Source organism: Cetorhinus maximus, unplaced genomic scaffold, assembly GCF_964194155.1.
Source record: "Cetorhinus maximus unplaced genomic scaffold, sCetMax3.hap1.1 HAP1_SCAFFOLD_1390, whole genome shotgun sequence".
NCBI lineage: Eukaryota > Metazoa > Chordata > Chondrichthyes > Lamniformes > Cetorhinidae > Cetorhinus > Cetorhinus maximus.
The window spans coordinates 147-70,664 of NW_027597331.1; the positions used below are offsets into that span (position 1 = coordinate 147).

Below are 70,518 nucleotides of genomic sequence, written 5' to 3' on the forward strand. Positions count from 1 at the left end.
ACTGGGAGAGAGAGAGAGAGAGAGAAAGCGTTACTTAGCGGACACTGGGAAAGAGAGAGAGGGAGAGAGAGCGTTACTTTGCTTACACTGCGAGAGAGAGAGAGAGAGAGAGAGAAAGCGTTACTTAGCGGACACTGGGAGAGAAAGAGAGAGAGAGAGCGTTACTTAGCGGACTCTGCGAGAGAGAGAGAGAGAGAGGGAGAGATAGAGCTTTACATGGCGGACACTGCGAGAGAGAGTGAGAGAGAGAGAGCGCTACTAAGCGGACACTGCGAGAGAGAGAGAGAGAGCGTTACTTAGCGGACAATGCGAGAGAGAGAGAGAGAGAGAGAGCGTTACTTAGCGGACACTGCGAGAGAGAGAGAGCGTTACTTAGCGGACACTGCGAGAGACAGAGAGAGAGAGAGCGTTACTTAGCGGACACTGCGAGAGAGAGAGAGAGAGAGAGCGTTACTTAGCGGACACTGCGAGATAGAGAGAGAGAGAGAGCGTTACTTAGCGGACACTGCGATAGAAGGAGAGAGAGAGAGAGCTTTACCTTAGCGGACACTGCGAGAGAGAGAGAGAGAGAGAGAGCGTTACTTAGCGGACACTGCGATAGAGAGAGAGAGAGAGAGAGCGTTACTTAGAGGACACTGCGAGAGAGAGAGAGAGAGAGCGTTACTTAGCGGACACTGCGAGAGAGAGAGAGAGAGAGAGAGCGTTACTTCGCGGACACTGCGAGAGAGAGAGAGAGAGAGCGTTACTTAGTGGACACTGCGAGAGAGAGAGAGAGAGAGAGCATTACTTAGCGGACAATGCGAGAGAGAGAGAGAGAGTTACTTAGCGGACAATGCGAGCGACAGAGATAGAGAGAGAGAGAGAGCGTTACTTAGCAGACACTGCGTGAGAGAGAGAGAGAGCGTTACTTATTGGACACTGCGAGAGAGAGAGAGAGAGAGCGTTACTTAGCGGACAATGCGAGAGAGAGAGAGAGAGAGAGCGTTACTTAGCGGGACAATGCGAGAGAGAGAGAGAGAGCGTTACTTAGCGGACAATGCGAGAGAGAGAGAGAGAGAGAGAGAGAGAGAGAGAGAGCGTTACTTAGCGGACACTGCGAAAGAGAGAGAGAGAGAGAGAGAGCGTTACTTAGCGGACACTGCGAAAGAGAGAGAGAGAGAGAGAGCGTTACTTAGCGGACACTGCGAGAGAGAGAGAGAGAGAGCGTTACTTAGCGGACACTGCGAGAGAGAGAGAAAGAGAGAGCGTTACTTAGCCGACACTGCGAGAGAGAGAGAGAGAGAGAGAGCGTTACTTAGCGGACACTGCGAGAGAGAGAGAGAGAGAGAGAGAAGGTTACTTAGCGGACACAGCGAGAGAGAGAGAGCGTTACTTAGCGGACACTGCGAGAGAGAGATAGAGAGAGAGAGAGAGCGTTACTTAGCGCACACCGAGAGAGAGAATGAGAGAGAGAGAGAGCGTAACTTAGCGGACACTGCGAGAGAGAGAGAGAGAGAGAGCGTTACGTAGCGGACACTGCGAGAGAGAGAGAGAGAGAGCGTTACTGAGCGGACACTGCGAGAGAGAGAGAGAGAGAGAGCCTTACTTAGCGGACACTTCGAGAGAGAGAGAAAGAGAGAGAGAGAGCGTTACTTAGCGGACGCTGCGAGAGAGACAGAGAGAGAGAGAGCGTTACTTAGCGGACACTGCGAGAGAGAGAGAGAGAGAGAGCGAGCATTACTTAGCGGACACAGCGACAGCGAGAGAGAGAAAGAGAGAGCGTTAGCAGACACTGCGAGAGAGAAAGAGAGAGAGAGAGAGCGTTACTTAGCGGACACTGCGAGAGAGAGAGAGAGCGATTGTTACTTAGCGGACACTGCGAGAGAGAAAGAGAAAGCGTTACTTAGCGGACACTGCGAGTGAGAGAGAGAGAGAGTGCGATTGTTACTTAGCGGACACTGCGAGAGAGAGAGAGAGAGAGAGAGAGAGCGTTACTTAGCGGACACTGCGAGAGGGAGAGAGAGAGAGAGAGAGTGAGAGAGAGAGAGAGAGAGAGTTACTTAACGGACATTGCGAGAGAGAGAGAGAGAGTTACTTAGCGGACACTGCGAGAGAGTGAGAGAGAGAGAGAGAGCATTACTTAGTGGACACTGCGAGAGAGAGAGAGAGAGAGCGTTACTTTGCGTACACTGTGAGAGAGAGAGAGAGAGAGAGAGCGTTACTTAGCGGACACTGGGAGAGAGAGAGAGAGAGAGGGAGAGATAGAGCGTTACCTAGCGGACACTGCGAGAGAGAGAGAGAGAGAGAGAGAGCGTTACTTAGCGGACACTGCGAGTGAGAGAGAGAGAGAGAGAGAGAGCGTTACTTAGCGGACACTGCGAGAGACAGAGAGAGAGAGAGCGTTACTTAGCGGACACTGCGAGATAGAGAGAGAGAGAGAGAGCGTTACTTAGCGGACACTGGGAGAGAGAGAGAGAGAGAGGGAGAGATAGAGCTTTACCTAGCGGACACTGCGAAAGAGAGGGAGAGAGAGAGAGAGCGTTACTTAGCCGACACTGCGAGTGAGAGAGAGAGAGAGAGAGAGAGAGCGTTACTTAGCGGACACTGCGAGAGAGAGATAGAGAGAGAGAGCGTTACTTAGCGGACTCTGCGAGTGAGAGAGAGAGAGAGAGAGAGCGATACTAAGCGGACACTGCGAGAGAGAGAGAGCGAGAGAGCGTTACTTAGCGGACAATGCGAGAGAGAGAGAGAGAGAGAGCGTTACTTAGCGGACACTGCGAGAGAGAGAGAGCGTTACTTAGCGGACACTGCGAGAGCGAAAGAGAGAGAGAGTGCGTTACTTAGCGGACACTGCGAGAGACAGAGAGAGAGAGAGAGCGTTACTTAGCGGACACTGCGAGAGAGAGAGAGAGAGAGCGTTACTTAGCGGACACTGCGATAGAGAGAGAGAGAGAGAGAGAGCGCGTTACTTAGCGGACACTGCGAGAGAGAGAGAGAGAGAGAGAGAGAGAGCGTTACTTAGCGGACACTGCGATAGAGAGAGAGAGAGAGAGCGTTACTTAGCGGACACTGCGAGAGAGAGAGAGAGAGAGAGCGTTACTTAGCGGACACTGCGAGAGAGAGAGAAGAGAGCGTTACTTAGCGGACACTGCGAGAGAGAGAGAGAGCGTTACTTAGCGGACAATGCGAGCGACAGAGATAGAGAGAGAGAGAGAGCGTTACTTAGCGGACACTGCGTGAGAGAGAGAGAGAGAGAGAGCGTTACTTAGCGGACACTGCGAGAGAGAGAGAGAGAGCGTTACTTAGCGGACAGTGCGAGAGAGAGAGAGAGTGAGAGCGTTACTTAGCGGACACTGCGAAAGAGAGAGAGAGAGAGAGCGTTACTTAGCGGACACTGCGAGAGAGAGAGAGAGAGCGATACTTAGCGGACACTGCGAGAGAGAGAGAGAGAGAGAGAGAGCGTTACTTAGCGGACACTGCGAGAGAGAGAGAAAGAGAGAGCGTTACTTAGCGGACACTGCGAGAGAGAGAGAGAGAGAGAGAGAGCGTTACTTAGCGGACACTGCGAGAGAGAGGAGAGAGAGAGAGAGACAGAAGGTTACTTAGCGGACACAGCGAGAGAGAGAGAGCGTTACTTAGCGGACACTGCGAGAGAGAGAGAGAGAGAGAGAGCGTTACTTAGCGGACACTGCGAGAGAGAGAGAGAGAGAGAGCGTTACTTAGCGGACACTGCGAGAGAGAGAGAGAGAGAGAGAGAGCGTTACTTAGCGGACACTGCGAGAGAGAGAGGGAGAGAGAGAGAGAGCGATACTTAGCGGACACTGCGAGAGAGAGAGAGAAAGCGTTACTTAGCGGACACTGCGAGAGAGAGAGAGAGAGAGAGAGCGTTACTTAGCGGACACTGCGAGAGAGAGAGAGAGCGTTACTTAGCGGACATTGCGAGAGAGAGAGATAGAGAGAGAGAGCGTTACTTAGCGGACACTGCGAGAGAGAGAGAGAGAGCGTTACTTAGCGGACACTGCGAGAGAGAGAGAGAGAGAGCGAGAGCGTTACTTAGCGGACACTGGGAGAGAGAGAGAGAGAGAGAAAGCGTTTTTTAGCGGACACTGGGAGAGAGAGAGAGGGAGAGAGAGCGTTACTTTGCGTACACTGCAAGAGAGAGAGAGAGAGAGAGAAAGCGTTACTTAGCAGACACTGGGAGAGAAAGAGAGAGAGAGAGCGTTACTTAGCGGACTCTGCGAGAGAGAGAGAGAGAGAGAGAGGGAGAGATAGAGCTTTACATGGCGGACACTGCGAGAGAGAGAGAGAGAGAGAGAGCGATACTAAGCGGACACTGCGAGAGAGAGAGAGAGAGAGCGTTACTTAGCGGACAATGCGAGAGAGAGAGAGAGAGAGAGAGAGCGTTACTTAGCGGACACTGCGAGAGAGAGAGAGCGTTACTTAGCGGACACTGCGAGAGACAGAGAGAGAGAGAGCGTTACTTAGCGGACACTGCGAGATAGAGAGAGAGAGAGAGCGTTACTTAGCGGACACTGCGATAGAAAGAGAGAGAGAGAGAGCTTTACTTAGCGGACACTGCGAGAGAGAGAGAGAGAGAGAGAGCGTTACTTAGCGGACACTGCGATAGAGAGAGAGAGAGAGAGAGCGTTACTTAGAGGACACTGCGAGAGAGAGAGAGAGAGAGCGTTACTTAGCGGACACTGCGAGAGAGAGAGAGAGAGAGCGTTACTTAGCGGACACTGCGAGAGAGAGAGAGAGAGAGAGAGCGTTACTTAGCGGACACTGCGAGCGACAGAGAGAGAGAGAGCGTTACTTAGCGGACACTGCGAGAGAGAGAGAGAGAGAGAGCGTTACTTAGAGGACAATGCGAGAGAGAGAGAGAGCGTTACTTAGCGGACAATGCGAGCGACAGAGAGAGAGAGAGCGTTACTTAGCGGACACTGCGAGAGAGAGAGAGAGAGAGAGCGTTACTTAGCGGACAATGCGAGAGAGAGAGAGAGAGCGTTACTTAGCGGACAATGCGAGAGAGAGAGAGAGAGAGAGAGCGTTAACTTAGCGGACACTGCGAAAGAGAGAGAGAGAGAGAGAGAGCGTTACTTAGCGGACACTGCGAAAGAGAGAGAGAGAGAGAGAGCGTTACTTAGCGGACACTGCGAGAGAGAGAGAGAGAGAGCGTTACTTAGCGGACACTGCGGGAGAGAGAGAAAGAGAGAGCGTTACTTAGCGACACTGCGAGAGAGAGAGAGAGCGTTACTAAGCGGACACTGCGAGAGAGAGAGAGAGAGAGAGAGAAGGTTACTTAGCGGACACAGCGAGAGAGAGAGAGCGTTACTTAGCGGACACTGCGAGAGAGAGATAGAGAGAGAGAGAGAGCGTTACTTAGCGCACACCGAGAGAGAGAAGGAGAGAGAGAGAGAGCGTAACTTAGCGGACACTGCGAGAGAGAGAGAGCGTTACTTAGCGGACACTGCGAGAGAGAGAGAGAGAGAGCGTTACTTAGCGGACACTGCGAGAGAGTGAGGGCGTTACTTAGCGGACACTGCGAGAGAGAGAGAGAGAGAGCGTTACTTAGCGGACACTGCGAGAGAGAGAGAGAGAGTTACTTAGCGGACACTGCGAGAGAGAGAGAGAGAGAGCGTTACTTAGCGGACACTGCGAGAGAGAGAGAGAGAGAGAAAGCGTTACTTAGCGGACACTGCGAGAGAGAGAGAGAGAGAGAGCGTTACTTAGCAGACACTGCGAGAGCGAGAGAGAGAGAGAGAGCTTTACTTAGACGACACTGCGAGAGAGAGAGAGAGAGGGCGTTACTTAGCGGACACTGAGAGAGAGAGAGAGAGAGAGAGCGTTACTTAGCGGACACTGCGAGAGAAAGAGAGAGAGAGCGTTACTTAGCGGACACTGCGAGAGAGAGAGAGAGAGCGTACTTAGCGGACACTGCGAGAGAGAGAGAGAGAGCGTTACTTAGAGGTCACTACGAGAGAGTGAGAGAGATAGAGAGAGAGCGTTACTTAGCGGACACTGCGAGAGAGAGAGAGAGAGAACGTTACTTAGCGGACAATGCGAGAGAGAGAGAGAGAGAGAGAGAGCGTTACTTAGCGGACACTGCGAGAGAGAGAGAGCGTTACTTAGCGGACACTGCGAGAGTGAAGGAGAGAGAGAGTGCGTTACTTAGCGGACACTGCGAGAGACAGAGAGAGAGAGAGAGCGTTACTTAGCGGACACTGCGAGAGACAGAGAGAGAGAGAGCGTTACTTAGCGGGCACTCCGAGAGAGAGAGAGCGTTACTTAGCGGACACTGCGAGAGAGAGAGAGAGAGAGAGCGTTACTTAGTGGACACTGCGAGATAGAGAGAGAGAGAGCGTTACTTAGCGGACACTGCGATAGAGAGAGAGAGAGAGAGAGCGTTACTTAGCGGACACTGCGAGAGAGAGAGAGAGAGAGAGCGTTACTTAGCGGACACTGCGATAGAGAGAGAGATAGAGAGCGTTACTTAGCGGACACTGCGAGAGAGAGAGAGAGAGAGCGTTACTTAGCGGACAATACGAGAGAGAGAGAGAGCGTTACTTAGCGGACAATGCGAGCGACAGAGATAGAGAGAGAGAGAGAGCGTTACTTAGCGGACACTGCGTGAGAGAGAGACAGAGAGAGAGCGTTACTTAGCTGACACTGCGAGAGAGAGAGAGAGAGAGCGGTACTTAGCGGACAATGCGAGAGAGAGAGAGAGAGAGAGCGTTACTTAGCGGACAATGCGAGAGGAGAGAGAGAGAGCGTTACTTAGCGGACAATGCGAGAGAGAGAGAGAGAGAGAGAGAGCGTTACTTAGCGGACACTGCGAAAGAGAGAGAGAGAGCGTTACTTAGCGGACACTGCGAGAGAGAGAGAGAGAGAGAGCGTTACTTAGCGGACACTGCGAAGAGAGAGAAAGAGAGAGCGTTACTTAGCGGACACTGCGAGAGAGAGAGAGAGAGAGAGAGAGCGTTACTTAGCGGACACTGCGAGAGAGAGAGAGAGAGAGAGAGAGAGAGAGAATGTTACTTAAGCGGACACAGCGAGAGAGAGAGAGCGTTACTTAGCGGACACTGCGAGAGAGAGATAGAGAGAGACAGAGAGCGTTACTTAGCGCACACCGAGAGAGAGAGAGAGAGAGAGAGAGAGAGAGAGAGCGTAACTTAGCGGACACTGCGAGAGAGAGAGAGCGTTACTTAGCGGACACTGCGAGAGAGAGAGAGAGAGAGAGAGAGACGTTACTTAGCGGACACTGCGAGAGAGAGAGAGAGAGAGAGCGTTACTTAGCGGACACTACGAGAGAGAGAGAGAGAGATAGCGTTACTTAGCGGACACTGCTAGAGAGAGAGAGAGAGAGAGACCGTTACTTAGCGGACACTGTGAGAGAGAGAGAGAGAGATAGAGAGAGCGTTACTTAGCGGACACTGCGAGAGAGAAAGAGAGAGCGTTACTTAGCGGACACTGCGAGAGAGAGTGAGAGAGAGAGAGAGCGTTACTTAGCGGACACTGCGAGACAGAGAGAGAGAGAGAGAGAGACAGAGCGTTACTTAGCGGACACTGCGAGAGAGAGAGAGAGAGAGAGCGTTACTTAGCGGACACTGCGAGAGAGAGAGAGAGAGAGCGTTACGTAGCGGACACTTCGAGAGAGAGAGAGAGAGAGCGTTACTTAGCGGACACTGCGAGAGAGAGAGAGAGAGAGAGCGTTACTTAGCGGACACTTCGAGAGAGAGAGAAAGAGAGAGAGAGAGCGTTACTTAGCGGACACTGCGAGAGAGAGAGAGAGAGAGAGCGAGCGTTACTTAGCGGACACAGCGACAGCTAGAGAGAGAAAGAGAGAGCGTTGGCAGACACTGCGAGAGAGAGAGAGAGAGAGAGAGCGTTACTTAGCGGACACTGCGAGAGAGAGAGAGCGATTGTTACTTAGCGGACACTGCGAGAGAGAAAGAGAAAGCCTTACTTAGCGGACACTGCGAGAGGGAGAGAGAGAGAGAGTGAGAGAGAGAGAGAGAGAGAGTTACTTAGCGGACACTGCGAGAAAGAGAGAGAGAGAGAGAGAGCGTTACTTAGCGGACACTGCGAGAGAGAGAGAGAGAGAGAGAGCGTTACTTAGCGGACACTGCGAGAGAGAGAGAGAGAGAGCGTTACTTAGTGGACACTGCGAGAGAGAGAGAGAGAGAGAGCGTTACTTAGCGGACACTGCGAGAGAGAGAGAGCGTTACTTAGTGGACACTGCGAGAGAGAGAGAGAGAGAGAGCGTTACTTTGCGTACACTGCGAGAGAGAGAGAGAGAGAGAGAGCGTTACTTAGCGTACACTGCGAGTGAGAGAGTGAGAGAGAGAGAGAGCGTTATTTAGCGGACACTGCGAGAGAGAGAGAGAGAGAGAGAGCGTTACTTAGCGGACACTGCGAGTGAGAGAGTGAGAGAGAGAGAGAGCGTTATTTAGCGGACACTGCGAGAGACAGAGAGAGAGGAGAGCGTTACTTAGCGGACACTGCGAGAGAGAGAGAGCGTTACTTAGCGGACACTGGGAGAGAGAGAGAGAGAGAGAGGGAGAGCGCGTTACTTAGCGGACACTGCGAGTGAGAGAGAGAGAGAGAGAGAGCGTTACTTAGCGGACACTGCAGAGAGAGAGAGAGAGAGAGAGCGTTACTTAGCGGACACTGCGAGAGAGATAGAGAGAGAGAGAGAGCGATACTTGGCGGACACTGCGAGAGAGAGAGAGAGAGAGAGAGCGTTACTTAGCGGACACTGCGAGAGAGAGAAGAGAGAGAGAGCGTTACTTAGCGGACACTGCGAGAGAGAGAGAGAGAGAGAGCGTTACTTAGCGGACACTGCGAGAGCGAATGAGAGAGAGATTGCGTTACTTAGCGGACACTGCGAGAGACAGAGAGAGAGAGCGTTACTTAGCGGACACTGCGAGAGAGAGAGAGAGAGCGTTACTTAGCGGACACTGCGATAGAGAGAGAGAGAGAGAGCGTTACTTAGCGGACACTGCGAGGGAGAGAGAGAGAGAGAGAGCGTTACTTAGAGGACACTGCGAGAGAGAGAGAGAGAGCTTTACTTAGCGGACACTGCGAGAGAGTGAGAGAGAGAGAGCGTTACTTAGCGGACACTGCGAGAGAGAGAGAGAGAGAGAGAGCGTTACTTAGCGGACACTGCGAGAGAGATAGAGAGAGAGAGAGAGCGATACTTGGCGGACACTGCGAGAGAGAGAGAGAGAGAGAGAGCGTTACTTAGCGGACACTGCGAGAGAGAGAGAGAGAGAGAGAGCGTTACTTAGCGGACACTGCGAGAGAGAGAGAGAGAGAGAGCGTTACTTAGCGGACACTGCGAGAGCGAATGAGAGAGAGATTGCGTTACTTAGCGGACACTGCGAGAGACAGAGAGAGAGAGCGTTACTTAGCGGACACTGCGAGAGAGAGAGAGAGAGCGTTACTTAGCGGACACTGCGATAGAGAGAGAGAGAGAGAGCGTTACTTAGCGGACACTGCGAGAGAGAGAGAGAGAGAGAGCGTTACTTAGCGGACACTGCGAGATAGAGAGAGAGAGAGAGCGTTACTTAGCGGACACTGCGATAGAGAGAGAGAGAGAGCGTTACTTAGCGGACACTGCGAGAGAGAGAGAGAGAGAGAGAGAGAGCATTACTTAGCGGATACTGCGAGAGAGAGAGAGAGATTGAGAGAGCGTTACTTAGCGGACACTGCGGGATAGAGAGAGAGAGAGTGCGTTACTTAGCGGACACTACGAGAGAGAGAGAGAGAGCGTTACTTAGCGGACACTGCGAGGGAGAGAGAGAGAGAGAGAGCGTTACTTAGAGGACACTGCGAGAGAGAGAGAGAGAGCTTTACTTAGCGGACACTGCGAGAGAGTGAGAGAGAGAGAGCGTTACTTAGCGGACTCTGCGAGAGAGAGAGAGAGAGAGAGAGAGCGTTACTTAGCGGACACTGCGAGAGAGAGAGAGAGAGAGCGTTACTTAGCGGACACTGCGAGAGAGAGAGAGAGAGAGAGCGTTACTTAGCGAACACTGCGCGAGAGAGAGAGAGAGAGAGAGAGCGTTTCTTAGCGTACACTGCGAGAGAGAGAGAGAGAGAGAGCGTTACTTAGCGGACACTGCGAGAGAGAGAGAGAGAGAGAGCGTTACTTAGCGGACACTGCGAGAGAGAGAGAGAGAGAGCGTTACTTAGCGGCACTGCGAGAGAGAGAGAGAGAGAGCGTTACTTAGCGGACACTGCTAGAGAGAGAGAGAGAGAGAGAGAGAGAGCGTTATTTAGTGGACACTGCAATAGAGAGAGAGAGAGAGAGAGCGTTACTTAGCGAACACGGCGAGAGAGAGAGAGAGAGAGAGAGTGAGACCATTACTTAGCGGACACGGCGAGAGAGAGAGAGAGAGAGAGAGAGCGTTACTTAGCGGACACTGCGAGAGAGAGAGAGAGAGCGCGTTACTTAGCGGACACTGCGAGAGAGAGAGGGAGAGCGTTACTTAGCGGACACTGCAAGAGAGAGAGATAGAGAGCGTTACTTAGCGGACACTGCGAGAGAGAGAGAGAGAGAGAGAGAGCATTACTTAGCGGACACTGCGAGAGAGAGAGAGAGAAAGCGAGCGTTACTTAGCGAACACTGCGAGAGAATGAGAGAGAGAGAGAGAGCGTTACTTAGCGGACACTGCGAGAGAGTGAGAGAGAGAGAGAGGTTGTTATTTCTTGGACACTGCGAGTTAGAGATATCGCGTGTCATTTACCGGACACCTTCACTGCTAGGGTCAGGTTTAGGTAGGGTTTTGATTACTCTGTGTTATGTTTAGTGGATAGGTGTTAGAGTACTGTCCATTAGGGTTAGTGTTAGGGTTAGGGTTGGGGTTGGGGTTAGGGTACTTTGCATTAGGGTTGGGATTGGGTTTAGGGTACTTTGCGTTAGGGTTAGGGTTAGGGTACTTTGCATTAGGTTGGTATTGGGGTTAGGGTACTTTGCTTTAGGGTTGGGATTGGGTTTAGGGTACTTTGCGTTAGGGTTAGGGTTAGGGTACTTTGCATTAGGGTTGGGATTGCGGTTAGGGCACTCTGCGTTAGGGTTAGGGTTATGGTTAGGGTACTTTGCGTTAGGGTTGGTATTGGGGTTAGGGTACTTTGCTTTAGGGTTATGGTTTGGGTTAGGGTACTTTGCATTAGGGTTAGGGTTTGGGTTAGGGTACTCTGCGTTAGGATTAGCGTTCGGGTTAGGGTACTTTGCATTAGATTTGGGATTGTGGTTAGGGTACTCTGCGTTAGGGTTAGGTTTGGGGTTAGGGTACTTTGCGTTAGGGTTGGTATTGGGGTTAGGGTACTTTGCTTTAGGGTTAGGATTGGGGTTAGGGTACTCTGCGTTAGGGTTAGGGTTTGGGTTAGGGTACTTTGCGTTAGGGTTCGGGTTAGTGTCAGGGTGAGGGTTAGGGTCAGGGTTAGGGTTAGGGTTAGGGGTTAGGTTTAGGGATAGGATTCTCTGCATTAGGGTTCGAGTTAGGGTTATCCGTGTGCCAAATTGACCAAATTATCTTCGGTGGGGTCGGGGGGTGGTGGGTGGGTATTGCTCTGTCCTCCACCTGCGCTTCCCCCTCCCCTCGCTTGAGGAACATGTCTGTACACCTCTCCGCACACACTCACATATTGGTGTCTGATCTCCATCACCATGGCCCGGATTTCATTGTACTGCGCCTCATCGATCTCGTGGACCAGCTGTCGGTAATCATCCTGGATCAAGGAGAAGGAGAGCGGGTCAGTGGGGCAAGGAGCACTGGCATTTACCGAGCATCTTGGAGGGGGTAAAACATTACCCAGGCGCCCTTGCCGGAGGGAGACCCCTCAGCAAAACCTGACTCCAAGGGGCAGGAGGAGATATCAGGGACAGGCGACCATAAGCAGGGGGAAAGAGGGAGATTTGAAGATGTGTGTTAAAGAAGGAGAGAGAGAGAGAGAGAGAGGGGGGGACGGAGAGGTTGAGGGAGGGAAATGCAGAGATGAGGGCTTCCCCCCACCCACAGGCAGGTGAAGGCCCGGCCGCCAATGGTGGAGCGATGCGAATCGGGGGGAGGCTCGAGAGGGCAGAATCGGAGGAGAGCAGAGATCTCGGAGGGTTGCAGGGGGCTGGAGGAGGTTACAGAGATAGGGAGGGGTTGTAGGTGGCTGGAGGAGGTTACAGAGATAGGGAGGGGTTGTAGGGGGCTGGAGGAGGTTACAGAGATAGGGAGGGGTGTAGGGGGCTGGAGGAGGTTACAGAGATAGGGAGGGGTGTAGGGGCTGGAGGAGGTTACAGAGAAAGTGAGGGTTGTAGGGGCTGGAGGAGGTTACAGAGATAGGGAGTGGTGTAGGGGCTGGAGGAGGTTACAGAGATAGGGAGGGGTATAGGGTGCTGGAGGAGGTTACAGAGATAGGGAGGGCTGTAGGTGCTGGAGGAGGTTACAGAGATAGGGAGGGGTGTAGGGGCTGGAGGATGTTACAGAGATAGGGAGGGGTGTAGGGGCTGGAGGAGGTTACAGAGAAAGGGAGGCTTATAGGGGCTGGAGGAGGTTACAGAGATAGGGAGGGGTGTAGGGGACTGGAGGAGGTTACAGAGATAGGGAGGGGTGTAAAGACTGGAGGACATTACAGAGATAGGGAGGGGTGTAGGGGGCTGGAGGAGGTTACAGAGATAGGGAGGGGTATAGGGGCTGGTGGTGGTTACGGAGATAGGGAGGGGTGTTGGGTTTGGTGGTGGTTAAAGAGATAGGGAGGGGTGTAGGTGATTGGAGGAGGTTACAGACATAGGGAGTGTTGTAGGGGCTGGGGGAGTTACAGAGATAGTGAGGGTTGTAGGGGCTGGAGGATTTTATAGATATCGGGAGGATTGTGGGGGCTGGAGGGGGTTACGGAGATAGGGATGGGTGTAGGGGCTGGAGGAGGTTACAGAAATAGGGAGGGTTGTAGGGTCTGAATGAGGTAACGGAGATAGGGAGTGTTGGAGGGGCTGGAGGATATTACAGAGATAGTGAGGGGGTGTAGGGGGCTGGAGGAGGTTACAGAGATAGGGAGGGGTGTAGGGGCTGGAGGAGGTTACAGAGATAGGGAGGGGTGTAGGGGCTGGAGGAGGTTACAGAGATAGGGAGGGGTGTAGGGGCTGGAGGAGATTACAGAGATAGGGAGGGGTGTAGGGGCTGGAGGAGGTTACAGAGATAGGGAGGGGTGTAGGGGCTGGAGGAGGTTACAGAGAAAGGGAGGCTTATAGGGGCTGGAGGAGGTTACAGAGAAAGGGAGGCTTATAGGGGCTGGAGGAGGTTACAGAGAAAGGGAGGGGTGTAGGGGACTGGAGGAGGTTACAGAGATAGGGAGGGGTGTAGGGGTGGAGGAGGTTACAGAGATAGGGAGGGGTGTAGGGGACTGGAGGAGGTTACAGAGATAGGGAGGGGTGTAGGGGGCTGGAGGAGGTTACAGAGATAGGGAGGGGTGTAGGGGGCTGGAGGAGGTTACAGAGATAGGGAGGGGTGTAGGGGGTTGGTGGTGGTTAAAGAGATAGGGAGGGGTGTAGGTGATTGGAGGAGGTTACAGAGATAGGGAGTGTTGTAGGGGCTGGGGGAGTTACAGAGATAGTGAGGGTTGTAGGGGCTGGAGGATTTTATAGATATCGGGAGGATTGTGGGGACTGGAGGGGGTTACGGAGATAGGGAGGGGTGTAGGGGGTGGAGGAGTTTGCAGAAATAGGGAGGGTTGTAGGGTCTGGAGGAGGTAACGGAGATAGGGAGGGGTGTAGGGGGATGGAGGAGGTTACAGAGATAGGGAGGGGTGAAGGGGGCTGGAGGAGGTAACGGAGATGCGGAGGGGTGTAGGGGGCTGGAGGAGGTTACAGAGATAGGGAGGGGTGTAGGGGCTGGAGGAGGTTACAGAAATAGGGAGGGGTTTAGCGGCTGGAGGAGGTTACAGAGATAGGGAGGGGTTTAACGGCTGGAGGAGGTTACAGAGATAGGGAGGGATGTAGGGGCTGGAGGAGGTTATAGAAATAGGGAGGGGTTTAGAGGCTGGAGGAGGTTACAGCGATAGGGAGGGGTGTACGGGCTGGAGGAGGTTACAGAGATAGGGAGGTTTGTAAGGGCTGGAGGAGCTTACAGAGATAGGGAGGTTTGTAGGGGCTGGAGGAGGTTACAGAGATAGGGAGGGGTGTAGGGGCTGGAGGAGGTTACAGAGATAGGGAGGGGTGTAGGGGCTGGAGGAGATTACAGAGATAGGGAGGGGTGTAGGGGGCTGGAGGAGGTTACAGAGATAGGGTGGGTTGTAGGGGCTGGAGGAGGTTACAGAGATAGGGAGGGTTGTAGGGGGCTGGAGGAGGTTACAGAGATAGGGAGGGTTGTAGGGGGCTGGAGGAGGGTACAGAGATAGGGAGGGGTGTAGGGGGCTGGAGGAGGTTACAGAGATAGGGAGGGGTGTAGGGGCTGGAGGAGGATACAGAGATAGGGAGGGGTGTAGGGGCTGGAGGAGATTACAGAGATAGGGAGGGGTGTAGGGGCTGGAGGAGGTTACAGAGATAGGGAGGGGTGTAGGGGCTGGAGGAGGTTACAGAGAAAGGGAGGCTTATAGGGGCTGGAGGAGGTTACAGAGATAGGGAGGGGTGTAGGGACTGGAGGAGGTTACAGAGATAGGGAGGTGTGTAAAGACTGGAGGACATTACAGAGATAGGGAGGGGTGTAGGGGGCTGGAGGAGGTTACAGAGATAGGGAGGGGTGTAGGGGGCTGAAGGAGGTTACAGAGATAGGGAGGGGTGTTGGGGTTGGTGGTGGTTAAAGAGATAGGGAGGGGTGTAGGTGATTGGAGGAGGTTACAGAGATAGGGAGTGTTGTAGGGGCTGGGGGAGTTACAGAGATAGTGAGGGTTGTAGGGACTGGAGGATTTTATAGATATCGGGAGGATTGTGGGGGTTGGAGGGGGTTACGGAGATAGGGATGGGTGTAGGGGCTGGAGGAGGTTACAGAAATAGGGAGGGTTGTAGGGTCTGGAGGAGGTAACGGAGATAGGGAGTGTTGTAGGGGCTGGAGGAGGTTACAGAGATAGGGAGGGGTGTAGGGGGCTGGAGGAGGTAACGCAGATACGGAGGGGTGTAGGGGGCTGGAGGAGGTTACAGAGATAGGGAGGGGTGTAGGGGCTGGAGGAGGTTACAGAAATAGGGAGGGATTTAGCGGCTGGAGGAGGTTACAGAGATAGGGAGGGGTTTAGCGGCTGGAGGAGGTTACAGAGATAGGGAGGGGTGTAGGGGCTGGAGGAGGTTACAGAGATAGGGAGGGGTGTAGCGGCTGGAGGAGGTTACAGAGATAGGGAGGGGTGTAGATGCTGGAGGAGATTACAGAGATAGGGAGGGGTTGTAGGGGGCTGGAGGAGGTTACAGAGATAGGGAGGGGTGTAGGGGGCTGGAGGAGGTTACAGAGATAGGGAGGGGTGTAGGGGGCTGGAGGAGGTTACAGAGATAGGGAGGTTTGTTGGGACTGGAGGGGGTTACAGAGATAGGGAGGGGTGTTGGGGCTGGTGGTGGTTAAAGAGATAGGGAGGGGTGTAGGGGCTGGAGGAGGTTACAGAGATAGGGAGGGGTTTAGCGGCTGGAGGAGGTTACAGAGATAGGGAGGGGTGTAGGGGCTGGAGGAGGTTACAGAAATTTGGAGGGGTTTAGAGGCTGGAGGAGGTTACAGAGATAGGGAGGGGTGTAGGGGCTGGAGGAGGTTACAGAGATAGGGAGGTTTGTAAGGGCTGGAGGAGGTTACAGAGATAGGGAGGTTTGTAGGGGCTGGAGGAGTTTACAGAGATAGGGAGGGGTTTAGGGGCTGGAGGAGGTTACAGAGATAGGGAAGGGTGTAGGGGCTGGAGGAGTTTACAGAGATAGGGAGGGGTGTAGGGGGCTGGAGGAGGTTACAGAGATAGGGAGGGGTGTAGGGGGCTGGAGGAGGTTACAGAGATAGGGAGGGGTTTAGGGAGTGGAGGAGGTTACAGAGATAGGGAGGGTTGTTGGGACTGGAGGGGGTTACAGAGATAGGGAGGGTTGTAGTGGCTGGAGGAGTGTACAGAGATAGGAAGGGGTGTTGGGGCTGGTGATGGTTAAAGAGATAGGGAGGGGTGTAGGAGGTTGGAGGAGTTTACAAAGATAGGGAGGGTTGTAAGGGCTGGAGGAGGTTACAGAGATACGGAGGGGTGTAGGGGGATGGAGCAGGTTACAGAGATAGGGAGGGGTGTAGGGGCTGGAGGAGGTTACAGAGATAGGGAGGGGTGTAGGGACTGGAGGAGGTTACAGAGATAGGGAGGGTTGTAGGGGCTGGAGGAGGTTACAGAGATAGGGAGGGGTGTAGGGGCTGGAGGAGGTTACAGAGATAGGGAGGGTTGTAGGGGCTGGAGGAGGTTACAGAGATAGGGAGGGCTGTAGGGGCTGGAGGAGGTTACAGAGATAGGGAGGGGTGTAGGGGCTGGAGGAGGTTACAGAGATAGGGAGGGGTGTAGGGGCTGGAGGAGGTTACAGAGATAGGGAGGGGTGTAGGGACTGGAGGAGGTTACAGAGATAGGGAGGGGTGTAGGTACTGGAGTAGGTTACAGAGATAGGGAGGGGTGTAGGGTCTGGAGAAGGATACAGAGATAGGGCGGGATTGTAGGGGCTGGAAGAGGTTACAGAGATAGGGAGGGTTGTAGGGGCTGGAGGAGGTTACAGAGTTAGGGAGTGTTGTAGTGGCTGGAGGAGGTTACAGAGATATGCAGGGTTTGTAGGGGCTGGTGGAGGTTACAGAGAGAGGGAGGTTTGTAAGGGTTGGAGGAGGTTACACTAATAGGGAGGGGTGTAGGGACTCAAGGATTTTACAAAGATAGGGAGGGTTGCAGGGGCTGGAGGAGGTTACAGAGAGAGGGAGGGTTGTAAGGGCTGATGGAGCTTACAGAGATAGGGAGCGGGGTAGGGACTGGATGAGGATACAGAGATAGGGCGGGGTGTAGGGGGCTGGAGGAGGTTACAGAGATAGGGAGCGGTGTAGGGGGCTGGAGGAGGTTACAGAGATAGGGAGGGTTGTAGGGGCTGGAGGAGGTTACAGAGATAGGGAGTGTTGTAGGGGATGGAGGAGGTTACCGAGTTAGGGAGTGTTGTAGGGGCTGGTGGAGTTTACAGAGAGAGGGATGGGTGTTGGGGGCTGGAGGAGGTTACAGTGATCGGGAGGGTTGTAGGGGCTGGAGGAGGTTACAGATATAGGGAGGGGTGTAGGGGCTGGAGGAGGTTACAGAGATAGGGAGGGGTGTAGGGGGCTGGAGGAGGTTACAGTGATCGGGAGGGTTGTAGGGGCTGGAGGAGGTTACAGATATAGGGAGGGGTGTAGGGGCTGGAGGAGGTTACAGAGATAGGGAGGGGTGTAGGGTTTGGAGGAGGTTACAGAGATATGGAGGGGTGTAGGGGCTGGAGGAGGTTGCAGAAATGGGGAGGAGTGTTGGGGCTGGAGGATGTTAGAGAGGTAGTGAGGGGTGTTGGGTCTGGAGGAGGTTACAGAGATAGGGAGAGTTGTAGGGACTGGAAGAGGTTACAGAGATAGGGAGGGGTTTAGGGGGCTGGAGGAGGTTACAGAGATAGGAAGGGGTGTAGGAGCTGGAGGAGGTTACAGAGATAGGGAGGGGTGTAGTGGCTGGAGGAAGTTACAGAGATAGGGAGGGTTGTAGGGGCTGGAGGAGGTTACAGAAATGGGGAGGGGTGTCGGGGCTGGAGGAGGTTACAGAGATGGGGAGTGTTGTCAGGGCTGGAGGAGGTTACAGAATTTATGAGGGTTGTAGGAGCTGGAGGAGCTTACAGAGATAGGGAGGCGTCTATGGACTGGAGGAGGTTACAGAGATAGGGAGGGTTGTAGGAGCTGTAGGATATTACAGAGATAGGGAGGGTTGTAGGGATCTGGAATAGTTTACAATGATAGGGAGGGGTGTAGGGGGACTGGAGGAGGTTACAGAGATCGGGAGGGTTGTAGGGGGCTGGAGGAGTTTACAGAGATAGGGAGGGGTGTAGGGGCTGGAGGAGGTTACAGAGCTAGGGAGGGTTGTAGGAGCTTGAGGAGGTTACAGAGATAGGGAGGTTTTGTAGTTGCTGGAGGAGGTTGCAGATATAGGGTGGGGTGTAGGTGGCTGGAGGAGGTTACCTAGATAGGGATGGTTCTAGGGTGGATATGTGTTTACAGAGATAGAGGTGTTTGTATTGGCTGGAGGAGGTTACAGAAATGGGGGGAGGTCTTGTGAGTGGAGGATGTTATAGAGATTCGGAGGGGTGTAAGTGCTGGAGGAGATTACAGAGATAGGGAGGGGTGTACGGGGTTTGATGGGGTTACAGAGATAGGGAGTGTGGGAGGTGCTGGAGGAGGTTACAGAGATAGGGAGGGTTGTAGGTGCTGGAGGAGGTTACAGAGATAGGGAGGGTTTTGGGGCTGGAGGAGGTTACAGAGATAGGGAGGGGTGTAGGGGGCTGGAGGAGGATACAGACATAGGGAGGGGTGTAGGGGCTGGAGGAGTTTACAGAGATAGGGTGGGGTGTAGGGGGCTGGAGGAGGATACAGTCATAGGGAGGGGTGAAGGGGCGGGAGGAGGTTACAGAGATAGGGAGGGTTGTAGGGGCTTGAAGGGGTTACAGAGATAGGGAGGGGTGTTGGGGGCTGGAGGACGTTACAGAGATCGGGAGGGGTGTAGGGACTGGAGGAGGTTACACTAATAGGGAGGGGTGTAGGTGCTGGGGGAGGTTACAGAGATAGGGAGGGGTGTAGGGGTCTGGAGGAGGTTACAGAGATAGTGAGGGGTGTAGGGGCTGGAGGAGGTTACAGAGATAGGGAAGGTTGTAGGGGCTGGAGGAGGTTAGAGAGATAGGGATGGGTGTAGAGGCTGGAGGAGGTTACAGAGATAGCGAGGGGTGTTGGGGGATGGAGGAGGTTACAGAGATAGGGAGGGGTGTAGGTACTGGAGGAGTTTACAGAGAAAGGGAGGGGTGTAGGGGACTAGAGGAGGTTACAGAGATAGTGAGGGGTGTAGGTGGCTGGATGAGGTTACAGAGATAGGGAGGGCTGTAGGGGCTTGAGGAGGTTACTGAGATAGGGAGGGGGCTGGGGGCTGGAGTAGGTTACAGAGATAGGGAGGGGTGTAGGGGGCTGGAAGAGGTTACAGAGATAGGGAGGGGTGTAGTGGCTGGAGGAGGTTACAGAAATAGGGAGGGGTGTAGGGGCTGATGGAGGTTACAGAGATAGGGAGGGGTCTAGGGGCTGGAGGAGGTTACAGAGATAGGGAGGGGTGTAGGGGGCTGGAGGAGGTTACAGGGATAGGGAGGGGTGTAGGGGGCTGGAGGAGGTTACAGGGATAGGGAGGGGTGTAGGGAGTTGGAGGAGGTTACAGAGATAGGGAGGGGTGTAGGGGCTGGAGGAATGTTACAGAGATAGGGTAGGGTGTAGGGGCTGGAGGAGGTTACAGAGAAACGGAGGGTTGTAGGGGCTGAAGGAGGTTACAGAGATAGGGAAGGTTGTAGGGGATGGATTATATTACAGAGATAGGGAGGGTTGTTGTTGTTGGACTGGAGGAGGTTGCAGAGATAGAGAGGGGTGTTGGGGGCTGGAGGAGGTTACGGAGATAGGGAGGGGTGTAGGGGGCTGGATGACATTACAGAGATAGGGAGTGGTGTAGGAGGGCTGGAGGAGGTTACAGATATAGGGAGAGTTATAGGGACTGTAGGAGGTTACAGAGATAGGGAGGGGTGTAGGGGCTGGATGACATTACAGAGATAGGGAGGAGTTGTCATTGGACTGAAGGAGTTTACAGAGATAGGGAGTGTTGTAGGGGCTGGAGGAGGTTACAGAGATAGGGAGGGTTGTAGGGGATGGAGGAGGTTACAGAGATAGGGAGGGGTGTAGGGGGCTGGAGGAGGTTACAGAGATAGGGGGTGTTGTAGGGGCTGGATGATATTACAGAGATAGGGAGGGGTTGTAGTTGGACTGGAGGAGTTTACATAGATAGGGTGGGGTGTAGGGGCTGGAGGAGGTTACAGAGATATGGACGGGTGTAGGAGGCTGGAGGAGGTTACAGAGATAGGGAGGGGTATAGGGGGCTGGAGGAGTTTACAGAGATAGGGAGGGGTATAGGGGGCTGGAGGAGGTTACAGAGATAGGGAGGGGTGTAGGAGGCTGGAGGAGGTTACAGAGATAGGGAGGGGTATAGGGGGCTGGAGGAGGTTACGGAGATAGGGAGGGGTGTAGGGGCTGGAGGAGCTTACAGAGATAGGGAGGGGGTGTAGGGGCTGGAGGAGGTTACAGAGATAGGAGGGATGTAGGGGCTGGAGGATGTTACAGAGATAGGGAGGGGGTGTAGGGGCTGGAGGAGGTTACAGAGATAGCGAGGGGGTGTAGGGAGCTGGAGGAGGTTGCAGAGATAGGGAGGTGTGTAGGGGGCTGGAGGAGGTTACAGAGATAGGGAGGGTTGTAGGGGCTGGAGGAGGTTACAGAGATAGGGAGGGTTGTAGGGGCTGGAGGAGGTTACAGAGATAGGGAGGTTTGTAGCGGCTGGAGGAGGTTACAGAGATAGGGAGGGGTGTAGGGGCTGGAGGAGGTTACAGAGATAGGGAGGGGTGTAGGGGCTGGAGGAGGTTACAGAGATAGGGAGGGGTGTAGGGGCTGGAGGAGGTTACAGAGATAGGGAGGGGTGTAGGGGCTGGTGGAGGTTACAGAGATAGGGAGGGGTGTAGGGGGCTGGAGGAGGTTACAGAGATAGGGAGGGTTGTAGGGGCTGGAGGAGGTTACAGAGATAGGGAGGGGTGTAGGCGGCTGGAGGAGGTTACAGAGATAGGGAGGGGTGTTGGGGGCTGGAGGAGGTTACAGATATAGGGAGGGGTCTAGGGGCTGGAGGAGGTTACAGAGATAGGGAGGGGTGTAGGGAGCTGGAGGAGGTTACAGAGATAGGGAGGGGTGTAGGGGTCTGGAGGAGGTTACAGAGATGGGGAGGGGTGTAGGGGGCTGGAGGAGGTTACAGAGATAGGGAGGGGTGTAGGGTCTGGAGGAGGTTACAGAGATAGGGAGGGGTTTTGGGGCAGGAGTAGGTTACAGAGATAGGGAGGGCTGTAGGGGGCTGGAGGAGGTTACAGAGATAGGGAGGGTTGTAGGGGCTGGAGGAGGTTACAGAGATAGGGAGGGGTGTAGGGGTCTGGAGGAGGTTACAGAGATAGGGAGGGGTGTAGGGGCTGGAGGAGGTTACAGAGATGGGGAGGGGTGTAGGGGGCTGGAGGAGGTTACAGAGATAGGGAGGGGTGTAGGGTCTGGAGGAGGTTACAGAGATAGGGAGGGGTGTAGGTGCTGGAGGAGGTTACAGAGATAGGGAGGGGTTTTGGGGCAGGAGGAGGTTACAGAGATAGGGAGGGGTGTAGGGTCTGGAGGAGGTTACAGAGATAGGGAGGGGTTTTGGGGCAGGAGGAGGTTACAGAGATAGGGAGGGGTGTAGAGAGGGGATCCAGTGTCCGTGTGAGAGAGCACGTGGGCGATGGGGGAATGGGAGTTGTTAGATCGGGCGCGGAGTTCCAGCCATTCGAGTTCGGGGTGGACGTTGTGCCTTTGACGTGGGTGTGGGGGAGGAGATTCACCGGGACGCTCCCTGGGGGAACGAGGGTGAGACACGGAGAGACCGGGAGAAGCCGGGATCGCTCCCCTTTGGGACAGGGACTATTGCGATGGGGGGGGGGTGGTGGTCTGGAATTGAGGCGTTCGTAACCTCGAGGGGTTCGGGTGGCGCGGACGAGGGGAATCTGCGTCCAGCGGCGGCGAGGGTCGGTCACCAGAGAGGGGTGGCGGAGGGAGGAGAATCGGCCAATGACCCAGGTTAAGAACCAGCAACCCGGGGTGAGGGGAAGCCGCTTTAGGGGTTCTTTTTCGGGTGGGCGAGGTGTGGCAAGTGGCGTCCCACAGGGGGGGTGTGGGGGGGTATGTGCCAGGGCCTTAATCTTTACCCGCTTGGCATCAACGACGGCGACGAGGGGTCAGCGGAGGCGCGGTAGCTGAGCGGTGGACGACGCAACGGTAAGTAGGTAAGTATGTGGTGAAGAAGACATAAGAGGCCCACGGGGTGTGGCTACGGAGAAGCGGAGCGAGTGGGTGAAAACCCGGCCGACGGGGAAGATAGAGAGAGAGAGAGAGAGAGAGAGAGTTGGGGGGGCAGCATGGCAGGGGCAAGAACGCGAGAGAGAAAGTTCCGGACTCACCACGTGCTGCTCTTTGGCTGCCTTGGCGACTGCATCACCACGATCGAGGAAGTACCTGCGGGAGCAGAGAGAGAGAGGGAGAGAGAGAGTGAGTGTGAGAGAGAGAAAGAGTATGTTTGTGTGTGTGTGACAGTGAGGTCCACTCTCCTCCCTCTCACAGAATTTTGTCCCCTGTGTGGTGTAGGTTACCCACAGCGCTGTTAGGGAGGGAGTTCCAGGATTTTGTCCCCTGTGTGGTGTAGGTACACCCACAGCGCTGTTAGGGAGGGAGTTCCAGGATTTTGTCCCCTGTGTGGTGTAGGTACACCCACGGCGCTGTTAGGGAGGGAGTTCCAGGATTTGGACCCAGCGACAGTGAAGGAACGGCCGATATATTTCCAAGTCCGGATGGTGAGGGGCTCGGAGGGGGGAACTTCCAGGTGGTGGGTGTTCCCCATGTGTCTGCTGCCCTTGTCCTTCTAGATGGTAGCGGTCGTGGGTTTGGGCGGCGCTGTCGAAGGAGCCTTGGCGAGTTGCTGCAGTGCATCTTGTAGATGGTACACACGCTGCTGCTACTGTGCGTCGGTGGGTGGAGGGAGTGAATGTTTGTGGATGGGGTGCCGATCGAGCGGGGCGGGGGCTGCTTTGTCCTGGACGGTGTCGAGCTTCTCGAGTGTTGTGGGAGCTGCAACTCATCCAGGCAAAGTGGGGAGTGTCCCATCACACTCCTGACTTGTGCCTTGTAGATGGTGGACAGGCTTTGGGGGAGTCAGGAGGTGAGTTACTCTCCGCAGGATTCCCAGATTCTGAGTGAGGTTCACTCTCCCCCTCACTATAGGAGTGAGGTTCACTCTCCCCCTCACTATGGGAGTGAGGTTCACTCTCCCGCTCACTATGGGAGTGAGGTTCACTCTCCCGCTCACTATAAGAGTGAGGTTCACTCTCCCGCTCACTATAAGAGTGAGGTTCACTCTCCCACTCACTATAGGAGTGAGGTTCACTCTCCCGCTCACTATGGGAGTGAGGTTCACTCTCCCGCTCACTATAAGAGTGAGGTTCACTCTCCCTCTCACTATAGGAGTGAAGTTCACTCTCCCCCTCACTATAGGAGTGAGGTTCACTCTCCCGCTCACTATAGGAGTGAGGTTCACTCTCCTGCTCACTATCGGAGTGAGGTTCACTCTCCCGCTCACTATAGGAGTGAGGTTCACTCTCCCGCTCACTATAAGAGTGAGGTTCACTCTCCCACTCACTATAGGAGTGAGGTTCACTCTCCCGCTCACTATAGGAGTGAGGTTCACTCTCCCCCTCACTATAGGAGTGAGGTTCACTCTCCCGCTCAATACGGGAGTGAGGTTCACTCTCCCGCTCACTACGGGAGTGAGGTTCACTCTCCCTCTCACTATGGGAGTGAGGTTCACTCTCCCGCTCAGTATAGCAGTGAGGTTCACTCTCCCACTCACTATAAGAGTGAGGTTCACTCTCCTGCTCACTATAGGAGTGAGGTTCACTCTCCCACTCACTACAGGAGTGAGGTTCACTCTCCCGCTCACTATAGGAGTGAGGTTCACTCTCGCGCTCACTATGGGAGTGAGGTTCACTCTCCCGCTCACTATAGGAGTGAGGTTCACTCTCCCACTCACTAAAAGAGTGAGGTTCACTCTCCCGCTCACTATAGGAGTGAGGTTCACTCTCCTGCTCACTATAGGAGTGAGGTTCACTCTACCGCTCACCATAGGAGTGAGGTTCACTCTTCCCCTCACTATAGGAGTGAAGTTCACTCTCCCCCTCACTACGGGAGTGAGGTTCACTCTCCCCCTCACTATGGGAGTGAGGTTCACTCTCCCGCTCACTACAGGAGTGAGGTTCACTCTCCCCCTCACTATAGGAGTGAGGTTCACTCTCCCGCCCACCATTCCCCCTGCCCCACCTTCCCCAAACGCCGCGCTCCCCACCTCCCCTCCGGCCGGGACCTACTTGGTGATCTGCGTTTGGAATCCCTCGATCTTTGTCCGGCTGTTGGTCATCAACTCGAACACCTTCTCCTGAAATGTGAGGAGGGAGAACGTGAACAGCAGGAGGGGGTCACTCCAGGCGGCCGGACACCCGACACCACAACATGGCCAAATAGCAACCTCGTGTAGTGCACCCTTTGCGATGGGCGTGAAGGGCACGGGGTGAAAATCGAGACCTCGGCAATAACGCCCTTCATTGGTCTAGCACCTTGGTTATCCCACGATGCTTCAGAAAGCTCCTATCAACCGGGATGTGGCCCCTCAGCCACTTGAGGAGGTATTAGTGACAGGAGAGCAAAAGCTCGGTCAAAGAGGGAGGCTTTTAGGAGCGTCTTAGAGGAGGAGAGGGAGGGAGAGAGAGAGAGAGAGGGAGGGAGACAGAGAGAGAGAGATGGAGGGGGAGAGAGGGAGGGAGAGAGAGAGGGAGAGACAGAGAGAGAGAGAGAGAGAGAGACAGAGGGTGAGAGAGAGGGAGGGGGAGGGAGAGAGAGAGGGAGGGGGAGAGAGAGAGAGAGGGAGGGAGAGAGAGAGAGACAGAGAGAGAGACACACAGAGAGAGAGACAGAGATAGAGAGAGACAGAGAGAGAGAGACAGAGGGAGAGAGAGCAACAAAGAGAGGGAGGGAGAAAGAGAGACAGAGAGAGGGATGGAGAGAGAGAGACAGAGAGAGGGAGGGAGAGAGAGGGACAGAGAGAGGGAGGGAGATAGAGACAGAGAGAGAGCGAGAAAGAGAGGGAGGGAGAGAGAGAGAGGGAGGGAGAGAGAGAGAGAGAGCGGGAGGGAGAGAGACAGAGAGAGAGAGAGAGAGAGAGAGGGAGGGAGAGAGAGAGAGAGAGGGAGGGAGAGAGACAGAGAGAGAGAGAGGGAGGGAGACAGAGAGAGAGAGACGGAGGGGGAGAGAGGGAGGGAGAGAGAAAGGGAGAGACAGAGAGGAGAGAGAGAGAGAGACAGAGGGTGAGAGAGAGAGAGGGGGAAGGAGAGAGAGAGGGAGGGGGAGAGAGAGAGAGAGGGAGGGAGAGAGAGACAGAGAGAGAGAGACACAGAGAGAGAGAGACAGAGATAGAGAGAGAGACAGACAGAGAGAGAGAGACCGAGGGAGGGAGAGAGAAGGAGGGAGAGAGGGAGAGACAGAGAGAGAGAGAGAGGGAGGGAGAGAGAGGGAGGGAGAGAGAGAGAGAGAGAGAGGGTGAGTGAGACAGAGAGAGGGAGGGAGAATGAGACAGAGAGAGGGAGAGTGAGACAGAGAGAGGAAGGGAGGGAGAGAGAGAGAGATGTTGAGGGAGGGAATTCCCGAGCTTAGGGTCCCCAGCCCAGGCAGCTGAAGGCCCGGCCGCCAATGGTGGAGCGATGGGAATCGGAGGAGCGCAGAGATCTCGGAGGGTGGTAGGGGCTGGAGGTGGTTACAGAGATAGGGAGGGGTGTAGGGGCTGGAGGAGGTTACAGAGATAGGGAGGGTTGTAGGGGGCTGGAGGAGGTTACAGAGATAGGGAGGGGTGTAGGGGGCTGGAGGAGGTTACAGAGATAGGGAGGGGTGTAGGGGGCTGGAGGAGGTTACAGAGATAGGGAGGGGTGTAGGGGGCTGGAGGAGGTTACAGAGATAGGGAGGGGTGTAGGGGCTGGAGGAGGTTACAGAGATAGGGAGGGGTGTAGAGTGCTGGAGGAGGTTACAAAGATAGGGAGGGATGTAGGGGGCTGGAGGAGGTTACAGAGATAGGGAGGGGCGTAGGGGCTGGAGGAGGTTACAGAGATAGGGAGGGTTGTAAGGGGCTGGAGGAGGTTACAGAGATAGGGAGGGGTGTAGGGGCTGGAGGAGGTTACAGAGATAGGGAGGGGTGTAGGGGCTGGAGGAGGTTACAGAGATAGGGAGGGGTGTAGGGGCTGGAGGAGGTTACAGAGATAGGGAGGGGTGTAGGGGCTGGAGGAGGTTACAGAGATAGGGAGGGGTGTTGGGGCTGGAGGAGGTTACAGGGATAGGGAGGGGTGTAGGGGGCTGGAGGGGGTTACAGGGATAGGGAGGGTTGTAGGGGCTGGAGGAGGTTACAGAGATAGGGAGGGTTGTAAGGGGCTGGAGGAGGTTACAGAGATAGGGAGGGGTGTAGGGGCTGGAGGAGGTTACAGAGATAGGGAGGGGTGTAGGGGCTGGAGGAGGTTACAGAGATAGGGAGGGGTGTAGGGGCTGGAGGAGGTTACAGAGATAGGGAGGGGTGTAGGGGCTGGAGGAGGTTACAGAGATAGGGAGGGGTGTTGGGGCTGGAGGAGGTTACAGAGATAGGGAGGGGTGTAGGGGGCTGGAGGGGGTTACAGAGATAGGGAGGGTTGTAGGGGCTGGAGGAGGTTACAGAGATAGGGAGGGGTGTAGGGGCTGGAGGAGGTTACAGAGATAGGGAGGGGTGTAGGGGCTGGAGGAGGTTACAGAGATAGGGAGGGGTGTAGGGGGTTGGAGAAGGTTACAGAGATAGGGAGGGCTGTAGTGGGGCTGGAGGGGGTTACAGAGATAGGGAGGGGTGTAGGGGCTGGAGGAGGTTACAGAGATAGGGAGGGGTGTAGGGGCTGGAGGAAGGTTACAGAGATAGGGAGGGGTGTAGGGGCTGGAGGAGGTTACAGAGATAGGGAGGGGTGTAGGGGGTTGGAGAAGGATACAGAGATAGGGAGGGCTGTAGTGGGGCTGGAGGGGGTTACAGAGATAGGGAGGGGTGTAGGGGGCTGGAGGAGGTTACAGAGATAGGGAGGGTTGTAGGGGCTGGAGGAGGTTACAGAGATAGGGAGGGGTGTAGGGGCTGGAGGAGGTTACAGAGATAGGGAGGGGTGTAGGGGGCTGGAGGAGGTTACAGAGATAGGGAGGGGTGTAGGGGGTTGTAGTGTCGCCAACAACGTTGAGCTCACTTCACTCACCTCCCACTCCTACTCCCTCTTCAAATTCCAAAACCTTCCCCTTCACATTCCCCCCCCCCCCCCCCCACCCATTGCCCCAGCCCTTGCCCTGTCAACGAACGGGAACAGAGTCCCCTCTGCCCACCTCGTCCGAACCTGTCTCAACCCCGCCCCGGAGATCAATCGGATCTCCCCTCGACCCCCCTGTCCCTCCCAGGCGAGCAACCCCAACCCCTCTCCCCGAGCCGAGGAAGGGGAAGTGTTCTGGACGGCGAGAGATTGCAGAGCTGTGAGGCGGTGGAGGGATCTTGGTAGCCCAGTGCTTGAGCCCGCGACAGGGTAGCGCCCAGCTACCCAGCGCGTAATCGGACAAGCGTTGCTGAAGGAATAGACAGGTCGCAGGTTTTCATCTTGCACTCGTCAGGGCACTCCTCAAGAGTACCAGTATAAGGGTCAAAACAACAATTTATACCGCATGGGAAGAGAGCGCGGACGGGCTGGCAAGCGGCCTCTGATTCGCGGAGGCGTTGCCGTGGAGAATCCACCAGTGAAAGCCTCTACCAGTCAGAGGCCCCTTGCCAACCAATCGGCGCTCTCTTCCCATGCAGTATAAATTGTTGTTTTACCTTTATCTTGGTATTCTTGAGGAGTGTCCTGTTGAGTGCAATATTAAAAGCCTCGACACGTCTATTTTTTCAGCAATATTCTGCCCTACCAAAAGACTATTTAGGAAGCTAATAGAAAGTTATCATTTATTGTGAGGGGGGATTGAATATAAAAGTTAGGGAGGTTTTGCTTCAGTTGGTACAGGGCAGTGGTGAGACCACATCTGGAGTGTTGTGTACAGAGTTGGTCACCTTATTTAAGGAAGGGTGTAAATGCGTTGGAAGCAGTTCAGAGAAGGTTTACCAGACTAATACAAGGAATGCGCGGGCTGTTATATGAGGGAAGGTCGGACAGGTTAGGCCTTGTGTCCGCTGGAGTTTAGAAGAGTGAGGGAGGTGACTCGATCGAAACCTTTAAGATCCTGAGGGAGGGTCTCGGACAGGGTGGGATGGGGAGAGGATGTTTCCTCTTGTGGGACAATCGAGAACGAGGTTGGGGGGGTCACTGTTTAAAAATGAGGGGGTGGTCCGTTTAGGACAGAGACGAGGGGAAATGTTTTCTCTCCGAGGGGGCGGGGGTGAGTGTTTGGAACTCTCTCCCTCACAAGGCGGTGGGGGCAGAGTCTGTGAATGTTTTTAAGGGGGGGTGGGCGAGATAGATTCTTGATTCACAAGGGGGTGAAAGGTTATCGGGGGGGGGGTGGGCAGGGGTTGAGGTTACAATCAGGTCAGCCACGGTCTTATTGAATGGGGGGAGCAGAGCTCGATTCTTTGTCCGCACGTCTATAACCTGACCTTGACACGAAAACCCATTCCCCTCCCCCCACCACCCCCCCACCGGCCCCCTGGCCCCCTTGGCTGTACCTGCACCGCCACACCAAAGTTGTTGCCGTCTTCAATCTTGGGGACCTGCAGTTGGATCCACATGCTCACCTGCCAAAGGGAGGGAAGGGAGGAGGAGAAGGAATCAGACACCCAGCCGCTCATTCACACGCCGACGCCGCCCCACCACCACCCCCCCCACCACAGCCGCTTGTCCCTCCCGAGCGGGCAGGAACCCGAGGCCAGGGGCCCCGCTTTGCCTGTAGCGATGAGGACGTAAGGGTCGGGGGGTTGTGGGGGGGTGGGGGGTAGGAGGGGTATGGTGGGGGGGGCGGAGTCCAAGTCTTGTAGGCGGAGTCGAAGGTGGGGGGGGGTGGGCCAGGACTTAAGACGGAGGGCGGCTGCCAGGAATTGCCAGGTGCAGAGGGATCTGGGCATCCCAGCGCATGAATGACAAATGGTTAGCGTGCAGGCATCAGCGAGTCATTAGGAGGGCCCATGGAACGCTATCCTTTGTTAGGAGAGGGTTTCAACGCGAAAAGGAGGATGTTGCGCTATAGTTATACAGGGCGTTGGGTGGGACTGCACCTCGATTACCGTGTGCGGTTTTGGTCTTAAAGGGAGAATGTTATTAGGGCTAGTAAAGGCCCGATGGGCTGAATGGGGGGGGTTAGGGAATTAGAGGGATGGTCTTCAATGGGAGAGTGAGGGGATTAGAGGGATGGTCTTCGATGGGAGAGTTAGGGGATTATTAGAGGGATGGTCTTCGATGGGAGAGTTAGGGGATTAGAGGGAGGGTCTTCGATGGGAGGGTTAGGGGATTAGAGGGATGGTCTTCGATTGGAGGGTTAGGGGATTAGAGGGAGGGTCTTTGATTGGAGGGTTAGGAGATTAGAGGGAGGGTCTTTGATTGGAGAGTTAGGGGATTAGAGGGATGGTCTTCGATGGGAGGGTGAGGGGAGTAGAGGGATGGTCTTCGATGGGAGAGTTAGGGGTTTAGAGGGATGGTCTTCGATGGGAGAGTTAGGGGATTAGAGGGAGGGTCTTCGATGGGAGAGTTAGGGGATTGGAGGGAGGGTCTTCGATGGGAGCGTTAGGGGATTGGAGGGAGGGTCTTCGATGGGGGAGTTAGGGGATTAGAGGGATGGTCTTCGATGGGGAGTTAGGGGATTAGAGGGATGGTCTTCGATTGGAGAGTTAGGGGATTAGAGGGAGGGTCTTCGATGGGGGAGTTAGGGGATTAGAGGGATGGTCTTCGATGGGAGAGTTAGGGGATTAGAGGGAGGGTCTTCGATGGGAGAGTTAGGGGATTAGAGGAAGAGCCTTCGATGGGAGAGTTAGGGGATTAGAGGGATGGTCCTCGATGGGAGAGTTAGGGGATTAGAGGGAGGGTCTTCGATGGGAGGGTTAGGGGATTAGAGGGATGGTCTTCGATGGGAGAGTTAGGGGATTAGAGGGATGGTCTTTGATGGGAGAGTTAGGGGATTAGAGGGATGGTCTTTGATGGGGGAGTTAGGGAATTTGAGGGAGGGTCTTCGATGGGAGAGTTAGGGGATTAGAGGGAGGGTCTTCGATGGGGGAGTTAGGGGATTATTAGAGGGAGGGTCTCGGATGGGGAGTTAGGGGATTAGAGGGAGGGTCTTCGATGGGAGAGTTAGGGGATTAGAGGGATGGTCTTTGATGGGAGAGTGAGGGGATTAGAGGGAGGGTCTTCTATGGGAGAGTGAGGGGATTAGAGGGAGGGTCTTCGATGGGAGAGTTAGGGGATTAGAGGGGTGGTCTTCGATGGGAGAGTTAGAGCCACTCGTCGAACGAGTTTCCCGGGTCGGAGTCCGGAGCTGTGGTGGGTAACGGAATAAGGAGCGGGCGGACGAACGCGGGAATAACGGGGCTCACCACGTTGCTTTTCTCCTTCAGCAGGTTGATTTCCGGCTTCACCTCCTTCAGCAGGGCCAGGATCTTGTCATTGCTGGGCACCGGGCCACAGGGGGGACCTGGAAACAGAGGGCGGCCGGTGAATGGTGGGTGGAGGGGGGGGAGGAGGAGGGCAGAAACAGTGAAAGCATCAACAGGCGAGGCAGCACGAGAGAGAAAGAGAGAGAGCATTCGAGCGCTGACCATCACGCGCGCAAAATCCCAAAGGAGGTGCAGGCCCAGACGGTAGAGGCGGTGCACGGAGTCACACGCCCGCAAGCGACGCCTTCTGCAAATAAACGGGTCTTCGAGAGAAAGGCCCGAAATTTGGCTGCCGGGCCCACTCATCAGGGGCGGGCGGTGGGGGTGGGGGGGTGGGGGTGGGGGGGTGGTGGCTGGAGGATCGGCGCATCCCGGGGCCCCCGGCGGCACAGCAAGATCCCACGGACAGCCCAGACCTCCGCGTCGGGGAGATAGCCGTTGGCGCTGTGCGCCTCGAACCACCGCTGCTCGTAGTGGGGGGGGCGATGATGACGATGGGGGCGCCGGGGCACGAGGGAGAACTCTGCAATGCTCCCCAAACCCACCCCCCCCCCAGCACCCTCGCCGCCCACATTCCACCCCCCCACCCCCCCGTCCTCTCTGAAGTGGTGGCCGTAGGGGTTGAGAAACTTTATCAGCCGTGATTGAATGGCGGAGCGGACTCGATGGGCCGAATGGCCTCATTTCTGCTCCTAGGTCTGATGGTCTTAGGGTCTCATGGTTCACCACCCGCCCGAGGGTGATGAGGGAGTTGACGGACTTACCACTGTCTTCATCATCCTTATCCTTATCCTTTTCCTTTTCCTTTTCCTTCTCCTTCGTGCTATCCTTATCTTTCTTCGCCGCCTCTCTCTTCTTCTTCTGCCAAATTAACACAAAAACCTCAGAGCCCTCCGCATCCAACTCCACTTATAGCGACACCTCCTGACCCCTCCCAACTCACTTCAGCACCACGGAGAGCAGAGCGGCGAGATCAGTTCAGCTCCAGTACTGAGGGAGCGCCGCACTGTCGGAGGGTCAGTGCTGAGGGAGCGCCGCACTGTCGGAGGGTCGGCGCTGAGGGAGAGCCGCACTGTCGGAGGGTCAGTGCTGAGGGAGAGCCGCACTGTTGGAGGGTCAGTGCTGAGGGAGAGCCGCACTGTCGGAGGGTCAGTGCTGAGGGAGCGCCGCACTGTCGGAGGGTCGGCGCTGAGGGAGAGCCGCACTGTCGGAGGGTCAGTGCTGAGGGTGAGCCACACTGTCGGAGGGTCAGTACTGAGGGAGCGCCGCACTGTCGGAGGGTCGGCGCTGAGGGAGAGCTGCACTGTTGGAGGGTCAGTACTGAGGGAGAGCCGCACTGTCGGAGGGTCGGCGCTGAGGGAGAGCTGCACTGTCGGAGGGTCAGTACTGAGGGAGCGCAGCACTGTCGGAGGGTCGGTGCTGAGGGAGAGCCGCACTGTCGGAGGGTCAGTGCTGAGGGAGCGCCGCACTGTCGGAGGGTCAGTGCTGAGGGAGAGCCGCACTGTCTGAGGGTCAGTGCTGAGGGTGAGCCACACTGTCGGAGGGTCAGTACTGAGGGAGCGCCGCACTGTCGGAGGGTCAGTACTAAGGGAGAGCCGCACTGTCGGAGGGTCGGTGCTGAGGGAGAGCCGCACTGTCGGAGGGTCGGCGCTGAGGGAGAGCTGCACTGTCGGAGGGTCAGTACTGAGGGAGCGCAGCACTGTCGGAGGGTCAGTACTGAGGGAGAGCCGCACTGTCGGAGGGTCAGTACTGAGGGAGAGCCGCACTGTCGGAGGGTCAGTGCTGAGGGAGTGGCGGAGGGTCAATACTGAGGGAGTGTCAGAGGGTCAGTACTGAGGGCGTGTCAGAGGGTCAGTACTGAGGGAGTATCTGAGGGTCAGTACTGAGGGAGTGTCGGAGGGTCAGTACTGAGGGAGCGTCGGAGTGTCAGTACTGAGGGAGTGTCTGAGGGTCAGTACTGAGGGAGTGTCGGAGGGTCAGTGCTGAGGGAGTGTCGGAGGGTCAGTACTGAGGGAGTGTCGGAGGGTCAGTGTTGAGGGAGTGTCAGAGGGTCAGTACTGAGGGAGTGTCGGAGGGTCAGTGCTGAGGGAGTGTCGGAGGGTCAGTACTGAGGGAGTATCGGAGGGTCAGTGTTGAGGGAGTGTCGGAGGGTCAGTACTGAGGGAGTATCGGAGGGTCAGTGTTGAGGGAGTGTCGGAGGGTCAGTACTGAGGGAGTGTCGGAGGGTCAGTACTGAGGTAGTGTCGGAGGGTCAGTACTGAGGGAGTGTCGGAGGGTCAGTACCGAGGCAGGGTCAGAGCGCTCTAACCGCGCGTGTGTATTGTTGAGACTGTCCCCTTCACCCCATCTGCCCCCACTCACCTTCTCCTCCTTCAGTTTATCCTTCTCCGGATCGGGAATGGGAATGTCCAGTTTCGCCCGGATCACTGACACGTCCTGAAGGTTCAGGTCATTCCGCTGTGGGAGGGGGAGGCGAGAGATTGACATAGAGACCAGTCAAGGGTTTGCTTCTGCTGCTGATGTCCCCTCCGACCCCACGTGTCCCGAGAGGGGAAAGGTCAGAGAGTGACCCACTGACCCCAGCCGGAGCTCCCTGCTGCCCCCTCCCACCACCCCCTCGGTTCCCCTCCGAATCGCTGTGGGTTTGTCCCCAGTGTGGTGTTCAGGGGTGTGGGGGGAGCTGGGTGTCCCTTTGCCCTCCCCGACCCTCATTCTGAGTGTTCTGACATTGCGGGCAGAGTTTATTCCAATCTGACCTTCAGCAGCGTGTCCAGTTCCTTCAGCTTCCCTGGGAAGAACGAGGCTACGAGACCCTCAGCCTAGGGGGAGAGAGAGAGAGAGAGAGAGGTGGGACAGGAGTGACTCCCCATCGGTCATTCATCGGATTGAGAGATGCATCAACTCACACAGAGACAAGCGGCAACACATGTACCGTCACACAGACACACGCACACACATTCACACACGCACCATCACACAGACACATACCGCCACACAGGCTCACATACAGGCTCACACACACATTCACGCACAGGCACAGTCACAGACCCACACACAGGCATAGGCACACATATACAGACACACAATCATGAAGGCTTACACACAGACTCACACACACACACATACACGCACGCACCCACTGTCTCACAGACAGACCCAGTCAGACAGACTCACACACACACACACAGTCACACAGACTCTCACACCATCTCACAGACTCACACACACACGCAGTCACACAGACTCTCACACCATCTCACAGACTCACACACACACACAGTCACACAGACTCTCACACCATCTCACAGTCTCACACACACACAGTCACACAGACTCTCACACCATCTCACAGACTGACACGCACTGTCACACATACAGTTATACACACAGTCACAGGTACATGCACAGTCACAGTTACACACACAGACTCACACACATACAGTCACACAGACTCTCACACCATCTCACAGACTCACACACACAGTCACACATACCGTTATACACACAGTCACAGGTACACGCACACACACGGACTCACACACATATAGTCACACACAGGCACAGCCACACATTGACACACACAGATACAATGTCACACAGACAGACACAGACTCACACACAGGCACAATCACACACACAGACACACAAGGGCACACCTCATCTCACACACACACGCAGCAGAGCTTCACATGCACACATTGACTTGTACAGAAAGACAATCACTCACCCACTTGCACACAGTCTGACATACACACACTGACATACACACACATAAACGCACACACACACACACACACACACACACACACGCTCCCTCCCAAGCCGGACATAGACAGGACACAGACACCCAATCACACACACACACACTGACAGACACAGAGTCACTGACCCTGGACCTCCTCACACAGACAGACACAGCACCACCCCTACACAGTGCCCAAGCCCCACGTTCACCCACACCCTTACCTGTGCACAGACGTCCTTTCTGAAGCTATCCACCTGTCGAAGGGAGGAGAAGCAGTCAGTAAATAACCAATCGCAGGTTTCTAATTCAGTATCTAACACAAATAGTATTCTCTGTGTCTGAGAAAGACAGAGACGGACAGAGAGAGAGATAGACAGAGAGAGAGAGACAGAGGGAGAGAGAGATAGACAGAGAGAGAGATAGAGAGACAGAGAGAGATAGAGAGAGTGAGAGAGAGAGAGACAGAGGGAGAGAGAGAAAGAGACGGAGACAAGGAGAGAGAGAGAAAGAGACAGAGAGAGAGGGAGACAGAGAGAGAGGGAGACAGAGAGAGAGGAGGGAGAGAGAGAGAGAGACAAAGCGAAAGAGACAGGGAGAGAGAGAGAAAGAGACAGAGAGAGAGACAGAGAGAGAGAGAGAGAATGAGAGAGATACAGAGAAAGAGAGAGACAGACAGAGAGAAAGAGACAACGAGAGAGACAGAGAGAAAGTGAGAGAGACGGAGAGAAAGAGGGAAACGAAAACAGAGAGAGAAAGAGAGGGAGGGAGAGACAGAGTGAGTGAGAGGGAAATAGTGAGAGAGAGACTGAGAGAGACAGCGAGAAAGAGGGAGGGAGAGGGAGGGAGACAGAGAGAGAGTGAAAGAGAGAGAGGGATAGACAGAGAGAGAGACAGAGAGAGAGACGGAGAGAGAGAGACAGAGAGTGAGAGAGAGAGACAGAAAGACGGAGAGAGAGAGAGAGAGAGAGAGACAGAGAGAGAGAGAGAGAGGGAGAGCCTCAGTTCAGGAATGTTACAGGTTCCCAGACTGTTGAGGGCGAGGGGAGGATGAGGGTGAGAGTAGGTTGAAGGCGAAGGGAGGGTGAGGATGAAGGCGAGGGTGAGGGGAAGTGGGAGGGTGAGGGGGAGGGTGTGGGCGAGGGGAAGGTGAGGGGGAGTGGGAGGGGTAGGTTGAGGTGGAGGGGTATCTGAGGGGGAGGGGAGGGTGAGGATGAGGGTGAGGGGGAGGGGAATGTGATGGGAAGGGGAGGTTGAGGGTGAGGGGAGGGTGAGGGGAGGTTGAGGGTGAGGGGAGGGTGATAGGAGGATGAGGGTAAGGGGTGGGCAAGGGGAGGGTGAGGGTGAGGGGAGGGTATCGGGAGGGTGAGGGCGATGGGAGGGGGTGCGGATGGTGAGGACGAGTGATTGACGAGGGGAAGGTGAAGGGAGGTGGAGGGGAGGGTGAGAGTAATGGTGAGGGGGGTGTGGGTGTGTGGGGTTGAGGGGAGGGTGAGTTTGAGGGGAGGGGGTTGTGAGGGTGAGGGGAGGGAGAGGGTGAGGGGGTGACGGTGAGAGTGAGAGTGAGTGGAGGGTGAGGGTGAGGGGAGCGTAGTCTGGGGGTGAGGGGGCGAGTGGAAGGGGTGAGGGTGAGGGGGTGACGGGGAGGGTGAGGGGGAGGGTTGAGGGTGAGGGGGAGGGTGGGGAGGGGGAGGGGGTGAGGGGGCGAGGGGTGGGTGAGGGGGAGGGGCTGAGGGTGAGGGGGTGAGGGGGAGGGGAGGGGGTGAGGGGGAGGGGGTGAGGGGGAGGGGTGAGGGGGATGGGGTGAGGGTGAGGGGGCAAGTGGAGGGTGAGGGGGTGAGGGGGAGGGAGAGGGGGTGAGGGTGAGGGGGTGAGGGTGAGGGGGTGAGGGTGAGAGGGTGAGGGGTTGAGCGTGAGGGTGAGGGTTTGAGGGTGAGGGGGCAAGTGGAGGGGGTGAGGCGGCGAGGGGAGGGTGAGGAGGCGAGGGTGAGGGGGTGAGGGTGAGGGGTTGAGAGTGAGGGGGTGAGGGGTTGAGGGTGAGGAGGTGAGGGGGAGTGGGAGGGCGAGGGTGAGGGGTGAGGGGTTGAGGGTGAGGGGTTGAGGGTGAGGGAGTGAGGGTGAGGGGAAGGTGGGGAGGGTGAGGGGGAGGGGGTGAGGGTGAGGGGGTGAGGGTGAGGGGTTGAGGGTGAGGGGGTGAGGGTGAGGGGAAGGTGGGGAGGGTGTGGGGGAGGGGGTGAGGGTGAGGGGAAGGTGGGGAGGGTGTGGGGGAGGGGGTGAGGGTGAGGGGAAGGTGGGGAGTGTGTGGGGGAGGGGGTGAGGATGAGGGGAAGGTGGGGAGGGTGTGGGGGAGGGGGTGAGGGTGAGGGGAAGGTGGAGAGGGTGAGGGGGAGGGGGTGAGGGGGAGGGGTTGAGGGTGAGGGATTGAGGGTGAGGGGGTGAGGGGTTGAGGGTGAGGGGTTGAGGGTGAGGGGGTAAGGGGTTGAGGGTGAGGGGTTGAGGGTGAGGGGGTGAGGGGTTGAGGGTGAGGGGGTGAGTGTGAGGGGGTGAGGGAGAGGGTGAGGGGGTAAGGGGTTGAAGGTGAGGGTGAGGGGGGTGAGGGGTTGAGGGAGAGGGGGTGAGGGGTTGAGGGTGAGGGGTTGAAGGTGAGGGTGAGGAGGGTGAGGGGGGTGAGGGGTTGAGGGTGAGGGGTTGAAGGTGAGGGTGAGGGGGGTGAGGGGTTGAGGGAGAGGGGTTGAAGGTGAGGGTGAGGGGGGTGAGGGGTTGAGGGAGAGGGGGTGAGGGGTTGAGGGTGAGGGGTTGAGGGTGAGGGTGAGGGGGGTGAGGGGGTTGAGGGAGAGGGGGAGGGGACACCCCGTGATCCAGCCCTTCCCGGAATGAAGCCCTCGAGAATGTCAGCACCCGCGTCCCCGAGGGAGGGAGAGAAACGCCCGCCCGCCCGGACACCGAGGGTAGGGTTTTACCAGCTTCTGCGTCGGGGGGTCAATCCGCAGGGCAGCCATATTGTTCCGGCGGCCGGGGTGTGGGGCTTGGCGGGGGGTGGGTCGATCGATTCAAACGGTCAAGGCCTGAGAGAGAGGGAGAGGGAGAGAGAGGGAGATGTGGCTGCTACCGATCAAGACCGAAAGTGAAACCTGGGCACGAGAGAGAGAGAGAGAGAGGGAGGGAGGGAGAGGGGATTCCCACAGACGGTCAAGAGCAGAGCTTGCCGGGACTTGCAGTCCTCTCTCTGCAGCACGGCCTCTGCTGGCCCCTCAGGGAACTGAGAGGGCCTGAGTCACCCGCCCGCCCGCCTGTCCACCCACCCGCCTGGGCCCCGGTCCAGGCCGCCCAGACGGCCCCAGAGTGAGTGTGTGTGTGTGTGTGTGTGTGTGTATCTGACGATTCAGTCTCCCTCCCTCTCCCTCTCTCTCTCTCTCTCTATCTCTACACGGCCTCAGCCGCTGTGCTAACAGGAGGGAAGGGGTTTAACTGTTTCAGCCCCTGTGTCTGTCCACAGCCTGGCTGCTTATGAAGGGAGAGAGACAGAGAGAGAGAGAGACAGACAGACTGACAGACAGACAGGCGCGCAGAGGGACAGACAGAGACACACACACACCCACACCCACACTCACACCCACACCCACACAAACATACATACACACATAAAAACACACACACGGACACGTGCACACACACACACAGACACACACAGGCACACGCATACTAACACGCCCACTCACTCACACAACCACACAGACACACACTAACACACACACACACACAGGAGCACACACTCACACACACACACACACAGGCACATGCAGACGCAGACAGAGAGACACACACAGACAGGCGCGCACAAACAGACACAGGCAGACACACACAGGCAGACACGCACTAACACACCCCCACGCTCACAAAACCACACAGACATACACTAACGCACATACACACACACACACAGGCACATGCAGACACAGACAGAGAGACACACACAGACAGGCGCAGACGCACAGACACAGACACACACAGACACGCACACACTAACACACTCACATAAACACACTCACACACACACACAGGCACATGCAGACACAGACAGAGAGACACACACAGACAGGCACACACACATAGACACAGATAGACACACACAGGCATGCACACCCTAACACACTCACACACTCAGAAAACCACACAGACACACGCTAACACACAAACACACCCACACGAACACACACTCACACACACACACACAGGCATATGCAGACACAGACAGAGAGGCACACACAGACACACACACTGTCACAGACGCACACCACGACAACTGGTGAAATTTATGTTCAATTAACAAGGAATTTGAAATTGAGAAGCTCATCTCAGTGATAATGGCCATGAAACATGGATCGATTGTTACAAAAACCCATCTGGTTCATTAATTGTTTAAAAATTCATTCACGGGTACGTGGGGGTCACTGGCTGGGCCCAGCATTTATTGCCCCATCCCTAATTGCCCCCTTGAGAAGGTGGTGGGTGAGCTGCCTTCTTGAACCGCTGCAGTCCCCTGTGGTGTAGGTACACCCACGGCGCTGTTAGGGAGGGAGTTCCAGGATTTTGTCCCCTGTGGTGTAGGTACACCCACGGCGCTGTTAGGGAGGGAGTTCCAGGAGTTTGACCCAGCGACAGTGAAGGAACGGCCGATATATTTCCAAGTCGGGATGGTGAGGGGCTCGGGGGGAGCTTCCAGGCGGTGGGTGTTCCCCATGTGTCTGCTGCCCCTTGTCCTTCTAGATGGTAGTGGTCTTGGGTTTGGGCGGCGCTGTCGAAGGAGCCTTGGCGAGTTGCTGCAGTGCATCTTGTAGATGGTACACACACTGCTGCTACTGTGCGTCGGTGGGTGGAGGGAGGGAGTGAATGTTTGCGGATGGGGTGCCGATCGAGCGGGGGGGCTGCTTTGTCCTGGACGGTGTCGAGCTTCTCGAGTGTTGTGGGAGCTGCAACTCATCCAGGCAAAGTAGGGAGTGTCCCCATCACACTCCTGACTTGTGCCTTGTCGATGGTGGACAGGCTTTGGGGGGGGGAGTCAGGAGGTGAGTTACTCTCCGCAGGATTCCCAGCCTCTGACCTGCTCTTGTAGCCACGGTATTTATAGGGCTGGGTCCCCAGTTCAATTTCTGCTCAATGGTAACCCCCAGGATGTTGATAGTGGGGGGGATTCAGTGATGGTAATGCCATTGAACGTCAAGGGGAGGCGATGGTTGGACTCTCTCTTGTTGGAGATGGTCATTGCCTGACACTTGTGTGTGTGGGCGCGAATGTTACTGGCCACTGGTCAGCCCCGAGACTGGATATTGTCCAGGTCTTGCTGCATTTGGACACGGGGCTGCTTCAGTATCTGAGGAGTCGCGAATGGTGCTGAACTTGGTGCAGATTATTATCCGAACGGCTATAAATTGAGAGAGGGGGGGAATGAGCAACGAGACTTGGGTGTCCTCGTACACCAGTCGCTGAAGGTAAGCATGTAGGCGGTAAAGAAGGCAAATGGTATGTTGGCCTTCATAGCCAGAGGATTCGAGTACAGGAGCAGGGATGTCTTTGCCGCAATTGTACAGGGGCCTTGGTGAGACCACAACCTGGAATATTGTGTGAGCAGTTTTGGTCTCCTTATCTGAGGAAGGATGTTCTTGCTATAGAGGGAGTGCAGCGACTGATTCCTGGGATGGTGGAACTGACACAGGAGGAGAGATCGAGTCGGTTAGGATTATATTCGCTGGAGTTGAGAAGAAGGAGGGGGTGGATCTCATAGAAACCTATAAAACTCTAACAGGACTTAGACAGGGTAGATGCAGGAAGGATGTTCCCGATGGTGGTGGTGGGGTCAGTCCAGAACCAGTGGGGTCACACAGTCTGAGGATACGGGGTAGACCACTTAGGACTGAGATGAGGAGAAATGTCTTCACCCGGAGAGCGGTGAGGCTGTGGAATTCGCTACCACAGAAAGTAGTTGAGGCCCAAAACATTGTGTGTTTTGAAGAAGGAGTTAGATAATAGCTTTTGGGGGTGGTGCGAAAGGGGTCAGAGGGTGTGGGGAGGAAGCGGGGAGCAGGATATTGAGTTGGACGATCAGCCATGATCAGGATGAATGGGGCGGGCAGTCTCAAAGGGGCCGAATGGCCTCCTCTTGCTCCTAGTTTCTATGTTTCTATGTCAAGCGACCAGGAAGTCAAGTGGTATGTTGGCCTTCATTGCGAGAGGAGTTGCGTTCAGGAGTAGGGATGTCTTACTGGAGTTATACAGGGGCCTCGGAGAGACCACACCTGGAGTATCGGGTGCAGTTTTGGTCTCCCTACCTAAGAGAGGATAGACTTGGTTGGGGGTGTCCAGAACCGAGGGGGAGGCCACAACCTCAGGATACAGGGCAGGCCGTTCAGGACTGAGGTGAGGAAAGATGTCCCCTAGGAAATGCATCGCTCTGTTTAGTGAGCACAGGGGTTTGGGGGGGGACGATCCCTCCCCATCACCCTCACCCTCACCCTCCCCCTCACCCTCACCCTCACCCTCACCCTCACCCTCACCCTCACCCTCCCCCTCACCCTCACCCTCACCCTCACCCTCACCCTCACCCTCACCCTCCCCTCCTCCTGCCCCCTCATTTCGGGGAGGCGCGGGAACAAGCCTTTGCGCCTAGGCCGGGGAACCCCGCCTTGCAGCGAACGGCGATGCCCCGAGCCGCCAGAGGACGACGACGAACATGTCCCGATTCCCCGGGTTCCCCGGCGGGTGACGAATTTCCCGGATTTCCTGGAGCAGGCGGGTTGGGCGGAGGGGAGCGCTCGAGAGGGAAGCGGAACGTGAGCGGAAAAGGGGAGGACGTGAGGGGTTAAAGGGGGAAAAGGCCGGGGGGGGGGTGGGGAAAGGAGAGGGGCTCGGTGAGTTGCAGCTGCAGAGGGCCAGCACCGATATGAGAGGCCGAATGGTCTCCCCCTCTCTCTCTCTCTTTCTCTCTCTGCCTCTCTCTCTCCCTCTGTCTCTCTCCATCTCTCTGTCTCTATCTCTCCCTCTCTCTCTATCAGTCTCTCTCTCCCTCTCTCTGTCTCTCTCTCTTCCTCTCTCTCTATCACTCTCTCTCTCTGTCTCTCTCCCTCTCTCTGTCTCTCTCTCTTCCTCTCTCTCTATCACTCTCTCTCTCTGTCTCTCTCCCTCTCTCTGTCTCTATCTCTTCCTCTCTCTCTATCACTCTGTCTCTCTCTGTCTCTCTTTCTCTCTCTCTCTCTGCCTCTCTCTCTCCCTCTGTCTCTCTCTCTCTGTCTCTCTCTCCCGCTCTCTGTCTCTATCTCTTCCTCTCTCTCTCTCTCTGTCTCCCTCTCTCTGTCTCTATCTCTCCCCCTCTCTCTGTCACTCTGTCTCTCTCTGTCACTCTCTCTCTATATCTGTCTCTCATGGTCTCTCTCTCTCTGTCTCTCTCTCTCTCCATCTCTTTCACTCTGTCTCTCTGTCTCTGTCTCTCTATCTCTGTCTCTCTCCCTCTCTCCCTCTACCTCTGTCTCTCAATCTCTCTCTCTCGCTCTCTCCCTCTCTCTGTCTCTACCTCTCCCCGTCTCTCTGTCTCTCTCCCTCTCTCTGTCTCTCTCTCTATCTCTGTCTCTCACTCTCTCTCTCTCCCTCTCTCACACTCTCTCTCTCTGTCTCTCTCTCTCTCTCTATTCCTCTCTCCCTCTCTCTCTATCTCTCTCTCTCCCTATCTCTCTCTCTCTCACTCTCCCTCTCACTTTTTCTCTCTCTCTCTCTCTCCCTCTACCTCTCTCTCTCTCTTTGTCTCTCTCTCTCTTTCACTCTCTCTCCCCCTCTCTCTCTCTCCCTCTATCCCTCTCTCTCTCTCTCTCCCTCTCTGTCTTTCTCTCTCTTCCATTCTCTCTCTCTCTCTATCTCTCCCTCTCTCTCTCTCTCTTGGCACTGGGACATATTTTGACTGGGTGATTTCTTGCTGAATCAGGTCTCTCTCTCTCTGTGATATAACCGCAGCCTCAGGCTCGGCCTGGGTCCGGAGTTCACACTCTCTCCGGTGGTGGTTAATCCCTTAGCCAGCGAGGCACTGAAGGAGCAACACTGAGTGACGGAGAGAAGGAGGAGAGAGAGAGAGAGAGAGAGAGACCGGGCGGTAAGACCATAAGACCATAAGACATAGGAGCAGAAATTAGGCCATTCGGCCCATCGAGTCTGCTCCGCCATACAATCATGGCTGATAAGTTTCTCAACCCCATTCTCCTGCCTTCTCCCCGTAACCTTTGATCCCCCTTACCAATCAAGAACCTATCTATCTCGCTCTTAAATACACTCAATGACCTGGCCTCCACAGCCTTCTGTGCAATGAACTCCATAGATTCACCACTCTCTCTAGCTAAAGAAGTTTCTCCTCATCTCTGTTCTAAAAGGTCTTCCCTTTACTCTGAGGCTGTGCCCCTCGGGTCCTAGTCTCTCCTACTCATGGAAACATCTCCCCCCACGTCCCACTCTATCCAGGCCTTTCAGTATTCTGTAAGTTTCAATCAGATCCCCCCGCCTCATCCTTCTAAACTCCATCGAGTATAGACCCAGAGTCCTCAAACGTTCCTCATATGTTAAGCCTTTCATTCCTGGGATCGTTCTCGTGAACCTCCTCTGGACCCTTCTCCAGGGGCCAGAACATCCTTCCTGAGATACGGGGCCCAAAATTGCTCACAATATTCTAAATGTGGTCTGACCAGAGCCTTATAAAGCCTCAGCAGCACATCCCTGCTTTTATATTCTAGTCCTCTCCAAATAAATGCCAACGTTGCATTTGCCTTCCTAACTACCGACTCAACCTGCAAGTTAACCTTAAGAGAATCCTGGACTAGGACTCCCAAGTCCCTTTGCACTCCAGATTTCTGAATTCTCTCCCCATTTAGAAAATAGTCTATGCCTCTCTTCTTCCTACCAAAGTGCATGACCTCACACTTGCCCACGTTGGATTCCATCTGCCACTTCTTTGCCCATTCTCCTAACCTGTCCAAAATCCTTCTGCAGCCTCCCCGCCTCCTCAATACTACCTGTCCCTCCACCGATCTTTGTATCATCTGCAAACTTAGCCAGGATGCCCTCATCTAGATCATTAATGTATCAAGTGAAAAGTTGTGGTCCCAACACTGACCCCCTGCGGAAACTCCACTAGTCACCGGCCGCCATCCTGTGAAGGACCCCCTTATCCCCACTCTCTGCCTCCTGCCAGACAGCCAATCTTCTATCCATGCTAGTACCTTGCCTCTAACACCATGGGCTCTTATCTTACTGAGCAGCCTCCTGTGCAGCACCTTGTCAAAGGCCTTCTGGAAGTCCAAGTAGATAACGTCCATCGGCTCTCCTTTGTCTAACCTACTCAAAGAATTCTAACAGATTTGTCAGACATGACCTCCCCTTGATGAAACCATGCTGACTTTGCCCGATTTTACCATGCACTTCCAAGTATTCTGAAATCTCATCCTTAATAACGGACTCTAAAATCTTACCAACGACCGAGGTCAGGTTAATCGGCCAGTAATTTCCCGTCTTTTGCCTCACTCTCTTCTTAAACAGGCTAAACATTAGCGATTTTCCAGTCCTCTGGGACCCTCCCTGACTCGAGTGATTCCTGAAAGATCACCACTAACGCCTCCACTATCTCTTCAGCTATCTCCTTCAGAACTCTGGGGTGTAGTCCATCTGGTCCAGGTGACTTATCCACCTTCAGACCTTTCAGTTTTCCTAGCACCTTCTCCTTGGTAATGGCCACCATACTCACCTCTGCCCCCTGACTCTCTTGAACTTTGGGGATGTCACTCGTGTCTTCCACTGTGAAGACTGACGCAAAGTACCTATTCAGTTCCTCCGCCATTTCTTTGTTCCCCACTAGTACTTCTCCAGTGTCATTTTCCAGCGGCCCAATGTCCACTTTTGCCTCTCTCTTACCCTTTATATATCTAAAAAAAAAACTCTTGCAATCTTCTTTTATATTACTGGCTAGTTTACCCTCATGTTTAATCTTCTCCCTCCTTATTTCTGTTTCAGTTGTCCTCTGTTGGTCTTTGTAGGCTTCCCAATCCCCTGGTTTCCCACTGCTCTTCGCCGCATTGTATGCTTTCTCTTTAGCTTTTATGCTGTCCCCTGACTTCCCGTGTCAGCCATGGTTGCCTCGTCCTCCCTTTAGTATGCTTCTTCTTCCTAGGGATGAATTTTTGCTGTGTCTCCCAAATGACTCCCAGAAACTCCTGCCATTGCTGTTCCACTGTCTTTCCTGCTAGGCTCATCTCCCAGTCAATTCTGGCCAGCTCCTCCCTCATGCCTCTGTAGTTTCCTTTATTCAACTGTAATACCGTGACATCTGATCCCAGCTTTTTCCTCTCAAATTGCAGGGTAAATTCTACCATATTATGCTCACTTCCTCCTAAGGGTTCCTTCACCTTAAGGTCCCTTATCAAATCTGCCTCATTACACATCACTAATATCTAGAATTGCCTGTTCCCTAGTGGGCTCTACCACAAGCTGCTCCAAAAAGCCATCTCCTAGACATTCCACAAATTCCTTTCCTTGGGATCCACGACCAACCTGGTTTTCCCAGTCTACCTGCATATTGAAATCCCCCCAAACCTTGCCTTTCTCACACGCCTTTTCCATCTCCTGGTGTATCTCGTGCCCCACATCCTGACTAGCGTTCGGAGGCCTGGACACAACTCCCATTATGGGTTTTGTAACCTTTGCGGTTCCTCAACTCTACCCACACACCATCAGTCTGACCCTACGTCATTTCTTGCTATCGACTTAATTTCATTTCTCACTAACAGAGCAACCCCACCCCCCCCTCCGCCGACCTGCCTATCTTGTCGAGAGGATGTCTACCCTTCGATATTTAGCTCCCGGTCCTGATCCCCTTGCAACCACGTCTCCGCGATGCCCGCCACATCGCGACCTGCCCATTTCAACCCGCGCCACAATCTCATTTCCCTTATTGCGGACGCCGCGTGCATTCAGATACAACGCCTTCCTTCAGTCCGGTATTTCCCTTTCTCATTGTCGTCCCTTTATCTGAATGTCCTTGAAGTTAGATTCCCAGGCCTTTCCCAAACACCTCTGTCCTATTTTGTGGGTCTGGGAACTTTAGTAGCCTCTCCTGGGCTCTCCTATCTTCTCAGTTCCTTCATAACTTTCCACGAAGTTGAATCCACCACCCAACCCCTCACACTCTAACCTGCTGCTTTGTTTCCCATTAGTCATACTTCTTGGAGTTTTACCACCTCCCACCACCCCGACGTTCTAGTTTAAAGTCCTGTTGACCACCCTATGTAACCTTTTCGCTAGAACATTGGTCCCAGACCGGTTCAGGTAGAGATTGACACGAGGGTACAGATCCCTCCTGTTCCGATACTGATGTTAGTGCCCCACGCAATGGGACCCCTCTTTCCTGCACCTCTCCTTTAGCCACGTGTTCACTACCCTTATTCTCGCGTCCCTATGCCAATTTGCACGTGGTGGTAATCCGGAGATTATGACCCTTGAGGGACCCGTCCTTTAATTTAGTTCCTAGCTCCTGATCATCCCCAAACAGGTCCTCTGTCCTAGAATAGACCCTCCCGATAAGATTTCCCAACCTGTAGCCTTTGACTGTCCCGATTCTGTCTCTGGGCAGATCGGTCAATCCAAACCGTGGGGGATTTCACTGCCAACTATCAATGGATCGGGGCGGGCGCAGGGCATGTGGGTGTGTGGGTGTGGGCATGGGTCCCCAGACACGTTCCCCAGCCACAGACGCACGTCTGGTCGAGGTGCGCTCGCTGTGGTCCATGTGGGTTACGGGCACAGCAAGAGCCCACGCAGCAGTAGCGGGTGTCAGAGGGAACGGGTCAAGGAGACTCGTTCTTTGTAAATGCTCCAGGCTGAGGGATAAATATCGGACCCAGGGAGAGCTCGAATCCCACAGCTCAGCGACCCCTCAGCACTGACCCTCCGACAGTGTGTCGCTCCCTCAGTACTGATCCTCCGACAGTGCGGCTCTCCCTCAGCACTGACCCTCCGACAGTGCGGCTCACCCTCAGCGCTGACCCTCCGACAGTGCGGCGCTCCCTCAGTACTGGCCCTCCGACAGTGCGGCTCTCCCTCAGTACTGGCCCTCCGACAGTGCGGCTCTCCCTCAGCACTGACCCTCCAACAGTGCGTCTCTCGCTCAGCACTGACACTCCGACAATGCGGCTCTCCCTCAGCACTGACCCTCCGACAGTGCGGCTCTCCCTCAGCATTTACCCTCCGACAGTGCGGCAGTCCCTCAGCCCTGACCCTCTGACATTGCGGCTCTCCCTCTGTACTGACCCTCTGACCGTGCGGCGCTCCCTCAGTACTGACCCTCCGACAGTGCGGCTCTCCCTCAGCACTGACCCTCCGACAGTGCGGCTCTCCCTCAGCACTGACCCTCCGACAGTGCGGCTCACCCTCAGCGCTGACCCTCCGACAGTGCGGCTCTCCCTCAGTACTGGCCCTCCGTCAGTGCGGCTCTCCCTCAGTACTGACCCTCCGACAGTGCGGCTCTCCCTCAGCATTTACCCTCCGACAGTGCGGCAGTCCCTCAGCCCTGACCCTCTGACATTGCGGCTCTCCCTCTGTACTGACCCTCTGACCGTGCGGCGCTCCCTCAGTACTGACCCTCCGACAGTGCGGCTCTCCCTCAGCACTGACCCTCCGACAGTGCGGCTCTCCCTCAGCACTGACCCTCCGACAGTGCGGCTCACCCTCAGCGCTGACCCTCCGACAGTGCGGCTCTCCCTCAGTACTGGCCCTCCGTCAGTGCGGCTCTCCCTCAGTACTGACCCTCCGACAGTGCGGCTCTCCCTCAGCACTGACCCTCCGACAGTGCGGCTCTCGCTCAGCACTGACCCTCCAACAGGGCGGCTCTCCCTCAGCATTGACCCTCCGACAGTGCGGCAGTCCCTCAGCCCTGACCCTCCGACATTGCGGCTCTCCCTCTGTACTGACCCTCCGACAGTGCAGTTTTCCCTCAGCACTGACCCTCTGACAGTGCGGTGCTCCCTCAGAACTGACCCTCCGACAGTGCGGCGCTCCCTCAGTAATGACACTCCAACAGTGCGGCTCTCCCTCAGCACTGACCCTCCGACACTGCGGCGCTCCCTCAGTACTGACCCCCCGACAGTGCGGCAGTCCCTCAGCCCTGACCCTCCGACATTGCGGCGCTCCCTCAGCATTGACCCTCCGACGGTGCGGCAGTCCCTCAGCACAGACCCTCCGACATTGCGGCTCTCCCTCTGTACTGGCCCTCCGACAGTGCGGCGCTCCCTCAGCACTGACCCTCCGACAGTGCAGCTCTCCCTCAGCACTGACCCTCCAACAGTGCGGCACTGCCTCAGCACTGACCCTCCGACAGTGCGGCTCTCCCTCAGCACTGACCCACCGACAGCGCGGCTCTCCCTCAGCACTGACCCTCCGACAGTGCGGCACTCCCTCAGTATCGATTGACATGTGTGTAATCTCTCCCTGTGCTAAATTGTGCCATTTTCTTTCCCCCTCCATCTCCGTTCCTCTCCCTCCCACCCCGACGACCTCCCCCCCTGTATTCCAAACACCCTTTCCATCCCTTCCCTTCCCTCTCCCCCCACCTCCCCTCCGCCGCTGCTGTGTTTACTTCCCCAGGGTCACCGAGAGAGTATCCGGGGGGGACTCGGTGGGAAGTGACGGTCGATCGATGGACGAGGGTCCGGCGGGGGGTCGGAGTTCGGCGGCCGCGCCCGGTTTGGCCATCCGGCCGTACCGCCCGGGGGACTCCGGCCAGGCCCGGCGGATATTCGCGGCCGGGATGCTGGAGCTCGTTCCGGCGGCCTTCCGACGGGCGTCCCGCTCGCCGGCCAACCTTGGCCTGCTCCTGGCCGGCTCGGGAGCGGCCTACGCCCTCACAGCCTCGCCGGCGCTGGCCGGGCTGAGCGGCCTGGCGCTCCTGGCCCTGGTGTACCTGTCCTGCCGGGAGGCCTACGCCGGGTACGTCCGGGAGTCGCTGAGGGAGGACTTGGCGGACATCGAGGGGCGCTACCTGAGGGAGCCCGGGGGTGGCTTCTGGGTGGCCCTGGAGGGAGTGGGCGGGCGCCTGGCGGGCACGGTGGGGGCCCTACCGGACCCCGGGGACCCCACCGCATGCCAGCTGGTGCGGCTGTCGGTGGACCGGCGGTACCGCCGCCACGGGCTGGGGGCCCGGCTGACCCAGACGGTCCTGGACTTCGCCCGGGCTCGTGGCTACCGCCGCTGCTCCCTCCAGACGTCCAACGTCCAGGAGCCCGCCCTGCGCCTGTACCAGAGTCTGGGCTTCCGGCTGGTCCTCTCCTCCCGGCCGCCAATCGGCGGGCTCCTGATCCACTTGTCCAAAATCAGGTTGTGCACCCTGGAGATGAGGCTGTGACGAGCTCTCCCTACTGTCCACGGCTCTCCAGGCGCGCTCCCAGTGGTGTACGGCGAGTACGGGGAGGGGTCTAGCCTGCATGGGTGGGTGAGGAGTGTAGACTGGATATTGGGGAAGGGGTGTGGAGCAGATATTGGAGAACGGGTCGAGAGTGGACGGGTGGGAGGGCGGTCTAGACTGGGTTTTGGGGAAGCGATCTTGACTGGTTGGGTGGGCAATGGATGGCTGGGGCAAGGGCCTAGTCTCGTTATTGGGGATATTGGGGAAGGGGTCTAAAGCGGATATTGGGGAAGGGGTCTAGACTGGATGGGTGGGGTGACCGTCTAGACAGGAAATTGGGGAAGGGTCTGGACAGGATGGGTGGGTGTCTTGTCCGGTCTGGATGAGTGGGGAGGTGTCCAGGCTGGATATTGGGGATGGGGTCTACAGTGGATATTGGGGAGGGGTCTAGATTGGATGAGCGAGTGTGGTGTCCAGAATGGAATGGTGGGGAGGGGCCTAGACTTGATATTTGGGTAGGGGGTCTAGGCTGGATATTGGGGATGGGGCCTAGACTGGATGGGTGGGGAGGGGTCTTGTCTAGATATTGGGGGAATGGGTTTAGACGGGTTGGCTGGGTGTGTGGCTTAGGCTGGATGGGGGGGTGGTGGAGGGGTCTAGACTGGATGCGTGGGGGGACGGGTCCAGACTATATGGTGGGGGAGGAGTCTAGACTGGATGGGTGGGGGAGGGGTCTAGAATGGATGTGAGGGTGACGGACCCAGATTGGGTGGTGGGGGAGGGGGTCTAGACCGGATGGGTGGGGGAGTGGTCTAGGCTGGAATGGGGTGGGCGGGGTGGAGTCTAGACTGGATGGGTTGGTGGAGGGGTCTAGATTGGATGGTGGGTGAGGGGTCTAGACTGGATGGGTGGGTGGAGGGGTCTAGCCTGGAAGGTAGGGTGTCTAGACTGGATGGGTGGGGGAGGGAATCCAAAGCATCTGTTTGAGGGGACAAATATCACTTGACATCAGAATGTGGTGTGTCTGACCACTAGTCGCCTATTGGTTTACAGGGACTGTGTACTGACCATAAACATTAGAGTCCTTATGAACACTGTGACTATCTGTAAAGGTATAGCTGTGGGTGAAGGCCTAATGTAACATCGCTCATCCCTTCTTGTTTAATAAATGACTCCTGTGACTCTGTTCAGTAGCCGCTCTCCACGTATCTAAACCAAAAAAAATACCAGTCACAACCTATCAAGCCGGGTTCCACCCCTTGGATCTGACTTGCCCAGCAGTGACATCAGCTGGGATTGTAACGAAAGACAAACCAGCTCTCTTCGGAACCCTGCGCTTCCCAAACTTGGCGCCGGTTAAGGAATATCCGGCCTTTCTATTTCAACGACCAAAGTGAGGAACCTCGCACCGTTATGACCGGGCAGGCGGTAATCGCCGCGCTGACCGGATCCCGAAGGGAAACTTGGCCAAGCTCTCGCAATGATTGGCAATGAGTACCTTTATTAAGAGAAGGTAAATAAAATGTCAACACGCAAGATTACAGTTACGCAGTTAAAATTTAGTCTTATCACCTTTCCCGAAAGGTTTCTACTTGGCTCGACTGACAAATAAACACCTTTGTGCAGGCAACAGTCACAATAGATCTTTAATCTATAAAACATCCAGTAATATTACCATTAGGCACCTCCTGTTGCTAGAGGGGGCAAGCTTCACTCTCCTGTTCACTTGACAATGGAAACCCGAGGTTTGTTACAAAACCTCGCGTCCTGGGACAACCAGACACTTCTGCAGGGGGCGGGGGGGGTTAAAATCTGCTTCCTTCACAGTTCTGTGCCCGTACAGCACATTCTTCAAGATCACATGGCTACCTTCCCCCCACACATACAGCTTTCAATCTCTCTTCAAACACATTTTAAACCCTTTCACCTTTAAACCCATTATCATTAACGCTCTTTCGAAAGCTAAGTCTCCCGCAATCTACAATCTTTCACCTTGTCGTTATGGGCACCACTTTAGGGAAATACTAAACTCAATAACTTTGTTTTATTCATTTACAATCTTTGCCAGTTGTAAAAATTCCTTTTGTCTCTCTCTCTGTGAAATCCGACAGCTCCTCACTTGTCTCCTAATGGAAATTTCTATCCGTTGCTGTATCTACCGGTCTCCCACCTTGGCTCAGCCATCTCCACTTCTCAATAGCTTGCCTAACACCGAACCCTTGGATGATTTAAACCTTGCAGCCTGACTGTCTTCAGTCTAGTTGTGTTAGTCACACGCACACACACACACCCACAATGAACACGCAGCCTCCACAAGCCTGCTTCACGCTACCCCACAGTCATATCGGTAAAAATGATCTTCTCTTTACAACGCTGACTGGCGTTATGTTCCCTCTGTCACGTTCCAGCCCAGTCATGTTGCCTCTCCAAGTCCTCTCGAACCCTCCTTGCATCCTCCTCACAACTTAATTTCCCCACCCAGTTTGGCGTCATCGGCAAATTTGGAAATGTGACACTTGGGTTCCCCCTCCCACGCCCGAATCATTGACACAGACTGGGAACAGCTCTGGACCCAGCACTGATCCTTGCGCTAACCCCACTGGCTACAGCCCTGCCCATCCGGAGAATGATCCATTTATTCCTCCTCTCTGCCAACCGCCCGCTGACCGATTGCCCATCCACGTCAGTATACCCCCACCCCCGCCCCCGATCCCAGGCTGTTCCAAGTTGACACACTAAACCTCCCGTGTGGGACCCTTATCCAAAGCCTTCTGGAAACCCAGGTACACCACATCCACTGGTTCTCCCTTATCGATGCTCCTAGTGACATCATCAAAAGCTCAAACTCCTCCCTTTCCAAATGTTCACTCATCGCCTCCTTTTGTTAATAGCCTCTAACACTCCCCTCCGACTGAAGTCAAACTAACACCCCTGTCGTCCTTTGCTCTCTCCCTCTCTCTCTCACTCTCTCTCTCTTTCTCTCTCTCCGCATCCCCTCCCCCAGCTTCTTCAATCGCGGGGTCACCTTTGCTGTTTTCCAGTCTGCAGGTGCCTCTCCAGAATCCAGAACCTCCCCCTCCCTCCTCAATTTCCGTCTCTCCTCTCCCCCTCCCTCCTCAACCCCCATCCCTCCCCTCCCCCTCCCTCCTCAACCCCCATCCCTCCCCTCCCCCTCCCTCCTCAACCCCCATCCCTCCCCTCCCCCTCCCTCCTCAACCCCCATCCCTCCCCCTCCCTCACCTCCCCCTCCCTCCTTAATCCCCGCTTGTTACACAGAGCTTACCTTCCGGGCAATTTTTCTCACTGGACACACTTAACTTTATTTACATGGACAACAGCAGTTACACTGTGTGCATCAAACTCCGTAACTAAGGGAGAGCTCTCCCCTCGAGGCTCAAGGCGCTGGTAACTCATCGGTTTACTAGGGATCATGTGATCGCACAATGCCGGGCCCTTGTTAAAGCTGCAGTCCCACGTTCATCAGAACCACAATTACTAAATTCCTCCCCCTTTACCTTTTAGGTACCTTTTGTATTCACAGGGGTATTCATGCCCTGACATTGCAATATGGACACATGAAATTGCAAGCTCAGGTTGTTTCCTGATCCCTGTGGAGCGTTGTATCTCCACGGCTTCCAAGTCTTTTGGTGGGAAATGTGCCCTCCGGAGACACATTAGCATCAGGGACTTGATTGACAGGCCGTTCAGTGTGGTCTGCTCTGAAAGAGGTATTGGGAAAGCAACTTCAACAGGAACCACAGGTTCAGCCACGGTGAGGGGGGTGTGGAGAGTCATTTCGAGGGGGGGAGTATCTCTCCCCTTCTTCTTAAATGACCCGCGTGCTGATGGGCAAGGGAGGCCCCTCATCCCCACTCGCACGTAGTACCCCAATGGTCTGGCCACAAGCTCACTACTCCAGTCCTCCACCGAAGCCCCTCACAAATACTGCTTCCACGAGAGTAAATGGTCGCTCATGACTATGCCCTTGGCTCGGTGGTGGGGAGGGCGGGTGGCCTAGATACAGGGGCCACAGTCTCAGAATAGAGGGGCGGCCGTTCAGGAGGGAGCTGGGGAGGACGTTTGTCCCTCGGAGGGAGGTGAATCTTTGGGATTCGCTAGCCCAGAGGGCGGTGGATGTTCGGTCACTGTGAGGATGTTCGGGGGGGCGGTGGTGGGTAAGATTCCCGGAGGTGAATGAAATCCAGAGATATCGCGATAGTGCGGGAGAGTGGTACTGAGGTGGGCGCCGCGCTGTCAGAGGGTCAGTACTGAGGGAGAGCCGCACTGTCGGAGGGTCAGTGCTGAGGGAGAGACGCACTGTCGGAGGGTCAGTGCTGAGGGAGAGCCGCACTGTCGGAGGGTCGGTACTGAGGGAGCGCCGCACTGTCGGAGGGTCAGTGCTTGAGGGAGAGCCGAACTGTCGGAGGGTCAGTGCCGAGGGAGCGCTGCACTGTCGGAGGGTCAGTACTGAGGGAGCGCCGCACTGTCGGAGGGTCGGTGCTGAGGGAGAGCCGCACTGTCAGAGGGTCAGTACTGAGGGAGCGCCGCACGGTCGGAGGGTCAGTGCTGAGGGAGAGCCGTACTGTCGGAGGGTCAGTGCTGAGGGAGAGCCGCACTGTCGGAGGGTCAGTGCTGAGGGAGAGCCGCATTGTCGGAGGGTCAGTGCTGAGGGAGAGCCGCACTGTCGGAGGGTCAGTGCTGAGGGAGAGCCGCACTGTCGGAGGGTCAGTGCTGAGGGGGAGCCGCACTGTCGGAGGGTCAATGCTGAGGGAGAGCCGCACTGTCGGAGGGTCAGTGCTGAGGGAGAGCCGCAGTGTCGGAGGGTCAGTGCTGAGGGAGAGCCGCACTGTCGGAGGGTCAGTGCTGAGGGAGAGCCGCACTGTGGGAGGGTCAGTACTGAGGGAGAGCCGCACTGTCGGAGGGTCAGTGCTTGAGGAAGCATCAGAATGTTAACCGTGGCTAATAATATAGTTACCAGTCCCATTGAAGCACTGTTACATGGTCCCACACCAGAAATACGGTTCCTCTAAGGCAGAAAACTCCCACAGGAAAGGTGATTGAACCATAGCTGAATTAAGAAGTGAGAGGTTGCATTTGATCAAAGCAAATGGCTTCGAAAGTGGCCGGGAAAGGTGGTGAGTCCGGGGATTGGGAGCTAGTTAGAATTCAGGGCCGATGAACTGATGAAGAGAAGGAAAAGAGATGACGGACGCAAACCAGCCAGAGGCGTGAAGGTGGGCTGTAAAAGCTCCAGCAGCTAGGCGAGAGGGGAAACTATGAGCAAGGACAAACACAGGGGCCCATTACAGGCGGGGGCAGGAGAACCTATAACGGAGAGTCAGGAAAAGGCGGGAGGAACTAATCAACGAGTTTGCGTCTGTCTAGACGGAGGGAGGTACAGACAGTCTCCCAGAAACACCAGGGAAATCCCAAGGGGCTCGTGAGAAATCGAGGGACTGGAAGAAACGGTTGATAAAGAGGCGGCACTGGAGAAATGAATTGGGTCGGAGTTGGATCATCTCCCCCTCCCGGACCCCACACTGTCGAAGGAGGTGGCTGGAGAGATAATGGACATATCGATGGGTTAGCTTTCAAAAATTCTATCCGTTCTGGAGAGGCTGCTGCGGACTGGAACGTAGCAAAGGTGACCCCCGCGATTGAAGCAGCTCGGGAGGGGATGCGGAGAGAGAGAAGGAGAGAGAGAGAGAGGGAGAGCAAAGAACGACAGGGTTGTTAGTTTGACTTCAGTCGGAGGGGAGTGTTAGAGGCTATTATCAAAAGGAGGCGATGAGTGAACATTTGGAAAGGTAGGAGTTTGAGCTTTTGACGACGATGTCACTCGGAGCATCGATAAGGGAGAACCAGTGGATGTGGTGTACCTGGGTTTCCAGAAGGCTTTGGATAAGGGTCCCACACGGGAGGTTTAGTGTGTAAAGTTGGAACAGCCTGGGATCAGGTGGAGTGGGGGTGGGGGTATACTGACGTGGATGGACCATCGGTCAGCGGGCAGTTGGCAGAGAGGAGGAATAAATGGATCGTTCTCCGGATGGGCAGGGCTGTAGCCAGTGGGGTCAGCGCAAGGATCAGTGCTGGGTCCACAGCCGTTCCCAGTCTGTGTCAATGATTCGGGCGTGGGAGGGGGTAACCCGAGTGTCACATTTCCAAATTTGCCGATGACACCAAACTGGGTGGGGAAATTAAGTTGTGAGGAGGATGCAAGGAGGGTTCGAGAGGACTTGGAGAGGCAACATGACTGGGCTGGAACGTGACAGAGGGAACATAACGCCAGTCAGCGTTGTAAAGAGAAGATCATTTTTACCGATATGACTGTGGGGTAGCGTGAAGCAGGCTTGTGGAGGCTGCGTGTTCATTGTGGGTGTGTGTGTGTGCGTGTGACTAACACAACTAGACTGAAGACATTCAGGCTGCAAGGTTTAAATCATCCAAGGGTACGGTGTTAGGCAAGCTATTGAGAAGTGGAGATGGCTGAGCCAAGGTGGGAGACCGGTAGATACAGCAACGGATAGAAATTTTCATTAGGAGACAAGTGAGGAGCTGTCGGATTTCACAGAGAGAGAGACAAAAGGAATTTTTACAACTGGCAAAGATTGTAAATGAATAAAACAAAGTTATTGAGTTTAGTTTTTTTTCCCAAAAGTGGTGCCCATAACGACAAGGTGAAAGATTGTAGATTGCGGGAGACTTAGCTTTCGAAAGAGCGTTAATGATAATGGGTTTAAAGGTGAAAGGGTTTAAAATGTGTTTGAAGAGAGATTGAAAGCTGTATGTGTGGGGGGAGGTAGCCATGTGATCTTGAAGAGTGTGCTTTGCGGGCACAGTCCTGGGAAGGAAGCAGATTTTAACCCCCCCCCCGCCCCCGCAGAAGTGTCTGGTTGTCCCAGGACGCGAGGTTTTGTAACAAACCTCGGGTTTCCATTGTCAAGTGAGCAGGAGAGTGAAGCTTCCCCCCTCTAGCAACAGGAGGTGCCTAATGGTAATATTACTGGATGTTTTATAGATTAAAGATCTATTGTGACTGTGGCCTGCAAAAAGGTGTTTATTTGTCAGTCGAGCCAAGTAGAAACCTTTTGGGAAAGGTGATAAGACTAAATTTTAACTGCGTAACTGTAATCTTGTGTTTACATTTTATTTACCTTCTGTTAATAAAGGCACACATTGCCAATCGTTGCGACAGCTTGGCCAAGTTTCCCTTCGGGATCCGGTCAGCGCGGCGATTACCGCCTGCCCGGTCATAACGGTACGAGGTTCCTCACTTTGGTCGTTGAAATAGAAAGGCCGGATATTCCTTAACCGGCGCCAAGTTTGGGAAGCGCAGGGTTCCGAAGAGAGCTGGTTTGTCTTTCGTTACAATCCCAGCTGATGTCACTGCTGGGCAAGTCAGATCCAAGGGGTGGAACCCGGCTTGATAGGTTGTGACTGGTATTTTTTTTTGGTTTAGATACGTGGAGAGCGGCTACTGAACAGAGTCACAGGAATCAGTGGAGGAACATTTAACAAGCGATTATGGTATTTATTAAACAATAAGGGATGAGCGATGTTACAACAGGCCTTCACCCACAGCTATACCTTTACAGATAGTCACAGGGTTCATAAGGACTCTAATGTTTATGGTCAGTACACAGTCCCTGTAAACCAATAGGCGACTAGTGGTCAGACACACCACATTCTGATGTCAAGTGATATTTGTCCCCTCAAACAGATGCTTTGGATCCCGCCCCTCCCACCCATCCAGTCTAGACCCCCTACCTTCCAGGCTAGACCCCTCCACCCACCCATCCAGTCTAGACCCCTCCCCCACATTCCAGCCTAGACCACTCCCCCACCCATCCAGTCTAGACCCCCTCCCCCCACCCATCCAGCCTAGTCCACGCACCCACCCATCCCGTCTAGTCCCTTTCCCCCAATATCTAGTCAAGACCCCCTCCCCCACCCATCCAGTCCAGGCCCCATCCCCCCATATCCAGCCTAGACCCCCTACCCAAATGTCAAGGCTAGGCCCCTCCCCACCCTTCCATTCTAGAAGCCACGCCCACTCATCCACTCTAGACCCCCTCCCCAATATCCACTCTAGACCCCCTCCCCAATATCCACTCTAGACCCCCTCCCCAATATCCACTCTAGACCCCCTCCCCAATATCCACTCTAGACCCCCTCCCCAATACCAAGTCTAGGCCGCTGCCCCACCCATCCATTCCAGACGCCACGCCCACCTAACCACTCGAGATCCCTACCCCAAAACCCAGTCTAGACCGCCCTCCCACCCGTCAACTCTTGAACCATTCTCCAATATCTGCTCTAAAACCCCTTCCCCAATATCCAGTCTAGGCCCCTCCCCCACCCATACAGTCTAGACCCCTCCCCGACCATCCGGTCTAGACCCCTCGCCCACCCATGTAGGCTAGACCCCTCCCCCGTACAGGCCGTGCAGCACTGGGAGCGCGCATGGAGAGCCGTGGACAGTAGGGAGAGCTCGTCACAGCCTCATCTCCAGTGTGCACACCCGGATGTTGGACAATTGGATCAGGAGCCCGGCGCTTGGCGGCCGGGTGGAGCTGACCAGCCGGAAGCCCAGCCTCCGGTACAGGCGCAGGGCGGGCTCCTGGACGTTGGACGTCTGCAGGGAGCAGCGGTGGTAGCCGCGAGCGCGGGCGAAGTCCAGGACCGTCTGGGTTAGCCGGGCCCCCAGCCCGTGGCGGCGGTACCGCCGGTCCACCGACAGCCGGGCCAGCTGGCAGGCGGCGGGGTCCCCGGGGTCCGGTAGGGCCCCCACCGTGCCCGCCAGGCGCCCGCCCCCTTCCTCCAGGGCCACCCAGAAGCCGCCCCCTGCCTCCCTCAGGTAGCGCCCCTCGATGTCCGCCAAGTCCTCCCTCAGCGACTCCCGGACGTACCCGGCGTAGGCCTCCCGGCAGGACAGGTACACCAGGGCCAGGAGCGCCAGGCCGCTCAGCCCGGCCAGCACCGGCGAGGCGGTGAGGGCGTAGGCCGCTCCCGAGCCGGCCAGGAGCAGGCCGAGGTTGGCCGGCGAGCGGGACGCCCGTCGGAAGGCCGCCGGGACCAGCTCCAGTATCCCGGCCGCGAATATCCGCCGGGCCTGGCCGGAGTCCCCCGGGCGGTACGGCCGGATGGCCAAACCGGGCGCGGCCGCCGAACTCCGACCCCCCGCCGGTCCCTGGCCCATCGACCGACCGTCACTTCCCACCGAGTCCCCGCCGGAGCCTCTCTCAGTGACCCTGGGGAGGGAAAAACAGCAGCGGGGGAGGGGAGGGTGGGGAGAGGGAAGGGAAGGGATGGGAAGGGTGTTTGGAATACAGGGGGGGAGGTCGTCGGGGTTGGAAGGAGAGGAAGGGAGATGGAGGGGAAAAGAAAATGTCAGCATTTAGCACAGGGAGAGATTACATAAGACCATAAGGCATATGAGCAGAAATTAGGCCATTCGGCCCATCGAGTCTGCTCCGCCATTCAATCATGGCTGATAAGTTTCTCAACCCCATTTTCCCGCCTTCTCCCCGTCACCTTTGATCTTCCCTTACCGAATCAAGAACCTATCTATCTCCGTCTTAAATACACTCAATGACCTATGGCCTCCACAGCCTTCTGTGGCAATGAATTCCATTCCATTACAAACACGTCACTCGATACTGAGGGAGAGCCGCACTGTCGGAGGGTCAGTGCTGAGGGAGAGCCGCACTTTCGGAGGGTCGGTACTGAGGGAGCGCCGCACTGTCGGAGGGTCAGTGCTGAGGGAGAGCCGCACTGTCGGAGGGTCAGTACTGAGGGAGAGCCGCACTGTCGGAGGGTCAGTGCTGAGGGAGAGCCGCACTTTCGGAGGGTCGGTACTGAGGGAGCGCCGCACTGTCGGAGGGTCAGCGCTGAGGGAGAGCCGCACTGTCGGAGGGTCAGTACTGAGGGAGAGCCGCACTGTCGGAGGGTCAGTGCTGAGGGAGCGCCGCACTGTCGGAGGGTCAGTACTGAGGGAGCGCCGCACTGTCGGAGGGTCAGTGCTGAGGGAGAGCCGCACTGTTGGAGGGTCAGTACTGAGGGAGCGCCGCACTGTCGGAGGGTCAGTGCTGAGGGAGAGCCGCACTGTCGGAGGGTCAGTACTGAGGGAGCGCCGCACTGTCGGAGGGTCAGTGCTGAGGGAGAGCCGCACTGTCGGAGGGTCAGTGCTGAGGGAGAGCCGCACTGTCGGAGGGTCAGTACTGAGGGAGCGCCGCACTGTCGGAGGGTCAGTGCTGAGGGGGTTGCTGTCCTCTGGGATTTGAGCTCTCCCTAGGTCCGATATTTATCCCTCAGCCTGGAGCATTTACAAAGAAGCAGTCGCATTGACCCGGTCCCTCTGACACCCACTGCTGCTGCTGCGTGGGCTCTTGCTGTGCCCACTTCCCACGTGGACTACAGCGAGCACACCTCGACCAGACGTGCGTCTGCGGCTGGGGAGCGTTGTCTGGGAACCCCCGCCCACACACACACACACACACCCACACCCACGTGCCCTGCGCCCGCCCCGATCCATTGAAAGTTTGTAGTGAAATCTCGCGCGGTTTGACCGGGCTGCTCGAAGCGAGAATCGGAACGGTCGGAGCCGACCGGTCGGGATATCTTTTCGGGAGGGTCTATTCTTACCGCCCGGTCTCTCTCTCTCTCCCTCTCTCTCTCTCTCTCTCTCTCTCTCTCCTCCTTCTCTCCGTCACTCAGTGTTGCTCCTTCAGTGCCTCGCTGGCTAAGGGATTAACCACCACCGGAGAGAGTGTGAACTCCGGACCCGGGCCGATCCTGGGGCTGCGGTTATATCACAGAGAGAGAGAGACCTGATTCAGCAAGAAATCACCCAGTCACAAGATGTCCCAACGCCCAGAGGGAGAGACAGGGGGAGACCATTCGGCCCCTCGTGCCGGTGCTGGCCCTCTGCAGCAGGAACGCGCCGAGTCCCACTGCCTTCTCCACCACCCCGCCAACCACCGATCTCCGGATAATAACCCGATTCCCCCTCTTGAACGCCTCGCTGGCGCCCGCCTCCCTCTCACACTCCAACCTGGAAGCCGGACTATTCGCCCGCCGAAGTCAGCGCCGCTCCAACCATGGAAGGCGACTATTCACCCGCCGAAGTCAGCGCCAATCCAACCTGGAAGCTGACGATGCGTCGACCGAAGTCGACGCGACTCCAAACCCCGGTACCGGCCAAAGTGAACATGACGATGTTCCCTCAAGTCGGCTATTCGCCTACAGAAGCCAACACGACGGGAACCTCGAAACTGACTATTCGTCGACCGAGGTCACCTCCACCGCAGCCACGAGGCCAAGTATTGGTCGGCCGAGGTAAACGCTTGAATATCAGACCCGAGAATTCATCTACAGATGTCAGCTCGACCGTAACCTCGAAACTGGCTATTCGTCTACCGAAGTCAACACGATTGAAAACTCGAAACATGCTATTCGTCTACCGAAGTCAACACGATTGAAAACTCGAAACATGCTATTCGTCTCCCGAAGTCAACACGATCGGAACCTCGAAACAGGCTATTCGTCTACCGAAGTCAACACAATTGCTACCTCGAAGCAGGCTATTCGTCTACCGAAGTCAACATGATTGCTACCTCGAAGCAGGCTATTCGTCTACTGAAGTCAACACGATTGGAACCTCGAAAACGGCTATTCATCAACCAAAGTCAACATTACTAGAACTTCAAAAGTGGCTATTCGACTACCAAAGTGAACACTAATAAAGACTCAAATCCGACTATTCATCTACCGAAGTCAACACTACTAGAATCTCAAAACTGCCTATTCGTCTACCGAAGTCAACACTAATAAAGACTCAAAACAGACAATTCATCAACCGAAGTCAACACTACTAGAAGCTCAAAACCGGCTATTCGTCTACTGAAGTCAACACCAATAGAGCCTCGAAACTGACTATTCCTCTACTGAAGTCAACACAACTAGCGCCTCGAATCCGACTATTCAGCTGCTGAAGTCAATTATACTTTAAACTCGAAGCTGTCTAGTCGTCTACTGAACTCAGCATTCCGAGGAACTCAAAACCGACTATTCATCTACTGAAGTCAACACCACTCGAAACTAGCTGTTCATCTACCTAAGTCAACACCATTAGAATCTGGAAACCGACAATTATTCTACCGAAGTCAACACTACAAGAATCTCTAATGCGGCTATTCATCTACCGAAGTCAATACTACTGGAACCTCAAAACCAACTATTCGTCTACCGAAGTCAACACTACTAGAACCTCAAAACCGGCTATTCATCTACCGTAGTCAGCACTACTAGAACATCAAAACCGACTATTCATCTACCGTAGTCAACACTACTAGAACCTCAAAACCGGCTATTCATCTACCGAAGACAACACTACTAGAACCTCAAAACCAACTATTCGTCTACCGAAGTCAACACTACTAGAACCTCAAAACTGGCTATTCATCTACCGAAGTCAACACTACTAGAATCTCAAAACTGGCTATTCCTCTACCGAAGTCAACATTAATAAAGACTCGAATCCGACTATTCATCTACCGAAGTCAAAACTACTAGAACCTCAAAACCGACTATTCATCTACCGAAGCCAACACTACTAGAATCTCAAAATGGACTATTCATCTACCGAAGTCAACACTACTAGAACCTCAAAACCGACTATTCATCTACCGAAGTCAACACTACTAGAACCTCAAAACTGACTATTCGTCTACCAAAGTCAACACTACTAGAATCTCAAAATTGACTATTCATCTACCGAAGTCAACACTACTAGAACCTCAAAACCGACTATTCATCTACCGAAGTCAACACTACTAGAACCTCAAAACTGACTATTCGTCTACCAAAGTCAACACTAATAAAGACTCAAATACGACTATTCATCTACCGAAGTCAACACTGCTAGAAGCTCAAAGCCGGATATTCATCTACGGAAGTCACCAATGCTAGAACCTCGAAGCTGGCTATTCGTCTACCGAAGTCAACACCAGTAGAGCCTCGAAATCGACTATTCCTCTACTGAAGTCAACACAACTAGTGCCTCGAATCCGACTATTCAGCTGCTGAAGTCAATTATACTTTAAACTCGAAGCTGTCTAGTCGTCTACTGAGCTCAGCATTCCTAGGAACTCAAAACCGACTATTCATCTACTGAAGTCAACACCACTCGAAACTCAAAACCGGCTATTCATCTACCAAAGAGAACACTACTAGAACTCGAAACTGACTATTCAACTACCGAAGTCAACACTACTAGAACTCGAAACTGACTATTGATCTACCGAAGTCAACACTACTAGAATCTGGAAACTAACTATTCATCTACGGAAGTCAACATTACTAGAATCTCGAAACCGACTATTCATCTACCGAAGTCAACACTACTAGAATCTCGAAACCGACTATTCATCTACCGAAGTCAACACTACTAGAACCTCAAAACCGACTATTCATCTACTGAAGTCAACACTACTAGAATCTCGAAACCGACAATTCACCCACCGAAGTCAGCACTACTAGAACTCGAAAACGACTATTCATCTACCGAAGTCAACACTAATAGAACCTCAAAACTGACTATTCATCTACCGAAGTCGACACTACTAGAACTCGAAAACGACTATTCATCTACCGAAGTCAACACTAATAGAACCTCAAAACCGACTATTCATCTACCGAAGTCAACACTAATAGAACCTCAAAACCGACTATTCATCTACCGAAGTCAACACTAATAGAACCTCAAAACCGACTATTCATCTACCGAAGTCGACACTACTAGAACTCGAAAACGACTATTCATCTACCGAAGTCAACACTAATAGAACCTCAAAACCGACTATTCATCTACCGAAGTCAACACTAATAGAACCTCAAAACCGACTATTCATCTGCCGAAGTCGACACTACTAGAAATCGAAAACGACTATTCATCTACCGAAGTCAACACTAATAGAACCTCAAAACTGACTATTCATCTACCGAAGTCAACACTACTAGAACTCAAGACCGACTATTCATCTACCGAAGTAAACACGAATAGAACCTGGAAACCGACTATTCATCTACGGAAGTCAACACTACTGGAACCTCAAAACTGACTATTCACCTACCGAAGTCAACACTAATAGAACATCAAAACCGACTATTCATCTACCGAAGTCAACACTACTAGAACTCGAAACCGACTATTCATCTACCGAAGTCAACACTACTAGAACCTCAAAACCGACTATTCATCTACCGAAGTCAACACTACTAGAACCTCAAATCCGACTATTCATCTACCGAAGTCAACACTACTAGAACCTCAAAACCGGCTATTCATCTACCGAAGTCAACACTACTAGAGCCTCAAAACCGGCTATTCATCTACCGAAGTCAACACTACTAGAATCTCAAAACTGACTATTCATCTACCGAAGTCAACACTACTAGAACCTCGAAACCGACTATCCGTCTACCGAAGTCAACACTACTAGAACCTCGAAACCGACTATTCACCCACCGAAGTCAACACTACTAGAACCTCGAAACCGACTATTCATCTACCGAAGTCAACGCTACTAGAGCCTCAAAACCGACTATTCATCTACCGAAGTAAACACTAATAGAACCTGGAAACCGACTATTCATCTACGGAAGTCAACACTACTGGAACCTCAAAACTGACTATTCACCTACCGAAGTCAACACTAATAGAACATCAAAACCGACTATTCATCTACCGAAGTCAACACTACTAGAACTCGAAACCGACTATTCATCTACCGAAGTCAACACTACTAGAACCTCAAAACCGACTATTCATCTACCGAAGTCAACACTACTAGAACCTCAAATCCGACTATTCATCTACCGAAGTCAACACTACTAGAACCTCAAAACCGGCTATTCATCTACCGAAGTCAACACTACTAGAGCCTCAAAACCGGCTATTCATCTACCGAAGTCAACACTACTAGAATCTCAAAACTGACTATTCATCTACCGAAGTCAACACTACTAGAACCTCGAAACCGACTATCCGTCTACCGAAGTCAACACTACTAGAACCTCGAAACCGACTATTCACCCACCGAAGTCAACACTACTAGAACCTCGAAACCGACTATTCATCTACCGAAGTCAACGCTACTAGAGCCTCAAAACCGACTATTCATCTACCGAAGTCAACACTACTAGAAACTCAAAACCGACTATTCATCTACCGAAGTCAACACTACTAGAATCTCAAAACTGGCTATTCCTCTACTGAAGTCAACACTAATAAAGACTCAAAACCGACTATTCATCTACCGAAGTCAAAACTACTAGAGCCTCAAAACCGACTATTCGTCTACCGAAGTCAACACTAATAAAGACTCAAAACCGACTATTCATCTACCGAAGTCAAAACTACTACAGCCTCAAAACTGACTATTCATCTACCGAAGTCAAAACTACTAGAACCTCAAAACCCACTATTCATCTACCGAAGTGAACACTACTAGAACCTCAAAACCCACTATTCATCTACCGAAGTGAACACTACTAGAACCTCAAAACCGGCTATTCATCTACCGAAGTCAACACTGCTAGAAGCTCAAAACCGGATATTCATCTACGGAAGTCACCAATGCTAGAACCTCGAAGCTGGCTATTCGTCTACCGAAGTCAACACCAGCAGAGCCTCGAAATCAACTATTCCTCTACTGAAGTCAACACAACTAGCGCCTCGAATCCGACTATTCAGCTGCTGAAGTCAATTATACTTTAAACTCGAAGCTGTCTAGTCGTCTACTGAGCTCAGCATTCCTAGGAACTCAAAACCGACTATTCATCTACTGAAGTCAACACCACTCGAAACTCAAAACCGGCTACTCATCTACCGAAGTCAACACTACTAGAACTCGAAACTAACTATTCATCTACCGAAGTCAACACTACTAGAATCTGGAAACTAACTATTCATCTACTGAAGTCAACACTACTAGAACCTCAAAACCGACTATTCATCTACCGAAGTCAACACTACTAGAATCTGGAAACTAACTATTCATCTACCGAAGTCAACACTACTAGAATCTCGAAACCGACTATTCATCTACCGAAGTCAACACTACTAGAACCTCAAAACCGACTATTCATCTACCGAAGTCAACACTACTAGAACCTCAAAACCGACTATTCATCTACCGAAGTCAACACTACTAGAACTCGAAACCGACTATTCATCTACCGAAGTCAACACTACTAGAACCTCAAAACCGACTATTCATCTACCGAAGTCAACACTACTAGAACCTCAAATCCGACTATTCATCTACCGAAGTCAACACTACTAGAACCTCAAAACCGGCTATTCATCTACCGAAGTCAACACTACTAGAGCCTCAAAACCGGCTATTCATCTACCGAAGTCAACACTACTAGAATCTCAAAACTGACTATTCATCTACCGAAGTCAACACTACTAGAACCTCGAAACCGACTATCCGTCTACCGAAGTCAACACTACTAGAACCTCGAAACCGACTATTCACCCACCGAAGTCAACACTACTAGAACCTCGAAACCGACTATTCATCTACCGAAGTCAACGCTACTAGAGCCTCAAAACCGACTATTCATCTACCGAAGTAAACACTAATAGAACCTGGAAACCGACTATTCATCTACGGAAGTCAACACTACTGGAACCTCAAAACTGACTATTCACCTACCGAAGTCAACACTAATAGAACATCAAAACCGACTATTCATCTACCGAAGTCAACACTACTAGAACTCGAAACCGACTATTCATCTACCGAAGTCAACACTACTAGAACCTCAAAACCGACTATTCATCTACCGAAGTCAACACTACTAGAACCTCAAATCCGACTATTCATCTACCGAAGTCAACACTACTAGAACCTCAAAACCGGCTATTCATCTACCGAAGTCAACACTACTAGAGCCTCAAAACCGGCTATTCATCTACCGAAGTCAACACTACTAGAATCTCAAAACTGACTATTCATCTACCGAAGTCAACACTACTAGAACCTCGAAACCGACTATCCGTCTACCGAAGTCAACACTACTAGAACCTCGAAACCGACTATTCACCCACCGAAGTCAACACTACTAGAACCTCGAAACCGACTATTCATCTACCGAAGTCAACGCTACTAGAGCCTCAAAACCGACTATTCATCTACCGAAGTCAACACTACTAGAAACTCAAAACCGACTATTCATCTACCGAAGTCAACACTACTAGAATCTCAAAACTGGCTATTCCTCTACTGAAGTCAACACTAATAAAGACTCAAAACCGACTATTCATCTACCGAAGTCAAAACTACTAGAGCCTCAAAACCGACTATTCGTCTACCGAAGTCAACACTAATAAAGACTCAAAACCGACTATTCATCTACCGAAGTCAAAACTACTACAGCCTCAAAACTGACTATTCATCTACCGAAGTCAAAACTACTAGAACCTCAAAACCCACTATTCATCTACCGAAGTGAACACTACTAGAACCTCAAAACCCACTATTCATCTACCGAAGTGAACACTACTAGAACCTCAAAACCGGCTATTCATCTACCGAAGTCAACACTGCTAGAAGCTCAAAACCGGATATTCATCTACGGAAGTCACCAATGCTAGAACCTCGAAGCTGGCTATTCGTCTACCGAAGTCAACACCAGCAGAGCCTCGAAATCAACTATTCCTCTACTGAAGTCAACACAACTAGCGCCTCGAATCCGACTATTCAGCTGCTGAAGTCAATTATACTTTAAACTCGAAGCTGTCTAGTCGTCTACTGAGCTCAGCATTCCTAGGAACTCAAAACCGACTATTCATCTACTGAAGTCAACACCACTCGAAACTCAAAACCGGCTACTCATCTACCGAAGTCAACACTACTAGAACTCGAAACTAACTATTCATCTACCGAAGTCAACACTACTAGAATCTGGAAACTAACTATTCATCTACTGAAGTCAACACTACTAGAACCTCAAAACCGACTATTCATCTACCGAAGTCAACACTACTAGAATCTGGAAACTAACTATTCATCTACCGAAGTCAACACTACTAGAATCTCGAAACCGACTATTCATCTACCGAAGTCAACACTACTAAAACCTCAAAACCGGCTATTCATCTACGGAAGTCAACACTACTAAAACCTCAAAACCGGCTATTCCTCTACCGAAGTCAACACTACTAGAACCTCAAAACCGACTATTCATCTACCGAAGTCAACACTACTAGAACCTCAAATCCGACTATTCATCTACCGAAGTCAACACTACTAGAATCTCAAAACCGACTATTCATCTACCGAAGTCAACACTACTAGAACCTCAAAACCGACTATTCATCTACCGAAGTCAACACTACTAGAGCCTCAAAACCGACTATTCATCTGCCGAAGTCAACACTACTAGAACCTCGAAACCGACTATTCATCTACCGAAGTCAACACTACTAGAATCTCAAAACTGCCTATTCGTCTACCGAAGTCAACACTAATAAAGACTCAAAACAGACTATTCATCAACCGAAGTCAACACTACTAGAAGCTCAAAACCGGCTATTCGTCTACCGAAGTCAACACCAGTAGAGCCTCGAAATCGACTATTCCTCTACTGAAGTCAACACAACTAGCGCCTCGAATCCGACTGTTCAGCTGCTGAAGTCAATTGTACTTTAAACTCGAAGCTGTCTAGTCGTCTACTGAGATCAGCATTCCTAGGAACTCAAAACCGACTATTCATCTACTGAAGTCAACACCACTCGAAACTCAAAACCGGCTATTCATCTACCGAAGTCAACACTACTAGAACTCGAAACTGACTATTCAACTACTGAAGTCAACACTACTAGAACCTCAAAACCGACTATTCGTCTACCGAAGTCAACACTACTAGAATCTGGAAACTAACTATTCATCTACGGAAGTCAACACTACTAGAATCTCGAAACCGACTATTCATCTACCGAAGTCAACAATACTAGAAATCGAAACTGACTATTCATCTACCGAAGCCAACACTACTACAACCTAAAAACCGACTATTCATCTACCGAAGTCAACACCACTCGAAACTCAAAACCGGCTATTCATCTACCGAAGAGAACACTACTAGAACTCGAAACTGACTATTCAACTACTGAAGCCAACACTACTAGAACCTAAAAACCGACTATTCATCTACCGAAGTCAACACTACTAGAACCTCAAAACTGACTATTCATCTACCGAAGTCAACACTACTAGAACTCGAAACCGACTATTCATCTACCGAGGTCAACACTACTAGAACCTCAAAACCGACTATTCATCTACCGAAGTCATCACTACTAGACCTTCAAAACCGACTATTCCTCTACCGAAGTCAACACTACCAGAACTTCGAAACCAGCTATTCATCTACCGAAGTCAACACTACTAGAACCGCAAAACCGACTATTCATCTACCGAAGTCAACACTACTAGAACCTCAAATCCGACTATTCATCTACCGAAGTCATCACTACTAGAGCTTCAAAACCGACTATTCATCTACCGAAGTCAACACTACTAGAACCTCAAAACTGACTATTCGTCTACCGAAGTCAACACTAATAAAGACTCAAATACGACTATTCATCTACCGAAGTCAACACTGCTAGAAGCCCAAAGCCGGATATTCATCTACGGAAGTCACCAATGCTAGAACTTCAAAGCTGGCTATTCATCTACCGAAGTCAACACCAGTAGAGCCTCGAAATCGACTATTCCTCTACTGAAGTCAACACAACTAGCGCCTCGAATCCGACTATTCAGCTGCTGAAGTCAATTATACTTTAAACTCGAAGCTGTCTAGTCGTCTACTGAGCTCAGTATTCCTAGGAACTAAAAAAGCGGCTATTCATCTACTGAAGTCAACACCACTCGAAACTCAAAACCGGCTATTCATCTACCGAAGTCAACACTACTAGAACTCGAAACTGACTATTCAACTACCGAAGTCAACACTACTAGAGCTCGAAACTGACTATTCATCTACCGAAGTCAACACTACTAGAATCTGGAAACTGACTATTCGTCTACGGAAGTCAGCACTACTAGAATCTCGAATCCGGCTATTCCTCTACCGAAGTCAACAGTACTAGAACTTCGAAAGCGACTATTCATCTACCGAAGTCAACACAACTAGAGCCTCAAAACCGACTATTCATCTACCGAAGTCATCACTACTAGAACCTCAAAACCGACTATTCATCTACCGAAATGAACACTACTAGAATCTAAAAACCGACTATTCATCTACCGAAGTCAACACTACAAGAACCTCAAAACTGACTATTCATCTACCGAAGTCAACACTACTAAAACCTCAAAACCGGCTATTCATCTACGGAAGTCAACACTACTAAAACCTCAAAACCGGCTATTCCTCTACCGAAGTCAACACTACTAGAACCTCAAAACCGACTATTCATCTACCGAAGTCAACACTACTAGAACCTCAAATCCGACTATTCATCTACCGAAGTCAACACTACTAGAATCTCAAAACCGACTATTCATCTACCGAAGTCAACACTACTAGAACCTCAAAACCGACTATTCATCTACCGAAGTCAACACTACTAGAGCCTCAAAACCGACTATTCATCTGCCGAAGTCAACACTACTATAACCTCAAAACCGACTATTCATCTTCCTAAGTCTTCACTACTAGAAAAACAAAACCGACTATTCATCTACCGAAGTCATCACTACTGGAACCTCGAAACCGGCTATTCATCTACCGATGTCTTCACTACCATAAACTCGAAAACGACTATTCATCTACCGAAGTCATCACTACTAGAACCTCAAAACCGACTATTCATCTACCGAAGTCATCACTACTAGAACCTCAAAACCGACTATTCATCTAACAAAGTATTCACTAGCAGAAACTCGAAACCGACTATTTATCTACCGAAGTCATCACTACTAGAACCCCGAAACCGGCTATTCATCTACCGAAGTCAACAGTACTAGAACCACAAACCCGACTATTCATCCACCGAAGTCAACACCACTAGAACCCCAAAAACGACTATTCATCTGCCGAAGTCAACACTACTGGAGCCTCATACCGGCTATTCATCTACCGAAGTCAACACTACTAGAACCTCAAAACCGACTATTCATCTACCGAAGTCTTCACTAGTAGAAACTCGAAACCGACTATTCATCTACCGAAGTCAACACTAATAGAACCTCAAAATCGACTATTCATCTACCGAAGTCAACACTACTAGAACCTCAAAACCGGCTAGTCATCTACCGAAGTCAACACTACTAGAACCTCGAAACCGACTATTCATCTACCGAAGTCATCACTACTAGACCCTCAAAACCAGCTATTCATCTACCGAAGTCAACACTACTAAAACCTCAAAACCGACTATTCATTTACCGAAGTCAACACTACTAGAACCTCAAAACCGACTATTCATCTACCGAAGTCAACTTACTAGAACCTCAAAACCGACTAATCATCTACCAAAGTCAACACTACTAGAACCTCGAAACCGACTATTCATCTACTGAAGTCAACACCACTAGAACGTCAAAACCGGCTATTCATCTACCGAAGTCAACACTACTAGAGCCTCAAAACCGACTATTCATCTACCGAAGTCATCACTACTGGAACCTCGAAAATGACTATTCATCTACCGAAGTCAACACTAATAGAATCTCAAAACCGGCTATTCATCTACCGAAGTGAACACTACTAGAGCCTCGAAACCGACTATTCATCTACCAAAGTCAACACTACTATAACCTCAAAACCGCCTATTCATCTACCGAAGTCAACACTACTGGAACATCGAAACTGACTTTTCATCTACAGAAGT

General features: G+C 53.7%; 3 protein-coding genes across 3 annotated transcripts; 1 reads left to right on the forward strand and 2 right to left on the reverse strand.

The window, feature by feature from the left end:
- Positions 1–11,602: 11,602 nt before the first annotated feature.
- LOC144676157 (proteasome activator complex subunit 1-like) lies at positions 11,603–37,621 on the reverse strand (the record flags this gene model as incomplete). The annotated part of the gene is made up of 10 exons (XM_078536654.1): positions 37,147–37,621; positions 34,411–34,443; positions 33,201–33,263; positions 32,806–32,901; positions 31,209–31,305; positions 30,385–30,482; positions 28,531–28,599; positions 24,152–24,219; positions 22,196–22,250; positions 11,603–11,709 (listed from the first exon to the last, which is right to left on the reverse strand). Coding segments are annotated over exons 1-10 (725 nt in total), but the record flags the coding sequence as incomplete, so codon positions are not given.
- Positions 37,622–47,887: 10,266 nt separating this feature from the next.
- On the forward strand, positions 47,888–48,695 carry LOC144676156 (N-acetyltransferase 8B-like). The gene has a single exon (XM_078536653.1). The coding sequence runs from the start codon at positions 47,901–47,903 to the stop codon at positions 48,603–48,605; it is 705 nt and encodes a 234-aa protein (XP_078392779.1). The 5' UTR covers positions 47,888–47,900; the 3' UTR covers positions 48,606–48,695.
- An 8,294-nt stretch (positions 48,696–56,989) lies between these two features.
- On the reverse strand, positions 56,990–57,804 carry LOC144676155 (N-acetyltransferase 8B-like). The gene has a single exon (XM_078536652.1). It carries the CDS (start codon positions 57,802–57,804, stop codon positions 57,100–57,102), a length of 705 nt encoding a protein of 234 aa, XP_078392778.1. The 3' UTR covers positions 56,990–57,099.
- Between the last annotated feature and the right edge of the window lie 12,714 nt (positions 57,805–70,518).

Excerpts from the sequence above, each read along its gene's own strand:
- LOC144676156 (XM_078536653.1), top strand. The coding sequence starts at position 47,901 with ATGGACGAGGGTCCGGCGGGGGGTCGGAGTTCGGCGGCCGCGCCCGGT.
- LOC144676155 (XM_078536652.1), bottom strand. The coding sequence starts at position 57,804 with ATGGGCCAGGGACCGGCGGGGGGTCGGAGTTCGGCGGCCGCGCCCGGT.